Here is a 72089-nt window from a genome sequence, read left to right on the forward strand (position 1 = left end):
ATAACGTTATACCATATAACGTATTACGTTATAACGTTATACCATATAACGTATTACGTTATAACGTTATACCACGTAACGTTATAATATATAATCTAATACGCAATAATGTTATACCATATAACGCAATAGTACATAACGTAATACGTTATAACGTTATACCATATGACGTTATACTATGTAACGTAAAACGTTATAACGTTATACCATATAACGTATTACGTTATAGCGTTATCCCATATAACGTATTACGTTATAACGTTATACCACGTAACGTTATAATATATAATCTAATACGCAATAATGTTATACCATATAACGTTATAGTACATAACGTAATACGTTATAAGGTTATACCATATGACGTTATACCATATAACGTATTCCGTTATAACGTTATACCATATAACGTATTACGTTATAACGTTATACCACGTAACGTTATAATATATAATCTAATACGCAATAATGTTATACCATATAACGTTATAGTACATAACGTAATACGTTATAACGTTATACCATATGACGTTATACCATATAACGTATTTCGTTATAACGTTATACCATATAACGTATTTCGTTATAACGTTATACCATATAACGTTATACTACATAACGTAATACGTTATAACGTTATTCCATACAACGTATTACGTTATTACGTTATACCATATAACGTTATACTACATAACGTAATACGTTATAACGTTATACTATATAACGTTATACTATATAACGTTAAATGTTATAACGTTATACCATATAACGTATTACGTTATAGCGTTATCCCATATAACGTATTACGTTATAACGTTATACCAAATAACGTATTACGTTATAACGACATACCATATAACGTATTACGTTATAACGTTATGCCATATAACGTATTACGTTATTACGTTATACCATATAACGTATTACGATATAACGTTATACTACATAACGTAATAAGTTATAACGTTATACCATATAACGTTATGCTACATAACGTAATACGTTATCACGTTATACCATATAACGTAATACGTTATATCGTTATACCGTATAACGTATTACGTTATAACGTTATACCATATAACGTAATACGTTATAACGTTATACCATATAAGGTATTACGTTATAACGTTATACCATATAACGTATTACGATATAACGTTATACCATATAACGTATTACGTTATAACGTTATACCATATAACGTATTACGTTATAATGTTATACCATATAACGTTATGCTATATAACGTAATACGTTATAACGTTATACCATATAACGTTATGCTATATAACGTAATACGTCATAACGTTACACCATACAACGTTATGCTATATAACGTAATACGTTATAACGTTATACCATATAACGCTATACTATATAACGTAATACGTTATAACGTTATGCCATATATCGTTATACTATGTTACGTAATGCGTTATTACGTTATGCCATATAACGTATTATGTTATAACGTTAAGCCATATAACGCTATACTATATAACGTAATACGTTATAACGTTATGCCATATATCGTTATACTATGTTACGTAATGCGTTATTACGTTATGCCATATAACGTTATGCTATATAACGTAATACGTTATAACGTTATACCATATAACGCTATACTATATAACGTAATACGTTATAACGTTATGCCATATATCGTTATACTATGTTACGTAATGCGTTATTACGTTATGCCATATAACGTATTATGTTATAACGTTAAGCCATATAACGTTTTACGTTATAACGTTATACCAGATAACGTATTGCGTTTTAACGATATACCGTATAACGTATTACTTTATTACGTTATACCATATAACGTATTGCGTTATAACGTTATACCATTTAACGTATTACGTTATAACGTTATACCACATAACGTTATACTATATAATCTAATACGCTATAATGTTATACCATATAACGTTATAGTACATAACGTATTACGTTATTACGTTATACCATATAACGTATTTCGTTATAACGTTATACCATATAACGTTATACTACATAACGTAATACTTTATAACGTTATACCATACAACGTGTTACGTTATTACGTTATACCATATAACGTTATACTACATAACGTAATACGTTATAACGTTATACCATATAACGTTATACTATATAACGTTAAACGTTATAACGTTATACCATATAACGTATTACGTTATAGCGTTATCCCATATAACGTAATACGTTATAACGTTATATCACATAACGTATTACGTTATAACGTTATACCATATAACGTATTTCGTTATAACGTTATACCATATAACGTTATACTACATAACGTAATACGTTATAACGTTATACCATATAACGTTATACTATATAACGTTAAACGTTATAACGTTATACCAGATAACGTATTACGTTATAACGTTATCCCATATAACGTATTACGTTATAGCTTTATCCCATATAACGTATTACGTTATGACGTTATACCAGATAACGTATTACGTTATAACGACATACCACATAACGCTATACTACATAACGTAATACGTTATAACGTTATACCATATAACGTTATACTATATAACGTTAAATGTTATAACGTTATACCAAATAACGTATTACGTTATAACGACATACCATATAACGTATTACGTTATGACGTTATGCCATATAACGTATTACGTTATTACGTTATACCTTATAACGTTATACTACATAAAGTAATACGTTATAACGTTATACCATATAACGTTATGCTATATAACGTAATACGTTATAACGTTATACCATATAACGTTATGCTACATAACGTAATACGTTATAACGCTATACCATATAACGTTATGCTATATAACGTAATACGTCATAACGTTACACCATACAACGTAATGCTATATAACGTAATACGTTATAACGTTATACCATATAACGTATTTCGTTATAACGTTAAACCATATAACGTTATACTACATAACGTAATACTTTATAACGTTATACCATACAACGTATTACGTTATTACGTTATACCATATAACCTTATACTACATAACGTATTACGTTAAAACGTTATACCATATAACGTATTCCGTTATAACGTTAAACCATATAACGTTATACAATATAACGTAATACTTTATAACGTTATACCATATAACGTATTAGGTTATAAGGCTATACAATATAACGTTATGCTATATAACGTAATACGTTATTACGGTATACCATATAACGTATTACGTAATAACGTTATACCACGTAACGTTATAATATATAATCTAATACGCAATAATGTTATACCATATAACGTTATAGTACATAACGTAATACGTTATAACGTTATACCATATGACGTTATACTATATAACGTATAACGTTATAACGTTGTACCATATAACGTATTACGTTATAGCGTTATCCCATATAACGTATTACGTTATGACGTTATACCAGATAACGTATTACGTTATAACGACATACCATATAACGTATTACGTTATAACGTTATACCATATAACGTATTTCGTTATAACGTTATACCATATAACGTTATACTACATAACATAATACGTTATAACGTTATACCATACAACGTATTACGTTATTACGTTATACCATATAACGTTATACTACATAACGTAATACGTTATAACGTTATACCATATAACGTTATACTATATAACGTTAAATGTTATAACGTTATACCATATAACGTATTACGTTATAGCGTTATCCCATATAACGTATTACGTTATAACGTTATACCAAATAACGTATTACGTTATAACGACTTACCATATAACGTATTACGTTATAACGTTATGCCATATAACGTATTACGTTATTACGTTATACCTTATAACGTTATACTACATATCGTAATACGTTATAACGTTATACCATATAACGTTATGCTATATAACGTAATACGTTATAACGTTATACCATATAACGTTATGCTACATAACGTAATACGTTATCACGTTATACCATATAACGTAATACGTTATATCGTTATATCATACAACGTATTACGTTATAACGTTATACCATATAACGTAATACGTTATAACGTTATACCATATAACGTTATGCTACATAGCGTAGTACGTTATAACGTTATACCATATAACGTATTACGTTATAACGTTATACCATATAACGTTATGCTATATAACGTAATACGTTATAACGCTATACCATATAACGTTATGCTATATAACGTAATACGTCATAACGTTACACCATACAACGTAATGCTATATAACGTAATACGTTATAACGTTATACCATATAACGCATTACGTTATAACGTTATACCATATAACGTTATGCTATATAACGTAACACGTTATAACGTTGTACTGTACAACGTAATACGTTATAACGTTATACTATATAACGTATTACGTTATAACGTTATACCATATGACGTTCTACTATATAATCTAATATTCTATAATGTTATAGCATATAACGTTATAGTACATAACGTGATATGTTGTAACGTTATACCATATAACGCTATGCAACATAACTTAATACGTTATAACGTTATACCATATAACGTATTACGTTATAACGTTATTCCATATAACGTATTACGTTACAACGTTATACCATACAACGTATTACGTTATTACGTTATACCATATAACGTATTGCGTTTTAACGTTATACCATATAACGTATTACCTTACAACGTTATACCATACAACGTATTACGTTATTACGTTATTCCATATGACGTTATACTACGTAACGTTATACGTTATAACGTTATACCATATAACGCTATACTATATAACGTAATACGTTATAACGTTATGCCATATATCGTTATACTATGTTACGTAATGCGTTATTACGTTATGCCATATAACGTATTATGTTATAACGTTAAGCCATATAACGTTTTACGTTATAACGTTATACCAGATAACGTATTGCGTTTTAACGATATACCATATAACGTATTACGTTATTACGCTATACAACATAACTTAATACGTTATAACGTTATACCACATAACGTATTACGTTATAACGTTATACCATATAACGTTATGCTATATAACGTAATACGTTATAACGTTATACCATATAACGTTATGCTACATAACGTAATATGTTATAACGTTATACCATATAACGTATTACGTTATATAATACGTAATAACGTAATACGTTATAACGTTATACCATATAACGTATTACGTTATAACGTTATACCATATAACGTATTACGTTATAACGTTATACCATATAACGTATTACGTTATCACGTTATACCATATAACGTATTACGTTATATAATACGTAATAACGTAATACGTTATAACGTTATACCATATAACGTATTACGTTATAACGTTATACCATATAACGTATTACGTTATAACGTTATACCATATAACGTATTACGTTATCACGTTATACCATATAACGTATTACGTTATTACGTTATACCTTATAACGTTATACTACATAACGTAATACGTTATAACGTTATACCATATAACGTTATGCTACATAACGTATTACGTTATAACGTTATACCACGTATCGTTATAATATATAATCTAATACGCAATAATGTTATACCATATAACGTTATAGTACATAACGTAATACGTTATAACGTTATACCATATGACGTTATACTATATAACGTTAAACGTTATAACGTTATACCATATAACGTTATACTACATAACGTAATACGTTAAAACGTTATACCATATAACGTATTTCGTTATAACGTTAAACCATATAACGTTATACTACATAACGTAATACTTTATAACGTTATACCATACAACGTATTACGTTATTGCGTTATACCATATAACGCATTACGTTATAACGTTATACCATATAACTTTATGCTATATAACGTAACACGTTATAACGTTGTACTGTATAACGTAATACGTTATAACGTTATACTATATAACGTAATACGTTATTACGTTATACCATATAACGTATTACGTTATAACGTTATACCATATAACGTTATACCATATAACGTTATACCATATAACGTATTTCGTTATAACGTTAAACCATATAACGTTATACTACATAACGTAATACTTTATAACGTTATACCATACAACGTATTACGTTATTGCGTTATACCATATAACGCATTACGTTATAACGTTATACCATATAACTTTATGCTATATAACGTAACACGTTATAACGTTGTACTGTATAACGTAATACGTTATAACGTTGTACTGTATAACGTATTGCGTTATAACGACATACCAGATAACGTATTACGTTATAACGACATACTATATAACGTATTACGTTATAACGTTATACCATATAACGTATTTCGTTACAACGTTATACCATATAACATTATACTACATAACGTAATACGTTATAACGTAATACCATATAACGTTATGCTACATAACGTAATACGTTATAACATTATACCATATAACGTTATGCTACATAACGTAATACGTTATCACGTTATACCATATAACGTAATACGTTATAACGTTATACCATATAACGATATGCTACATGATGTAATACGTTATAACATTATACCATATAACGTTATGCTACATAACGTAATACGTTATCACGTTATACCATATTACGTAATACGTTATAACGTTATTCCATATATCGTTATGCTACATAACGTAATACGTTATCACGTTATACCATATAACGTAATACGTTATAACGTTGTACCATATAACGATATGCTACGTAACGTAATACGTTATGACGTTATACCATATAACGTTATGCTACATAACGTAATACGTTATCACGTTATACCATATAACGTATTAGGTTATAACGTTATACAATATAACGTTATGGTATATAACGTAATACGTTATAACGTTATAACGTTATACCACGTAACGTTATAATATATAATCTAATACGCAATAATGTTATACCATATAACGTTATACTATATAACGTAATACTTTATAACGTTATACCATATAACGTTATACTGTATAACGTAATACATTATAACGTTATACCATATAACGTATTACGTTATAACGTTATACCACGTAACGTTATAATATATAATCTAATACCCAATAATGTTATACCTTATAACGTTATAGTACATAACGTAATACGTTATAACGTTATACCATATAACGTATTACGTTATATAATACGTAATAACGTAATACGTTATAACGTTATTCCATATATCGTTATACTATATAACGTAATATGTTATAACGTTATACCATATAACGTATTACGTTATAACGTTATACCATATAACGTATTACGTTATAACGTTATACCATATAACGTATTACGTTATAACGTTATACCACGTACCGTTATAATATATAATCTATTACGCAATAATGTTATACCATATAACGTTATAGTACATAACGTAATACGTTATAACGTTATACCATATGACGTTATACTATATAACGTAAAACTTTATAACGTTATACCATATAACGTATTTCGTTATAACGTTATACCATATAACGTTATACTACATAACGTAATACGTTATAACGTTATTCCATAAAACGTATTACGTTATTACGTTATACCATATAACGTTATACTACATAACGTAATACGTAATAACGTTATACCATATAACGTTATACTATATAACGTTAAATGTTATAACGTTATACCATATAACGTATTACGTTATAGCGTTATCCCATATAACGTATAACGTTATAACGTTATACCAAATAACCTATTACGTTATAACGACATACCATATAACGTATTACGTTATAACGTTATGCCATATAACGTATTACGTTATTACGTTATACCATATAACGTATTACGATATAACGTTATACTACATAACGTAATACGTTATAACGTTATACCATATAACGTTATGCTATATAACGTAATAAGTTATAACGTTATACCATATAACGTTATGCTATATAACGTAATACGTTATAACGTTATGCCATATATCGTTATACTATGTTACGTAATGCGTTATTACGTTATGCCATATAACGTATTACGTTATGACGTTATGCCATATAACGTATTACGTTATTACGTTATACCTTATAACGTTATACTACATAAAGTAATACGTTATAACGTTATACCATATAACGTTATGCTATATAACGTAATACGTTATAACGTTATACCATATAACGTTATGCTACATAACGTAATACGTTATAACGCTATACCATATAACGTTATGCTATATAACGTAATACGTCATAACGTTACACCATACAACGTAATGCTATATAACGTAATACGTTATAACGTTATACCATATAACGTATTTCGTTATAACGTTAAACCATATAACGTTATACTACATAACGTAATACTTTATAACGTTATACCATACAACGTATTACGTTATTACGTTATGCCATATAACCTTATTCTACATAACGTATTACGTTAAAACGTTATACCATATAACGTATTCCGTTATAACGTTAAACCATATAACGTTATACAATATAACGTAATACTTTATAACGTTATACCATATAACGTATTAGGTTATAAGGCTATACAATATAACGTTATGCTATATAACGTAATACGTTATTACGGTATACCATATAACGTATTACGTAATAACGTTATACCACGTAACGTTATAATATATAATCTAATACGCAATAATGTTATACCATATAACGTTATAGTACATAACGTAATACGTTATAACGTTATACCATATGACGTTATACTATATAACGTATAACGTTATAACGTTGTACCATATAACGTATTACGTTATAGCGTTATCCCATATAACGTATTACGTTATGACGTTATACCAGATAACGTATTACGTTATAACGACATACCATATAACGTATTACGTTATAACGTTATACCATATAACGTATTTCGTTATAACGTTATACCATATAACGTTATACTACATATCGTAATACGTTATAACGTTATACCATATAACGTTATGCTATATAACGTAATACGTTATAACGTTATACCATATAACGTTATGCTACATAACGTAATACGTTATCACGTTATACCATATAACGTAATACGTTATATCGTTATATCATACAACGTATTACGTTATAACGTTATACCATATAACGTAATACGTTATAACGTTATACCATATAACGTTATGCTACATAACGTAGTACGTTATAACGTTATACCATATAACGTATTACGTTATAACGTTATACCATATAACGTTATGCTATATAACGTAATACGTTATAACGCTATACCATATAACGTTATGCTATATAACGTAATACGTCATAACGTTACACCATACAACGTAATGCTATATAACGTAATACGTTATAACGTTATACCATATAACGCATTACGTTATAACGTTATACCATATAACGTTATGCTATATAACGTAACACGTTATAACATTGTACTGTACAACGTAATACGTTATAACGTTATACTATATAACGTATTACGTTATAACGTTATACCATATGACGTTCTACTATATAATCTAATATTCTATAATGTTATAGCATATAACGTTATAGTACATAACGTAATATGTTGTAACGTTATACCATATAACGCTATGCAACATAACTTAATACGTTATAACGTTATACCATATAACGTATTACGTTATAACGTTATTCCATATAACGTATTACGTTACAACGTTATACCATACAACGTATTACGTTATTACGTTATACCATATAACGTATTGCGTTTTAACGTTATACCATATAACGTATTACCTTACAACGTTATACCATACAACGTATTACGTTATTACGTTATTCCATATGACGTTATACTACGTAACGTAATACGTCATAACGTTACACCATACAACGTAATGCTATATAACGTAATACGTTATAACGTTATACCATATAACGTATTTCGTTATAACGTTAAACCATATAACGTTATACTACATAACGTAATACTTTATAACGTTATACCATACAACGTATTACGTTATTACGTTATGCCATATAACCTTATTCTACATAACGTATTACGTTAAAACGTTATACCATATAACGTATTCCGTTATAACGTTAAACCATATAACGTTATACAATATAACGTAATACTTTATAACGTTATACCATATAACGTATTAGGTTATAAGGCTATACAATATAACGTTATGCTATATAACGTAATACGTTATTACGGTATACCATATAACGTATTACGTAATAACGTTATACCACGTAACGTTATAATATATAATCTAATACGCAATAATGTTATACCATATAACGTTATAGTACATAACGTAATACGTTATAACGTTATACCATATGACGTTATACTATATAACGTATAACGTTATAACGTTGTACCATATAACGTATTACGTTATAGCGTTATCCCATATAACGTATTACGTTATGACGTTATACCAGATAACGTATTACGTTATAACGACATACCATATAACGTATTACGTTATAACGTTATACCATATAACGTATTTCGTTATAACGTTATACCATATAACGTTATACTACATATCGTAATACGTTATAACGTTATACCATATAACGTTATGCTATATAACGTAATACGTTATAACGTTATACCATATAACGTTATGCTACATAACGTAATACGTTATCACGTTATACCATATAACGTAATACGTTATATCGTTATATCATACAACGTATTACGTTATAACGTTATACCATATAACGTAATACGTTATAACGTTATACCATATAACGTTATGCTACATAACGTAGTACGTTATAACGTTATACCATATAACGTATTACGTTATAACGTTATACCATATAACGTTATGCTATATAACGTAATACGTTATAACGCTATACCATATAACGTTATGCTATATAACGTAATACGTCATAACGTTACACCATACAACGTAATGCTATATAACGTAATACGTTATAACGTTATACCATATAACGCATTACGTTATAACGTTATACCATATAACGTTATGCTATATAACGTAACACGTTATAACATTGTACTGTACAACGTAATACGTTATAACGTTATACTATATAACGTATTACGTTATAACGTTATACCATATGACGTTCTACTATATAATCTAATATTCTATAATGTTATAGCATATAACGTTATAGTACATAACGTAATATGTTGTAACGTTATACCATATAACGCTATGCAACATAACTTAATACGTTATAACGTTATACCATATAACGTATTACGTTATAACGTTATTCCATATAACGTATTACGTTACAACGTTATACCATACAACGTATTACGTTATTACGTTATACCATATAACGTATTGCGTTTTAACGTTATACCATATAACGTATTACCTTACAACGTTATACCATACAACGTATTACGTTATTACGTTATTCCATATGACGTTATACTACGTAACGTTATACGTTATAACGTTATACCATATAACGCTATACTATATAACGTAATACGTTATAACGTTATGCCATATATCGTTATACTATGTTACGTAATGCGTTATTACGTTATGCCATATAACGTATTATGTTATAACGTTAAGCCATATAACGTTTTACGTTATAACGTTATACCAGATAACGTATTGCGTTTTAACGATATACCATATAACGTATTACGTTATTACGCTATACAACATAACTTAATACGTTATAACGTTATACCACATAACGTATTACGTTATAACGTTATACCATATAACGTTATGCTATATAACGTAATACGTTATAACGTTATACCATATAACGTTATGCTACATAACGTAATATGTTATAACGTTATACCATATAACGTATTACGTTATATAATACGTAATAACGTAATACGTTATAACGTTATACCATATAACGTGTTACGTTATAACGTTATACCATATAACGTATTACGTTATAACGTTATACCATATAACGTATTACGTTATCACGTTATACCATATAACGTATTACGTTATATAATACGTAATAACGTAATACGTTATAACGTTATACCATATAACGTATTACGTTATAACGTTATACCATATAACGTATTACGTTATAACGTTATACCATATAACGTATTACGTTATCACGTTATACCATATAACGTATTACGTTATTACGTTATACCTTATAACGTTATACTACATAACGTAATACGTTATAACGTTATACCATATAACGTTATGCTACATAACGTATTACGTTATAACGTTATACCACGTATCGTTATAATATATAATCTAATACGCAATAATGTTATACCATATAACGTTATAGTACATAACGTAATACGTTATAACATTATACCATATAACGTTATGCTATATAACGTAATACGTCATAACGTTACACCATACAACGTTATGCTATATAACGTAATACGTTATAACGTTATACCATATAACGATATACTATATAACGTAATACGTTATAACGTTATACTGTATAACGTATTACGTCATAACGTCATTCCATATAACGAATTACGTTATAACGTTATACCATATAACGTAATACGTTATAACGTTATACCATATAACGTTATGCTACATAACGTAGTACGTTATAACGTTATACCATATAACGTATTACGTTATAACGTTATACCATATGACGTATTACGTTATAACGACATACCATATAACGTATTACGTTATAACGTTATACCATATAACGTATTAGGTTATAACGCTATACAATATAACGTTATGCTATATAACGTAATACGTTATTACGTTATACCATATAACGTATTACGTTATAACGTTATACCACGTAACGTTATAATATATAATCTAATACGCAATAATGTTATACCATATAACGTTATAGTACATAACGTAATACGTTATAACGTTATACCATATGACGTTATACTATATAACGTAAAACGTTATAACGTTATACCATATAACGTATTACGTTATAGCGTTATCCCATATAACGTATTACGTTATGACGTTATACCAGATAACGTATTACGTTATAACGACATACCATATAACGTATTACGTTATAACGTTATACCATATAACGTATTTCGTTATAACGTTATACCATATAACGTTATACTACATAACGTAACACGTTATAACGTTATTCCATACAACGTATTACGTTATTACGTTATACCACATAACGTTATACTACATAACGTAATACGTTATAACGTTATACCATATAACGTTATACTATATAACGTTAAATGTTATAACGTTATACCATATAACGTATTACGTTATAGCGTTATCCCATATAACGTATTACGTTATAACGTTATACCAAATAACGTATTACGTTATAACGACATACCATATAACGTATTACGTTATAACGTTATGCCATATAACGTATTACGTTATTACGTTATACCATATAACGTATTACGATATAACGTTATACTACATAACGTAATACGTTATAACGTTATACCATCTAACGTTATGCTATATAACGTAATAAGTTATATCGTTATACCGTATAACGTATTACGTTATAACGTTATACCATATAACGTAATACGTTATAACGTTATACCATATAAGGTATTACGTTATAACGTTATACCATATAACGTATTACGATATAACGTTATACCATATAACGTATTACGTTATAACGTTATACCATATAACGTTATGCTATATAACGTAATACGTTATAACGTTATACCATATAACGTTATGCTATATAACGTAATACGTCATAACGTTACATCATACAACGTTATGCTATATAACGTAATACGTTATAACGTTATACCATATAACGTATTACGTTATAACGTTATACCATATAACATTATGCTATATAACGTAATACGTTATAACGTTATACCATATAACGTATTACGTTATAACGTTATACCATATGAAGTATTACGTTATAACGACATACCATATAACGTATTACGTTATAACGTTCTACCATATAACGTGTTAGGTTATAACGCTATACAATATAACGTTATGCTATATAACGTAATACGTTATTACGTTATACCATATAACGTATTACGTTATAACGTTATACCACGTAACGTTATAATATATAATCTAATACGCAATAATGTTATACCATATAACGTTATAGTATATAACGTAATACGTTATAACGTTATACCATATGACGTTATACTATATAACGTAAAACGTTATAACGTTATACCATATAACGTATTACGTTATAGCGTTATCCCATATAACGTATTACGTTATGACGTTATACCAGATAACGTATTACGTTATAACGACATACCATATAACGTATTACGTTATAACGTTATACCATATAACGTATTTCGTTATAACGTTATACCATATAACGTTATACTACATAACGTAATACGTTATAACGTTATACCATACAACGTATTACGTTATTACGTTATACCATATAACGTTATACTACATAACGTAATACGTTATAACGTTATACCATATAACGTTATACTATATAACGTTAAATGTTATAACGTTATACCATATAACGTATTACGTTATAACGTTATACCATATGACGTTATACAATATAACGTAAAACGTTATAACGTTATACCATATAACGTATTACGTTATAGCGTTATCCCATATAACGTATTACGTTATGACGTTATACCAGATAACGTATTACGTTATAACGACATACCATATAACGTATTATGTTATAACGTTATACCATATAACGTATTTCGTTATAACGTTATACCACGTAACGTTATAATATATAATCTAATACGCAATAATGTTATACCATGTAACGTTATAGTACATAACGTAATACGTTATAACGTTATACCATATGACGTTATACTATATAACGTAAAACGTTATAACGTTATACCATATAACGTATTACGTTATAACGACATACCATATAACGTATTACGTTATAACGTTATACCATATAGCGTAATACGTTATAACGTTATACCATATAACGTTATGCTACATAACGTAGTACGATATAACGTTATACCATATAACGTATTACGTTATAGCGTTACCCCATTTAACGTATTACGTTATAACGTTATACCAAATAACGTATTACGTTATAACGACATACCGTATAACGTATTACGTTATAACGTTATGCCATATAACGTATTACGTTATTACGTTATACCTTATAACGTTATACTACATAACGTACTACGTTATAACGTTATACCATATAACGTTATGCTATATAACGTAATACGTTATAATGTTATACCATATAACGTTATGCTACATAACGTAATACGTGATCAAGTTATACCATATAACGTAATACGTTATATCGTTATACCATATAACGTATTACGTTATAACGTTATACCATATAACGTAATACGTTATAACGTTATACCATATAACGTTATGCTACATAACGTAGTACGTTATAACGTTATACCATATAACGTATTACGTTATAACGTTATACCATATAACGTATTACGTTATAACGTTATACCATATAACTTATTACGATATAACGTTATACCATATAACGTATTACGTTATAACATTATACCATATAACGTATTACGTTATAACGTTATACCATATAACATTATGCTATATAACGTAATACGTTATAACGTTATACCATATAACGTTATGCTATATAACGTAATACGTCATAACGATACACCATACAACGTTATGCTATATAACGTAATACGTTATAACGTTATACCATTTAACGATATACTATATAACGTAATACGTTACAACGTTATACTATATAACGTATTACCTCATAACGTCATTCCATATAACGAATTACGTTATAACGTTATACCATATAACGTAATACGTTATAACGTTATACCATATTACGTTATGCTACATAACGTAGTACGTTATAACGTTATACCATATAACGTATTACGTTATAACGTTATACCATATGACGTATTACGTTATAACGACATACCATATAACGTATTACGTTATAACGTTATACCATATAACGTGTTAGGTTATAACGCTATACAATATAACGTTATGCTATATAACGTAATACTTTATTACGTTATACCATATAACGTATTACGTTATAACGTTATACCACGTAACGTTATAATATATAATCTAATACGCAATAATGTTATACCATATAACATTTATAGTATATAACGTAATACGTTATAACGTTATACCATATGACGTTATACTATATAACGTAAAACGTTATAACGTTATACCATATAACGTATTACGTTATAGCGCTATCCCATATAACGTATTACGTTATGACGTTATACCAGATAACGTATTACGTTATAACGACATACCATACAACGTATTACGTTATAACGTTATTCCATATAACGTATTTCGTTATAACGTTATACCATATAACGTTATACTACATAACGTAATACGTTATAACGTTATACCATACAACGTATTACGTTATTACGTTATACCATATAACGTTATACTACATAACGTAATACGTTATAACGTTATACCATATAACGTTATACTATATAACGTTAAATGTTATAACGTTATACCATATAACGTATTACGTTATAACGTTATACCACGTAACGTTATAATATATAATCTAATACGCAATAATGTTATACCATATAACGTTATAGTATATAACGTAATACGTTATAACGTTATACCATATGACGTTATACTATATAACGTAAAACGTTATAACGTTATACCATATAACGTATTACGTTATAGCGTTATCCCATATAACGTATTACGTTATGACGTTATACCAGATAACGTATTACGTTATAACGACATACCATATAACGTATTACGTTATAACGTTATACCATATAACGTATTTCGTTATAACGTTATACCATATAACGTTATACTACATAACGTAATACGTTATAACGTTATACCATACAACGTATTACGTTATTACGTTATACCATATAACGTTATACTACATAACGTAATACGTTATAACGTTATACCATACAACGTATTACGTTATGACGTTATACCATATAACGTATTTCGTTATAACGTTATACCATATAACGTTATACTACATAACGTAATACGTTATAACGTTATACCATATAACGTTATGCTATATAACGTAATAAGTCATAACGATACACCATACAACGTAATGCTATATAACGTAATACGTTATAACGTTATACTATATAACGTATTACGTCATAACGTCATACCATATAACGAATTACGTTATAACGTTATACCATATAACGCATTACGTTATAACGTTATACCTTATAACTTTATGCTATATAACGTAACACGTTATAACGTTGTACTGTACAACGTAATACGTTATAACGTTATACTATATAACGTATTACATTATAACGTTATACCATATGACGTTATACTATATAATCTAATATTCCATAATGTTATAGCATATAACGTTATAGTACATAACGTAATATGTTATAACGTTATACCATATAACGCTATACAACATAACTTAATACGTTATAACGTTATACCATATAACGTATTACGATATAGCGTTATACCATATAACGTATTACGTTATAACGACATACCATATAACGTATTACGTTATAACGTTATACCATATAACGTATTTCGTTATAACGTTATACCATATAACGTTATACTACATAACGTAATACGTTATAACGTTATACCATATAACGTTATGCTATATAACGTAATACGTTAAAACGTTATACCATATAAAGTTATGCTACATAACGTAGTACGTTATAACGTTATACCATATAACGTATTACGTTATATAATACGTAATAACGTAATACGTTATAACGTTATACCATATAACGTTATGCTATATAACGTAATACGTTATAACGTTATACCATATAACGTATTACGTTATAACGTTATGCTATATATCGTTATACTATGTTACGTAATGCGTTATTACGTTATGCCATATAACGTATTATGTTATAACGTTAACCCAAATAACGTTTTACGTTATAACGTTATACTACATAACGTAATACTTTATAACGTTATACCATACAACGTGTTACGTTATTACGTTATACCATATAACGTTATACTACATAACGTAATACGTTATAACGTTATACCATATAACGTTATACTATATAACGTTAAACGTTATAACGTTATACCATATAACGTATTACGTTATAGCTTTATCCCATATAACGTATTACGTTATAACGTTATACCAAATAACGTATTACGTTATAACGACAAACCATATAACGTATTACGTTACAACGTTATACCATATAACGTTATACTACATAACGTAATACTTTATAACGTTATACCATACAACGTGTTACGTTATTACGTTATACCATATAACGTTATACTACATAACGTAATACGTTATAACGTTATACCACATAACGTTATACTATATAATCTAATACGCTATAATGTTATACCATATAACGTTATAGTACATAACGTATTACGTTATTACGTTATACCATATAACGTATTTCGTTATAACGTTATACCATAGAACGTTATACTACATAACGTAATACTTTATAACGTTATACCATACAACGTGTTACGTTATTACGTTATACCATATAACGTTATACTACATAACGTAATACGTTATAACTTTATACCATATAAAGTTATGCTATATAATGTAATACGTTATAACGTTATACCATATAACGTTATGCTACGTAACGTAATACGTTATCACGTTATACCATATAACGTAATACGTTATAACGTTATACTGTATAACGTATTACGTCATAACGTCATTCCATATAACGAATTACGTTATAACGTTATACCATATAACGTTATGCTATATAACGTAATACGTTATAACGTTATACCATATAACCTCATACTCTATAACGTTATACGTTATAACGCTATACCATAAAACGTTATACTATATAACGTAATACGTTATAACGTTATACCATATAACGTTATGCTATATAACGTAATACGTTACAACGTTATACCATATAACGCTATACTATATAATGTAATACGTTATAACGTTATGCCATATATCGTTATACTATGTTACGTAATGCGTTATTACGTTATGCCATATAACGTATTATGTTATAACGTTAAGCCATATAACGTTTTACGTTATAACGTTATACCAGATAACGTATTGCGTTTTAACGATATACCATATAACGTATTACGTTATTACGTTATACCATATAACGTATTGCGTTATAACGTTATACCATTTAACGTATTACGTTATAACGTTATACCACATAACGTTATACTATATAATCTAATACGCTATAATGTTATACCATATAACGTTATAGTACATAACGTATTACGTTATTATGTTATACCATATAACGTATTTCGTTATAACGTTATACCATATTACGTTATACTACATAACGTAATACTTTATAACGTTATACCATACAACGTGTTACGTTATTACGTTATACCATATAACGTTATACTACATAACGTAATACGTTATAACGTTATACCATATAACGTTATACTATATAACGTTAAACGTTATAACGTTATACCATTTAACGTATTACGTTATAACGTTATACCACATAACGTTATACTATATAATCTAATACGCTATAATGTTATACCATATAACGTTATAGTACATAACGTATTACGTTATTACGTTATACCATATAACGTATTTCGTTATAACGTTATACCATATAACGTTATACTACATAACGTAATACTTTATAACGTTATACCATACAACGTGTTACGTTATTACGTTATACCATATAACGTTATACTACATAACGTAATACGTTATAACGTTATACCATATAACGTTATACTATATAACGTTAAACGTTATAACGTTATACCATATAACGTATTACGTTATAGCGTTATCCCATATACCGTATTACGTTATAACGTTATACCAAATAACGTATTACGTTCTAACGACATACCATATAACGTATTACGTTACAACGTTATACCATATAACGCTATAGAACATAACTTAATACGTTATAACGTTATACCATATAACGTTATGCTATATAATGTAATACGTTATAACGTTATACCATATAACGTTATGCTACGTAACGTAATACGTTATCACGTTATACCATATAACGTAATACGTTATGACGTTATACCATATAACGTTATGCTACATAACGTAATACGTTATCACGTTATACCATATAGCGTAATACGTTATAACGTTATACCATATAACTTATTACGTTATAACGTTATACCAGATAACGTATTACGTTATAACGTTATCCCATACAACGTATTACGTTATAGCTTTATCCCATATAACGTATTACGTTATGACGTTATACCAGATAACGTATTACGTTATAACGACATACCATATAACGTATTACGTTATAACGTTATACCATATAACGTATTTCGTTATAACGTTATACCATATAACGTTATACTACATAACGTAATACGTTATAACGTTATACCATACAACGTATTTCGTTATAACGTTAAACCATATAACGTTATACTACATAACGTAATACTTTATAACGTTATACCATATAACGTATTACGTTATAACGTTATACCATATAACGTATTACGTTATAACGTTATACAATATAACGTTATAACGTTATACCATATAACGTTATGCTACATAACGTATACGTTATCACGTTATACCACATAACGTTCTACGTTATAACGTTATACCATATAACGTATTACGTTATAACGTTATACCACGTAACGTTATAATATATAATATAATACGCAATAATGTTATACCATATAACGTTATAGTACATAACGTAATACGTTATAACGTTATACCATATGACGTTATACTATATAACGTATTACGTTATAACGTTATACCAGGTAACGTTATAATATATAATCTAATACGCAATAATGTTATACCTTATAACGTTATAGTACATAACGTAATACGTTATAACGTTATACCATATAACGGTATACTATATAACGTAATACGTTATAACGTTATGCCATATATCGTTATACTATGTTACGTAATGCGTTATTACGTTATACCATATAACGTATTACGCTTAACGTTAAGCCATATAACGTTTTACGTTATAACGTTATACCATATAACGTTATGCTATATAACGTAATACGTTATAACGTTACACCATATAACCTCATGCTCTATAACGTTATACGTTATTACATTATACCATAAAACGTTATACTATATAACGTAATACGTTATAACGTTATACTGTATAACGTATTACGTCATAACGTCATTCCATATAACGAATTACGTTAACTTTATACCATATAACGTTATGCTATATAACGTAATACGTTATAACGTTATACCATATAACCTCATACTCTATAACGTTATACGTTATAACGTTATACCATAAAACGTTATACTATATAACGTAATACGTTATAACGTTATACCATATAACGTATTAGGTTATAACGCTTTACCATATAACGTATTACGTTATAACGTTATACCATATAACGTATTACGTTATAACGTTATACCACGTAACGTTATAATATATAATCTAATACGCAATAATGTTATACCATATAACGTAATAGTACATAACGTAATACGTTATAACGTTATACCATATGACGTTATACTATATAACGTAAAACGTTATAACGTTATACCATATAACGTATTACGTTATAGCGTTATCCCATATAACGTATTACGTTATAACGTTATACCACGTAACGTTATAATATATAATCTAATACGCAATAATGTTATACCATATAACGTTATAGTACATAACGTAATACGTTATAACGTTATACCATATGACGTTATACCATATAACGTATTTCGTTATAACGTTATACCATATAACGTATTACGTTATAACGTTATACCACGTAACGTTATAATATATAATCTAATACGCAATAATGTTATACCATATAACGTTATAGTACATAACGTAATACGTTATAACGTTATACCATATGACGTTATACCATATAACGTATTTCGTTATAACGTTATACCATATAACGTTATACTACATAACGTAATACGTTATAACGTTATTCCATACAACGTATTACGTTATTACGTTATACCATATAACGTTATACTACATAACGTAATACGTTATAACGTTATACCATATAACGTTATACTATATAACGTTAGATGTTATAACGTTATACCATATAACGTATTACGTTATAGCGTTATCCCATATAACGTATTACGTTATAACGTTATACCAAATAACGTATTACGTTATAACGACATACCATATAACGTATTACGTTATAACGTTATGCCATATAACGTATTACGTTATTACGTTATACCATATAACGTAATACGATATAACGTTATACTACATAACGTAATAAGTTATAACGTTATACCATATAACGTTATGCTACATAACGTAATACGTTATCACGTTATACCATATAACGTAATACGTTATATCGTTATACCGTATAACGTATTACGTTATAACGTTATACCATATAACGTAATACGTTATAACGTTATACCATATAAGGTATTACGTTATAACGTTATACCATATAACGTATTACGATATAACGTTATACCATATAACGTATTACGTTATAACGTTATACCATATAACGTATTACGTTATAATGTTATACCATATAACGTTATGCTATATAACGTAATACGTTATAACGTTATACCATATAACGTTATGCTATATAACGTAATACGTCATAACGTTACACCATACAACGTTATGCTATATAACGTAATACGTTATAACGTTATACCATATAACGATATACTATATAACGTAATTCGTTATAACGTTATACTGTATAACGTATTACGTCATAACGTCATTCCATATAACGAATTACGTTATAACGTTATACCATATAACGTTATGCTATATAACGTAATACGTTATAACGTTATACCATATAACCTCATACTCTATAACGTTATACGTTATAACGTTATACCGTAAAACGTTATACTATATAACGTATTATGTTATAACGTTAACCCATAAAACGTTTTACGTTATAACGTTATACCATATAACGTTATACTACATAACGTAATACTTTATAACGTTATACCATACAACGTGTTACGTTATTACGTTATACCATATAACGTTGTACTACATCACGTAATACGTTATAACGTTATACCATATAACGTTATACTATATAACGTTAAACGTTATAACGTTATACCATATAACGTATTACGTTATAGCGTTATCCCATATAACGTATTACGTTATAACGTTATACCAAATAACGTATTACGTTATAACGACATACCATATAACGTATTACGTTACAACGTTATACCATATAACGCTATAGAACATAACTTAATACGTTATAACTTTATACCATATAACGTTATGCTATATAATGTAATACGTTATAACGTTATACCATATAACGTTATGCTACGTAACGTAATACGTTATCACGTTATACCATATAACGTAATACGTTATAACGTTATACTGTATAACGTATTACGTCATAACGTCATTCCATATAACGAATTACGTTAACTTTATACCATATTACGTTATGCTATATAACGTAATACGTTATAACGTTATACCATATAACCTCATACTCTATAACGTTATACGGTATAACGTTATACCATAAAACGTTATGCTATATAACGTAATACGTTATAACGTTATACCATATAACGTTATGCTATATAACGTAATACGTTATAACGTTATACCATATAACGCTATACTATATAACGTAATACGTTATAACGTTATGCCATATATCGTTATACTATGTTACGTAATGCGTTATTACGTTATGCCATATAACGTATTATGTTATAACGTTAAGCCATATAACGTTTTACGTTATAACGTTATACCAGATAACGTATTGCGTTTTAACGATATACCGTCTAACGTATTACGTTATTACGTTATACCATATAACGTATTGCGTTATAACGTTATACCATTTAACGTATTACGTTATAACGTTATACCACATAACGTTATACTATATAATCTAATACGCTATAATGTTATACCATATAACGTTATAGTACATAACGTATTACGTTATTACGTTATACCATATAACGTATTTCGTTATAACGTTATACCATATAACGTTATACTACATAACGAAATACTTTATAACGTTATACCATACAACGTGTTACGTTATTACGTTATACCATATAACGTTATACTACATAACGTAATACGTTATAACGTTATACCATATAACGTTATACTATATAACGTTAAACGTTATAACGTTATACCATTTAACGTATTACGTTATAACGTTATACCACATAACGTTATACTATATAATCTAATACGCTATAATGTTATACCATATAACGTTATAGTACATAACGTATTACGTTATTACGTTATACCATATAACGTATTTCGTTATAACGTTATACCATAGAACGTTATACTACATAACGTAATACTTTATAACGTTATACCATACAACGTGTTACGTTATTACGTTATACCATATAACGTTATACTACATAACGTAATACGTTATAACTTTATACCATATAAAGTTATGCTATATAATGTAATACGTTATAACGTTATACCATATAACGTTATGCTACGTAACGTAATACGTTATCACGTTATACCATATAACGTAATACGTTATAACGTTATACTGTATAACGTATTACGTCATAACGTCATTCCATATAACGAATTACGTTATAACGTTATACCATATAACGTTATGCTATATAACGTAATACGTTATAACGTTATACCATATAACCTCATACTCTATAACGTTATACGTTATAACGTTATACCATAAAACGTTATACTATATAACGTAATACGTTATAACGTTATACCATATAACGTTATGCTATATAACGTAATACGTTACAACGTTATACCATATAACGCTATACTATATAATGTAATACGTTATAACGTTATGCCATATATCGTTATACTATGTTACGTAATGCGTTATTACGTTATGCCATATAACGTATTATGTTATAACGTTAAGCCATATAACGTTTTACGTTATAACGTTATACCAGATAACGTATTGCGTTTTAACGATATACCATATAACGTATTACGTTATTACGTTATACCATATAACGTATTGCGTTATAACGTTATACCATTTAACGTATTACGTTATAACGTTATACCACATAACGTTATACTATATAATCTAATACGCTATAATGTTATACCATATAACGTTATAGTACATAACGTATTACGTTATTACGTTATACCATATAACGTATTTCGTTATAACGTTATACCATATAACGTTATACTACATAACGTAATACTTTATAACGTTATACCATACAACGTGTTACGTTATTACGTTATACCATATAACGTTATACTACATAACGTAATACGTTATAACGTTATACCATATAACGTTATACTATATAACGTTAAACGTTATAACGTTATACCATTTAACGTATTACGTTATAACGTTATACCACATAACGTTATACTATATAATCTAATACGCCATAATGTTATACCATATAACGTTATAGTACATAACGTATTACGTTATTACGTTATACCATATAACGTATTTCGTTATAACGTTATACCATATAACGTTATACTACATAACGTAATACTTTATAACGTTATACCATACAACGTGTTACGTTATTACGTTATACCATATAACGTTATACTACATAACGTAATACGTTATAACGTTATACCATATAACGTTATACTATATAACGTTAAAAGTTATAACGTTATACCATATAACGTATTACGTTATAGCGTTATCCCATATACCGTATTACGTTATAACGTTATACCAAATAACGTATTACGTTCTAACGACATACCATATAACGTATTACGTTACAACGTTATACCATATAACGCTATAGAACATAACTTAATACGTTATAACGTTATACCATATAACGTTATGCTATATAATGTAATACGTTATAACGTTATACCATATAACGTTATGCTACGTAACGTAATAAGTTATCACGTTATACCATATAACGTAATACGTTATGACGTTATACCATATAACGTTATGCTACATAACGTAATACGTTATCACGTTATACCATATAGCGTAATACGTTATAACGTTATACCATATAACTTATTACGTTATAACGTTATACCAGATAACGTATTACGTTATAACGTTATCCCATATAACGTATTACGTTATAGCTTTATCCCATATAACGTATTACGTTATGACGTTATACCAGATAACGTATTACGTTATAACGACATACCATATAACGTATTACGTTATAACGTTATACCATATAACGTATTTCGTTATAACGTTATACCATATAACGTTATACTACATAACGTAATACGTTATAACGTTATACCATACAACGTATTTCGTTATAACGTTAAACCATATAACGTTATACTACATAACGTAATACTTTATAACGTTATACCATACAACGTATTACGTTATTACGTTATACCATATAACGTTATACTACATAACGTATTACGTTAAAACGTTATACCATATAATGTATTCCGTTATAACGTTAAACCATATAACGTTATACAATATAACGTAATACTTTATAACGTTATACCATATAACGTATTACGTTATAACGTTATACCATATAACGTATTACGTTATAACGTTATACAATATAACGTTATAACGTTATACCATATAACGTTATGCTACATAACGTATACGTTATCACGTTATACCACATAACGTTATACGTTATAACGTTATACCATATAACGTATTACGTTATAACGTTATACCACGTAACGTTATAATATATAATATAATACGCAATAATGTTATACCATATAACGTTATAGTACATAACGTAATACGTTATAACGTTATACCATATGACGTTATACTATATAACGTATTACGTTATAACGTTATACCAGGTAACGTTATAATATATAATCTAATACGCAATAATGTTATACCTTATAACGTTATAGTACATAACGTAATACGTTATAACGTTATACCATATAACGCTATACTATATAACGTAATACGTTATAACGTTATGCCATATATCGTTATACTATGTTACGTAATGCGTTATTACGTTATACCATATAACGTATTACGCTTAACGTTAAGCCATATAACGTTTTACGTTATAACGTTATACCATATAACGTTATGCTATATAACGTAATACGTTATAACGTTACACCATATAACCTCATGCTCTATAACGTTATACGTTATTAAATTATACCATAAAACGTTATACTATATAACGTAATACGTTATAACGTTATACTGTATAACGTATTACGTCATAACGTCATTCCATATAACGAATTACGTTAACTTTATACCATATAACGTTATGCTATATAACGTAATACGTTATAATGTTATACCATATAACCTCATACTCTATAACGTTATACGTTATAACGTTATACCATAAAACGTTATACTATATAACGTAATACGTTATAACGTTATACCATATAACGTATTAGGTTATAACGCTTTACCATATAACGTATTACGTTATAACGTTATACCATATAACGTATTACGTTATAACGTTATACCATATAACGTTATGCTATATAACGTAATACGTTATAACTTAATACCATATAACGTTATGCTATATAACGTAATACGTTATAACGTTATACCATATAACGTTATGCTACATAACGTAATACGTTATCACGTTATGCCATATAACGTTATACGTTATAACGTTATACCATATAACGTATTACGTTATAACGTTATACCATATAACGTATTACGTTATAACGTTATACCACGTAACGTTATAATATATAATCTAATACGCAATAATGTTATACCATATAACGTAATAGTACATAACGTAATACGTTATAACGTTATACCATATGACGTTATACTATATAACGTAAAACGTTATAACGTTATACCATATAACGTATTACGTTATAGCGTTATCCCATATAACGTATTACGTTATAACGTTATACCACGTAACGTTATAATATATAATCTAATACGCAATAATGTTATACCATATAACGTTATAGTACATAACGTAATACGTTATAACGTTATACCATATGACGTTATACCATATAACGTATTTCGTTATAACGTTATACCATATAACGTATTACGTTATAACGTTATACCACGTAACGTTATAATATATAATCTAATACGCAATAATGTTATACCATATAACGTTATAGTACATAACGTAATACGTTATAACGTTATACCATATAACGTATTACGTTATAGCGTTATCCCATATAACGTATTACGTTATAACGTTATACCAAATAACGTATTACGTTATAACGACATACCATATAACGTATTACGTTATAACGTTATGCCATATAACGTATTACGTTATTACGTTATACCATATAACGTATTACGATATAACGTTATACTACATAACGTAATAAGTTATAACGTTATACCATATAACGTTATGCTACATAACGTAATACGTTATCACGTTATACCATATAACGTAATACGTTATATCGTTATACCGTATAACGTATTACGTTATAACGTTATACCATATAACGTAATACGTTATAACGTTATACCATATAAGGTATTACGTTATAACGTTATACCATATAACGTATTACGATATAACGTTATACCATATAACGTATTACGTTATAACGTTATACCATATAACGTATTACGTTATAATGTTATACCATATAACGTTATGCTATATAACGTAATACGTTATAACGTTATACCATATAACGTTATGCTATATAACGTAATACGTCATAACGTTACACCATACAACGTTATGCTATATAACGTAATACGTTATAACGTTATACCATATAACGATATACTATATAACGTAATTCGTTATAACGTTATACTGTATAACGTATTACGTCATAACGTCATTCCATATAACGAATTACGTTATAACGTTATACCATATAACGTTATGCTATATAACGTAATACGTTATAACGTTATACCATATAACCTCATACTCTATAACGTTATACGTTATAACGTTATACCGTAAAACGTTATACTATATAACGTATTATGTTATAACGTTAACCCATAAAACGTTTTACGTTATAACGTTATACCATATAACGTTATACTACATAACGTAATACTTTATAACGTTATACCATACAACGTGTTACGTTATTACGTTATACCATATAACGTTGTACTACATCACGTAATACGTTATAACGTTATACCATATAACGTTATACTATATAACGTTAAACGTTATAACGTTATACCATATAACGTATTACGTTATAGCGTTATCCCATATAACGTATTACGTTATAACGTTATACCAAATAACGTATTACGTTATAACGACATACCATATAACGTATTACGTTACAACGTTATACCATATAACGCTATAGAACATAACTTAATACGTTATAACGTTATACCATATAACGTTATGCTATATAATGTAATACGTTATAACGTTATGCCATATATCGTTATACTATGTTACGTAATGCGTTATTACGTTATGCCATATAACGTATTATGTTATAACGTTAAGCCATATAACGTTTTACGTTATAACGTTATACCAGATAACGTATTGCGTTTTAACGATATACCGTCTAACGTATTACGTTATTACGTTATACCATATAACGTATTGCGTTATAACGTTATACCATTTAACGTATTACGTTATAACGTTATACCACATAACGTTATACTATATAATCTAATACGCTATAATGTTATACCATATAACGTTATAGTACATAACGTATTACGTTATTACGTTATACCATATAACGTATTTCGTTATAACGTTATACCATATAACGTTATACTACATAACGTAATACTTTATAACGTTATACCATACAACGTGTTACGTTATTACGTTATACCATATAACGTTATACTACATAACGTAATACGTTATAACGTTATACCATATAACGTTATACTATATAACGTTAAACGTTATAACGTTATACCATATAACGTATTACGTTATAGCGTTATCCCATATAACGTATTACGTTATAACGTTATACCAAATAACGTATTACGTTATAACGACATACCATATAACGTATTGCGTTACAACGTTATACCATATAACGCTATAGAACATAACTTAATACGTTATAACGTTATACCATATAACGTTATGCTATATAATGTAATACGTTATAACGTTATACCATATAACGTTATGCTACGTAACGTAATACGTTATCACGTTATACCATATAACGTAATACGTTATGACGTTATACCATATAACGTTATGCTACATAACGTAATACGTTATCACGTTATACCATATAACGTAATACGTTATAACGTTATACCATATAACGTATTACGTTATAACGTTATACCATATAACGTATTTCGTTATAACGTTATACCATATAACGTTATACTACATAACGTAATACGTTATAACGTTATACCATATAACGTTATACTATATAACGTTAAACGTTATAACGTTATACCAGATAACGTATTACGTTATAACGTTATCCCATATAACGTATTACGTTATAGCTTTATCCCATATAACGTATTACGTTATGACGTTATACCAGATAACGTATTACGTTATAACGACATACCATATAACGTATTACGTTATAACGTTATACCATATAACGTATTTCGTTATAACGTTATACCATATAACGTTATACTACATAACGTAATACGTTATAACGTTATACCATAAAACGTATTACGTTATTACGTTATACCATATAACGTTATACTACATAACGTAATACGTTATAACGTTATACCATATAACGTTATACTATATAACGTTAAATGTTATAACGTTATACCAAATAACGTATTACGTTATAACGACATACCATATAACGTATTACGTTATGACGTTATGCCATATAACGTATTACGTTATTACGTTATACCTTATAACGTTATACTACATAAAGTAATACGTCATAACGTTATACCATATAACGTTATGCTATATAACGTAATACGTTATAACGTTATACCATATAACGTTATGCTACATAACGTATTACGTTATAACGTTATACCACGTATCGTTATAATATATAATCTAATACGCAATAATGTTATACCATATAACGTTATAGTACATAACGTAATACGTTATAACGTTATACCATATGACGTTATACTATATAACGTTAAACGTTATAACGTTATACCATATAACGTTATACTACATAACGTAATACGTTAAAACGTTATACCATATAACGTATTTCGTTATAACGTTAAACCATATAACGTTATACTACATAACGTAATACTTTATAACGTTATACCATACAACGTATTACGTTATTACGTTATACCATATAACCTTATACTACATAACGTATTACGTTAAAAAGTTATACCATATAACGTATTCCGTTATAACGTTAAACCATATAACGTTATACAATATAACGTAATACTTTATAACGTTATACCATATAACGTATTAGGTTATAACGCTATACAATGTAACGTTATGCTATATAACGTAATACGTTATTACGGTATACCATATAACGTATTACGTAATAACGTTATACCACGTAACGTTATAATATATAATCTAATACGCAATAATGTTATACCATATAACGTTATAGTACATAACGTTATACGTTATAACGTTATACCATATGACGTTATACTATATAACGTAAAACGTTATAACGTTGTACCATATAACGTATTACGTTATAGCGTTATCCCATATAACGTATTACGTTATGACGTTATACCAGATAACGTATTACGTTATAACGACATACCATATAACGTATTACGTTATAACGTTATACCATATAACGTATTTCGTTATAACGTTATACCATATAACGTTATACTACATAACATAATACGTTATAACGTTATACCATACAACGTATTACGTTATTACGTTATACCATATAACGTTATACTACATAACGTAATACGTTATAACGTTATACCATATAACGTTATACTATATAATGTTAAATGTTATAACGTTATACCATATAACGTATTACGTTATAGCGTTATCCCATATAACGTATTACGTTATAACGTTATACCAAATAACGTATTACGTTATAACGACATACCATATAACGTATTACGTTATAACGTTATGCCATATAACGTATTACGTTATTACGTTATACCTTATAACGTTATACTACATAACGTAATACGTTATAACGTTATACCATATAACGTTATGCTATATAACGTAATACGTTATAACGTTATACCATATAACGTTATGCTACATAACGTAATACGTTATCACGTTATACCATATAACGTAATACGTTATATCGTTATATCATACAACGTATTACGTTATAACGTTATACCATATAACGTAATACGTTATAACGTTATACCATATAACGTTATGCTACATAACGTAGTACGTTATAACGTTATACCATATAACGTATTACGTTATAACGTTATACCATATAACGTTATGCTATATAACGTAATACGTTATAACGCTATACCATATAACGTTATGCTATATAACGTAATACGTCATAACGTTACACCATACAACGTAATGCTATATAACGTAATACGTTATAACGTTATACCATATAACGCATTACGTTATAACGTTATACCATATAACGTTATGCTATATAACGTAACACGTTATAACGTTGTACTGTACAACGTAATACGTTATAACGTTATACTATATAACGTATTACGTTATAACGTTATACCATATGACGTTATACTATATAATCTAATATTCTATAATGTTATAGCATATAACGTTATAGTACATAACGTAATATGTTGTAACGTTATACCATATAACGCTATGCAACATAACTTAATACGTTATAACGTTATACCATATAACGTATTACGTTATAACGTTATACCATATAACGTATTACGTTACAACGTTATACCATACAACGTATTACGTTATTACGTTATACCATATAACGTATTGCGTTTTAACGTTATACCATATAACGTATTACGTTACAACGTTATACCATACAACGTATTACGTTATTACGTTATTCCATATAACGTTATACTACGTAACGTTATACGTTATAACGTTATACCATATAACGCTATACTATATAACGTAATACGTTATAACGTTATGCCATATATCGTTATACTATGTTACGTAATGCGTTATTACGTTATGCCATATAACGTATTATGTTATAACGTTAAGCCATATAACGTTTTACGTTATAACGTTATACCAGATAACGCATTGCGTTTTAACGATATACCATATAACGTATTACGTTATTACGCTATACAACATAACTTAATACGTTATAACGTTATACCACATAACGTATTACGTTATAACGTTATACCATATAACGTTATGCTATATAACGTAATACGTTATAACGTTATACCATATAACGTTATGCTACATAACGTAATACGTTATAACGTTATACCATATAACGTATTACGTTATATAATACGTAATAACGTAATACGTTATAACGTTATACCATATAACGTATTACGTTATATAATACGTAATAACGTAATACGTTATAACGTTATACCATATAACGTATTACGTTATAACGTTATACCATATAACGTATTACGTTATAACGTTATAGCATATAACGTATTACGTTATCACGTTATACCATATAACGTATTACGTTATTACGTTATACCTTATAACGTTATACTACATAACGTAATACGTTATAACGTTATACCATATAACGTTATGCTATATAACGTATTACGTTATAACGTTATACCACGTATCGTTATAATATATAATCTAATACGCAATAATGTTATACCATATAACGTTATAGTACATAACGTAATACGTTATAACGTTATACCATATGACGTTATACTATATAACGTTAAACGTTATAACGTTATACCATATAACGTTATACTACATAACGTAATACGTTAAAACGTTATACCATATAACGTATTTCGTTATAACGTTAAACCATATAACGTTATACTACATAACGTAATACTTTATAACGCTATACCATACAACGTATTACGTTATTACGTTATACCATATAACCTTATACTACATAACGTATTACGTTAAAAAGTTATACCATATAACGTATTCCGTTATAACGTTAAACCATATAACGTTATACAATATAACGTAATACTTTATAACGTTATACCATATAACGTATTAGGTTATAACGCTATACAATGTAACGTTATGCTATATAACGTAATACGTTATTACGGTATACCATATAACGTATTACGTAATAACGTTATACCACGTAACGTTATAATATATAATCTAATACGCAATAATGTTATACCATATAACGTTATAGTACATAACGTAATACGTTATAACGTTATACCATATGACGTTATACTATATAACGTAAAACGTTATAACGTTGTACCATATAACGTATTACGTTATAGCGTTATCCCATATAACGTATTACGTTATGACGTTATACCAGATAACGTATTACGTTATAACGACATACCATATAACGTATTACGTTATAACGTTATACCATATAACGTATTTCGTTATAACGTTATACCATATAACGTTATACTACATAACATAATACGTTATAACGTTATACCATACAACGTATTACGTTATTACGTTATACCATATAACGTTATACTACATAACGTAATACGTTATAACGTTATACCATATAACGTTATACTATATAACGTTAAATGTTATAACGTTATACCATATAACGTATTACGTTATAGCGTTATCCCATATAACGTATTACGTTATAACGTTATACCAAATAACGTATTACGTTATAACGACATACCATATAACGTATTACGTTATAACGTTATGCCATATAACGTATTACGTTATTACGTTATACCTTATAACGTTATACTACATAACGTAATACGTTATAACGTTATACCATATAACGTTATGCTATATAACGTAATACGTTATAACGTTATACCATATAACGTTATGCTACATAACGTAATACGTTATCACGTTATACCATATAACGTAATACGATATATCGTTATATCATACAACGTATTACGTTATAACGTTATACCATATAACGTAATACGTTATAACGTTATACCATATAACGTTATGCTACATAACGTAGTACGTTATAACGTTATACCATATAACGTATTACGTTATAACGTTATACCATATAACGTTATGCTATATAACGTAATACGTTATAACGCTATACCATATAACGTTATGCTATATAACGTAATACGTCATAACGTTACACCATACAACGTAATGCTATATAACGTAATACGTTATAACGTTATACCATATAACGTATTACGTTATAACGTTATACCATATAACGTATTACGTTACAACGTTATACCATACAACGTATTACGTTATTACGTTATACCATATAACGTATTGCGTTTTAACGTTATACCATATAACGTATTACGTTACAACGTTATACCATACAACGTATTACGTTATTACGTTATTCCATATAACGTTATACTACGTAACGTTATACGTTATAACGTTATACCATATAACGCTATACTATATAACGTAATACGTTATAACGTTATGCCATATATCGTTATACTATGTTACGTAATGCGTTATTACGTTATGCCATATAACGTATTATGTTATAACGTTAAGCCATATAACGTTTTACGTTATAACGTTATACCAGATAACGCATTGCGTTTTAACGATATACCATATAACGTATTACGTTATTACGCTATACAACATAACTTAATACGTTATAACGTTATACCACATAACGTATTACGTTATAACGTTATACCATATAACGTTATGCTATATAACGTAATACGTTATAACGTTATACCATATAACGTTATGCTACATAACGTAATACGTTATAACGTTATACCATATAACGTATTACGTTATATAATACGTAATAACGTAATACGTTATAACGTTATACCATATAACGTATTACGTTATAACGTTATACCATATAACGTATTACGTTATAACGTTATAGCATATAACGTATTACGTTATCACGTTATACCATATAACGTATTACGTTATATAATACGTAATAACGTAATACGTTATAACGTTATACCATATAACGTATTACGTTATAACGTTATACCATATAACGTATTACGTTATAACGTTATACCATATAACGTATTACGTTATCACGTTATACCATATAACGTATTACGTTATTACGTTATACCTTATAACGTTATACTACATAACGTAATACGTTATAACGTTATACCATATAACGTTATGCTATATAACGTAATACGTTATAACGTTATACCATATAACGTTATGCTACATAACGTATTACGTTATAACGTTATACCACGTATCGTTATAATATATAATCTAATACGCAATAATGTTATACCATATAACGTTATAGTACATAACGTAATACGTTATAACGTTATACCATATGACGTTATACTATATAACGTTAAACGTTATAACGTTATACCATATAACGTTATACTACATAACGTAATACGTTAAAACGTTATACCATATAACGTATTTCGTTATAACGTTAAACCATATAACGTTATACTACATAACGTAATACTTTATAACGTTATACCATACAACGTATTACGTTATTGCGTTATACCATATAACGCATTACGTTATAACGTTATACCATATAACTTTATGCTATATAACGTAACACGTTATAACGTTGTACTGTATAACGTAATACGTTATAACGTTATACTATATAACGTAATACGTTATTACGTTATACCATATAACGTATTGCGTTATAACGTTATACCATATAACGTTATACCATATAACGTATTTCGTTATAACGTTAAACCATATAACGTTATACTACATAACGTAATACTTTATAACGTTATACCATACAACGTATTACGTTATTGCGTTATACCATATAACGCATTACGTTATAACGTTATACCATATAACTTTATGCTATATAACGTAACACGTTATAACGTTGTACTGTATAACGTAATACGTTAAAAAGTTGTACTGTACAACGTAATACGTTATAACGTTATACTATATAACGTAATACGTTATTACGTTATACCATATAACGTATTACGTTATAACGTTATACCATATGACGTTATACTATATGTCGGAGATGTAGGGATAGCGGGCCTTTCTTTTGGAATTTTGGGAAGATTCCCAATACTTTCGGTTAAACTGTTTGTTTAACCTGTTCAATATAGTATTATAACAGTGGACTTGAGGTTGAGGTGACACTGCCGGTCACCGAACGTAGCCACGGTCTCGGGATGAACGTAGAAGTACTAATGTTGAGGGACACACGTTGTATTAACAAGTCCCGAGGCGGGAGCAATAACGGCTCTACGCGAGCCTAGTAACGGTGCCTGGAATTTTGTTGATAACCCTGATCAATATGCAATTGACAAGTGTGATCGTGTCAGTCTTCTATTTGTATGATCACCTTGGAGAGTTGATACACAACGTCAAACGAATAGTCAAAAAGATACCGAACGTCATAGCAAACGTCTTTTAAAGAAAGCTTATAATTAAATGTTCAAAAAGTTGTCCCGTTGACCGTGGATTCGTTAAACCCGAGAACATTGTTTATTTAAGAGTGACTTTACGTTATACAGTTAAACCTTGTTTAATCAACTCCTGTACATATTACTGTAAATATAAACCTTTGAACAACTATAATGGCTAATCCTAATGAAGAAACGCAAGGCGCCCAACAAACCCGATTAACCCGACATCAGAAGTGGGATCAGAGCCGTTTTTGTCCATGCGAGATCATATAACAATCATGCGTGAGTTAATACGGACGCTTGTGACAGAACCGGGTGCGGAAAAGAAGAATCTATCGCTTCCGCGTTTTAACCCAGAAATCGCAGGTTCTGACCCAGCTGCATGGTGTGCAGTAGTAAATCTGATTATGGAAGAAAATCCCTTGCAAGGCAGTGTGTTATATTCTGCTTTGAGTTGTGCTGTAGAAGGTACAGCAGCGCAATGGCTAACGCAAGTATTGGTTGGTAGAGATATTACTTGGACAAAATTTAAAGACCTTTTCACTGCGCGTTTTGGTGGTAAAGAAACAGCTACCTCAGCGCTAATGAAGATGTCTCATGAAAAACCACTGAAAGATGAAACTATGGGAGCTTTTGGTATACGTCTCCGTTCCTTCCTGAAGGCAAGATGGGAAAATTTAACTATGGCTGAGGTGATCAACGCTACTGTTCTTTTCCAATTGGCTACGCAAGATCAGCGTTTTGAACGGGTTGCATTTACAAGTGATATTAAGACTGAGGATCAATTTCTAAGTGAAATGAGAGCTTTCTCTTACGCAAAGAAGAGGCCTGTGATTGTTACGGACAACTTTTCTATGGGTCCTGAAGCTAAACGTCATAAGCCGCCGGATTACCGGATTAAGTGTCATTACTGTGGTAACCTCGGACATAAAGTGATGGAGTGTCAAAAAAGGATAAAATTTGGGAAACAGAGGAACCCGAACGAAAGTCAATCAGCCGCTACATCGAAGGTGATATGTTTCAAGTGTCGAGAGGAGGGTCATATTGCGCCCAGTTGCCCAATGTTGCGGAAAGGGAAAAATAACGGCAGTACACCTAAAGGAGGCAGTAACTCCAAAAACGAGAAACGGGTTGATTTCTCTGTAACGGAAGCTTCCATTGGTAAATTAATTCATCTGGGTGAGTCGTATCCATTTTACTTCGACTCAGGGGCTGAGTGTTCGTTAATTAAAGAATCCGTGGCATTGAAATTTTCCGGTAAAAGAAAGACTAATACAGTAATGATGCGTGGAATAGGAAATACCTGTGTTAAATGTACTTCGCAAATTTTGTCTTTAGTATGTATTAATGGATTTACATTGGAGATAATTTTTCATGTTCTTGCTGATAGTCACTTAAAATATGATATAATGATTGGTCGTGAAATTTTGAGCCAGGGTTTTGATGTAAATATTACTCAAAACGGCATTGTTATTAATAGAGCAAAAATAATTAGTGCGTGTAGTAAAGTCAAAGAAAACAAAATCAATATTAATGAGGTTGACACTGATATTATAGGGAATGATAAAAACCGTTTGATTTCTGTTCTTGAAAAATTCAAAGACTCGTTTATTACGGGGTTTCCACGAGCTCGCGTTAATACGGGACAATTAGAGATACGGTTAATAGATCCTAACGTCACTGTGCAAAGAAGTCCTTACCGGCTTAGTGAGGAAGAGCGAAGACTTGTACGTGAAAGAATAAGCAAATTAATAGAGGCGAAAATTGTACGGCCCAGCAATTCTCCTTTCGCGAGCCCCATATTACTTGTTAAAAAGAAGGATGGTTCAGAGAGACTATGCGTGGATTACAGAGAATTAAATAAAAACACGGTTGCGGATCGGTTTCCTTTACCTCTAATAGCGGATCAAATCGCGAGATTGCAGAAAGCTAAGTACTTTATTTCCTTGGATATGGCTAGTGGGTTTCATCAAATTCCTATTCATCCAAATTCCACGGAGTATACAGCGTTTGTTACTCCAGACGGGCAATACGAATACATAACAATGCCGTTTGGGTTGAAAAATGCACCGTCCGTCTTTCAGAGAGCAATTTTTAAGGCCTTAGGAGATCTTGCTTATTCGTACGTAGTTGTATATTTGGATGATGTACTAATTACCGCTGATTCGGTTGACCAGGCTTTAGAAAGATTAGATATCGTATTGAACACCCTTGTGAACGCTGGATTTTCTTTTAATTTCTCTAAATGCTCTTTTCTAAAAACTTCGGTTCTCTATTTGGGTTATGTTATTCACAACGGTGAAGTTCGTCCCAACCCGGGTAAAATACAAGCCTTGAGTTCTTTATCCGCACCGACGACCGTTACGCAGCTCAGGCAGTTTATTGGTTTGGCTTCTTATTTTCGAAAATTTGTTCCAAAATTCTCACAAATAATGAAGCCTTTATATGCACTTACTTCTAGTAATAAAAATATAAGCTGGACGGATAGGTACGAAAAGATAAGACAAAGAATAATATCAATTGGAGATTTTGTGTTGCGCAAAAACGAAGAGAGAAATCAAACCAAATTGGATCCAAAGTTTAGGGGCCCATTTGTAATAGCAGAGATTTTAGAAGGAAACAGGTACGTTTTAAAGACGTTGGATGGTAAACGATCATTCAAGTACAGTCATGATAAGTTAAGGAAAATGCCAAATAGTTGCATTCCTGCTGAGTTGGATATCTGTAGTGATGGTGATGGAAGTGACAATGACAGTTTGAGTACACCGATCCAGGAGGAACATGTATTATGTTCATAGTATCTAGTATCGATTTTTGAGGAGCATTAACACTATGACCATAACATCTAGCATAGTGTTTCCTCATACGTTATGAACAATATTCATAACGGAGTTCAGTGTTCTCATGTGCATCCAGTGTGGTGATGAGAACGAAATTCAGTGCTCTCATGAGCGTCTAGTGTTGTTGAGAACGAAGTTCAGTGTTCTCATGTGCATCCAGTGTGGTGATGAGAACGAAATTCAGTGCTCTCATGAGCGTCTAGTGTTGTTGAGAACGAAGTTCAGTGTTCTCATGTGCATCCAGTGTGGTGATGAGAACGAAATTCAGTGCTCTTATGAGCGTCTAGTGTTGTTGAGAACGAAGTTCAATGTTCTCATGAGTGCCCATTGTGGTAATGTGATGAAATTTAGTGTGTACTTTAGTGTGTACGACCATGTACGACCAGTAGTATTGAGGTATGAAAAGGTGTTAGATTGAATAAACTGATGACTGGTGGTTCACAGGATGCAACTAGCACTTTGGATGAAATTGTAATGTTACTGATTGTTGTGTTTCGATTTATTAAAGAGCATTTCATCGGAATCTTTGTTGTTAAACTGGGCCCTTGACTAGTTGGAATATTTAGTTAGATTGTAAAATGTCAATTGTGTTAAGTCTAATGTTAAGAAAATCGAATATTTTAGATGCACCCGAGGACGGGTGATTGTCAGGATGGCCGTGTCGGAGATGTAGGGATAGCGGGCCTTTCTTTTGGAATTTTGGGAAGATTCCCAATACTTTCGGTTAAACTGTTTGTTTAACCTGTTCAATGTAGTATTATAACAGTGGACTTGAGGTTGAGGTGACACTGCCGGTCACCGAACGTAGCCACGGTCTCGGGATGAACGTAGAAGTACTAATGTTGAGGGACACACGTTGTATTAACAAGTCCCGAGGCGGGAGCAATAACGGCTCTACGCGAGCCTAGTAACGGTGCCTGGAATTTTGTTGATAACCCTGATCAATATGCAATTGACAAGTGTGATCGTGTCAGTCTTCTATTTGTATGATCACCTTGGAGAGTTGATACACAACGTCAAACGAATAGTCAAAAAGATACCGAACGTCATAGCAAACGTCTTTTAAAGAAAGCTTATAATTAAATGTTCAAAAAGTTGTCCCGTTGACCGTGGATTCGTTAAACCCGAGAACATTGTTTATTTAAGAGCGACTTTACGTTATACAGTTAAACCTTGTTTAATCAACTCCTGTACATATTACTGTAAATATAAACCTTTGAACAACTATAATGGCTAATCCTAATGAAGAAACGCAAGGCGCCCAACAAACCCGATTAACCCGACATATATAATCTAATATTCTATAATGTTATACCATATAACGTTATAGTACATAACGTAATACGTTATAACGTTATACCATATGACGTCATACTATATAACGTAAAACGTTATAACGTTATACCATATAACGTATTACGTTATAGCGTTATCCCATATAACGTATTACGTTATGACGTTATAACAGATAACGTATTGCGTTATAACGACATACCAGATAACGTATTACGTTATAACGACATACTATATAACGTATTACGTTATAACGTTATACCATATAACGTATTTCGTTACAACGTTATACCATATAACATTATACTACATAACGTAATACGTTATAACGTAATACCATATAACGTTATGCTACATAACGTAATACGTTATAACGTTATACCATATAACGTTATGCTACATAACGTAATACGTTATCACGTTATACCATATAACGTAATACGTTATAACGTTATACCATATAACGATATGCTACATGATGTAATACGTTATAACATTATACCATATAACGTAATACGTTATAACGTTGTACCATATAACGATATGCTACATAACGTAATACGTTATAACGTTATACCATATAACGTTATGCTACATAACGTAATACGTTATCACGTTATACCATATAACGTAATACGTTATAACATTATACCATATAACGTTATGCTACATAACGTAATACGTTATAACGTTATACCATATAACGTATTACGTTATAACGTTATCACATATAACGTATTACGTTATAACGTTATACCATATAACGTATTTCGTTATAACGTTACACCATATAACATTATACTACATAACGTAATACGTTATAACGTAATACCATATAACGTTATGCTACGTAACGTAATACGTTATCACGTTATACCATATAACGTACTACGTTATAACGTTATACCATATAACGTATTACGTGATAACGTTATACCATATAACGTATTACGTTATAACGCTATACCATATAACGTTATGCTATATAACGTAATACGTTATAACGTTATACCATATAACGTATTACGTGATAACGTTATACCATATAACGTATTACGTTATAACGTTATACCATATAACGAATTACGTTATAACGTTATACCATATAACGTATTTCGTTATAACGTTATACCATATAACATTACACTACATGACGTAATACGTTATAACGTAATACCATATAACGTTATGCTACGTAACGTAATGCGTTATCACGTTATACCATATAACGTTATGCTGTATAACGTAATACGTTATAACGTTATACCATATAACGTTATGCTACATAACGTATTACGGTATAACGTTATACCATATAACGTTATGCTACATAACGTAGTACGTTATAACTTTATACCATATAACGTAATAAGTTATAACGTTATACCATATAACGTACTACGTTATAACGTTATACCATATAACGTATTACGTGATAACGTTATACCATATAACGTATTACGTTATACCGTTATCACATATAACGTATTACGTTATAACGTTATACCATATAACGTATTTCGTTATAACGTTATACCATATAACATTATACTACATAACGTAATACGTTATAACGTAATACCATATAACGTTATGCTACGTAACGTAATACGTTATCACGTTATACTATATAACGTTATGCTATATAACGTAATACGTTATAACGTTATACCATATAACGTTATGCTACATAACGTAGTACGTTATAACGTTATACCATATAACGTATGACGTTATAACGTTATACCATATAACGTTATGCTACATAACGTAGTACGTTATAACGTTATACCATATAACGTAATACGGAATAACGTTATACCATATAACGTACTACGTTATAACGTTATACCATATAACGTATTACGTGATAACGTTATACCATATAACGTATTACGTTATAACGTTATACCAGATAACGCATTGCGTTTTAACGATATACCATATAACGTATTACGTTATTACGCTATACAACATAACTTAATACGTTATAACGTTATACCACATAACGTATTACGTTATAACGTTATACCATATAACGTTATGCTATATAACGTAATACGTTATAACGTTATACCATATAACGTTATGCTACATAACGTAATACGTTATAACGTTATACCATATAACGTATTACGTTATATAATACGTAATAACGTAATACGTTATAACGTTATACCATATAACGTATTACGTTATAACGTTATACCATATAACGTATTACGTTATAACGTTATAGCATATAACGTATTACGTTATCACGTTATACCATATAACGTATTACGTTATATAATACGTAATAACGTATTACGTTAAAACGTTATACCATATAACGTATTCCGTTATAACGTTAAACCATATAACGTTATACAATATAACGTAATACTTTATAACGTTATACCATATAACGTATTAGGTTATAACGCTATACAATGTAACGTTATGCTATATAACGTAATACGTTATTACGGTATACCATATAACGTATTACGTAATAACGTTATACCACGTAACGTTATAATATATAATCTAATACGCAATAATGTTATACCATATAACGTTATAGTACATAACGTAATACGTTATAACGTTATACCATATGACGTTATACTATATAACGTAAAACGTTATAACGTTGTACCATATAACGTATTACGTTATAGCGTTATCCCATATAACGTATTACGTTATGACGTTATACCAGATAACGTATTACGTTATAACGACATACCATATAACGTATTACGTTATAACGTTATACCATATAACGTATTTCGTTATAACGTTATACCATATAACGTTATACTACATAACATAATACGTTATAACGTTATACCATACAACGTATTACGTTATTACGTTATACCATATAACGTTATACTACATAACGTAATACGTTATAACGTTATACCATATAACGTTATACTATATAACGTTAAATGTTATAACGTTATACCATATAACGTATTACGTTATAGCGTTATCCCATATAACGTATTACGTTATAACGTTATACCAAATAACGTATTACGTTATAACGACATACCATATAACGTATTACGTTATAACGTTATGCCATATAACGTATTACGTTATTACGTTATACCTTATAACGTTATACTACATAACGTAATACGTTATAACGTTATACCATATAACGTTATGCTATATAACGTAATACGTTATAACGTTATACCATATAACGTTATGCTACATAACGTAATACGTTATCACGTTATACCATATAACGTAATACGTTATATCGTTATATCATACAACGTATTACGTTATAACGTTATAGCATATAACGTATTACGTTATCACGTTATACCATATAACGTATTACGTTATATAATACGTAATAACGTAATACGTTATAACGTTATACCATATAACGTATTACGTTATAACGTTATACCATATAACGTATTACGTTATAACGTTATACCATATAACGTATTACGTTATCACGTTATACCATATAACGTATTACGTTATTACGTTATACCTTATAACGTTATACTACATAACGTAATACGTTATAACGTTATACCATATAACGTTATGCTATATAACGTAATACGTTATAACGTTATACCATATAACGTTATGCTACATAACGTATTACGTTATAACGTTATACCACGTATCGTTATAATATATAATCTAATACGCAATAATGTTATACCATATAACGTTATAGTACATAACGTAATACGTTATAACGTTATACCATATGACGTTATACTATATAACGTTAAACGTTATAACGTTATACCATATAACGTTATACTACATAACGTAATACGTTAAAACGTTATACCATATAACGTATTTCGTTATAACGTTAAACCATATAACGTTATACTACATAACGTAATACTTTATAACGTTATACCATACAACGTATTACGTTATTGCGTTATACCATATAACGCATTACGTTATAACGTTATACCATATAACTTTATGCTATATAACGTAACACGTTATAACGTTGTACTGTATAACGTAATACGTTATAACGTTATACTATATAACGTAATACGTTATTACGTTATACCATATAACGTATTGCGTTATAACGTTATACCATATAACGTTATACCATATAACGTATTTCGTTATAACGTTAAACCATATAACGTTATACTACATAACGTAATACTTTATAACGTTATACCATACAACGTATTACGTTATTGCGTTATACCATATAACGCATTACGTTATAACGTTATACCATATAACTTTATGCTATATAACGTAACACGTTATAACGTTGTACTGTATAACGTAATACGTTAAAAAGTTGTACTGTACAACGTAATACGTTATAACGTTATACTATATAACGTAATACGTTATTACGTTATACCATATAACGTATTACGTTATAACGTTATACCATATGACGTTATACTATATGTCGGAGATGTAGGGATAGCGGGCCTTTCTTTTGGAATTTTGGGAAGATTCCCAATACTTTCGGTTAAACTGTTTGTTTAACCTGTTCAATATAGTATTATAACAGTGGACTTGAGGTTGAGGTGACACTGCCGGTCACCGAACGTAGCCACGGTCTCGGGATGAACGTAGAAGTACTAATGTTGAGGGACACACGTTGTATTAACAAGTCCCGAGGCGGGAGCAATAACGGCTCTACGCGAGCCTAGTAACGGTGCCTGGAATTTTGTTGATAACCCTGATCAATATGCAATTGACAAGTGTGATCGTGTCAGTCTTCTATTTGTATGATCACCTTGGAGAGTTGATACACAACGTCAAACGAATAGTCAAAAAGATACCGAACGTCATAGCAAACGTCTTTTAAAGAAAGCTTATAATTAAATGTTCAAAAAGTTGTCCCGTTGACCGTGGATTCGTTAAACCCGAGAACATTGTTTATTTAAGAGTGACTTTACGTTATACAGTTAAACCTTGTTTAATCAACTCCTGTACATATTACTGTAAATATAAACCTTTGAACAACTATAATGGCTAATCCTAATGAAGAAACGCAAGGCGCCCAACAAACCCGATTAACCCGACATCAGAAGTGGGATCAGAGCCGTTTTTGTCCATGCGAGATCATATAACAATCATGCGTGAGTTAATACGGACGCTTGTGACAGAACCGGGTGCGGAAAAGAAGAATCTATCGCTTCCGCGTTTTAACCCAGAAATCGCAGGTTCTGACCCAGCTGCATGGTGTGCAGTAGTAAATCTGATTATGGAAGAAAATCCCTTGCAAGGCAGTGTGTTATATTCTGCTTTGAGTTGTGCTGTAGAAGGTACAGCAGCGCAATGGCTAACGCAAGTATTGGTTGGTAGAGATATTACTTGGACAAAATTTAAAGACCTTTTCACTGCGCGTTTTGGTGGTAAAGAAACAGCTACCTCAGCGCTAATGAAGATGTCTCATGAAAAACCACTGAAAGATGAAACTATGGGAGCTTTTGGTATACGTCTCCGTTCCTTCCTGAAGGCAAGATGGGAAAATTTAACTATGGCTGAGGTGATCAACGCTACTGTTCTTTTCCAATTGGCTACGCAAGATCAGCGTTTTGAACGGGTTGCATTTACAAGTGATATTAAGACTGAGGATCAATTTCTAAGTGAAATGAGAGCTTTCTCTTACGCAAAGAAGAGGCCTGTGATTGTTACGGACAACTTTTCTATGGGTCCTGAAGCTAAACGTCATAAGCCGCCGGATTACCGGATTAAGTGTCATTACTGTGGTAACCTCGGACATAAAGTGATGGAGTGTCAAAAAAGGATAAAATTTGGGAAACAGAGGAACCCGAACGAAAGTCAATCAGCCGCTACATCGAAGGTGATATGTTTCAAGTGTCGAGAGGAGGGTCATATTGCGCCCAGTTGCCCAATGTTGCGGAAAGGGAAAAATAACGGCAGTACACCTAAAGGAGGCAGTAACTCCAAAAACGAGAAACGGGTTGATTTCTCTGTAACGGAAGCTTCCATTGGTAAATTAATTCATCTGGGTGAGTCGTATCCATTTTACTTCGACTCAGGGGCTGAGTGTTCGTTAATTAAAGAATCCGTGGCATTGAAATTTTCCGGTAAAAGAAAGACTAATACAGTAATGATGCGTGGAATAGGAAATACCTGTGTTAAATGTACTTCGCAAATTTTGTCTTTAGTATGTATTAATGGATTTACATTGGAGATAATTTTTCATGTTCTTGCTGATAGTCACTTAAAATATGATATAATGATTGGTCGTGAAATTTTGAGCCAGGGTTTTGATGTAAATATTACTCAAAACGGCATTGTTATTAATAGAGCAAAAATAATTAGTGCGTGTAGTAAAGTCAAAGAAAACAAAATCAATATTAATGAGGTTGACACTGATATTATAGGGAATGATAAAAACCGTTTGATTTCTGTTCTTGAAAAATTCAAAGACTCGTTTATTACGGGGTTTCCACGAGCTCGCGTTAATACGGGACAATTAGAGATACGGTTAATAGATCCTAACGTCACTGTGCAAAGAAGTCCTTACCGGCTTAGTGAGGAAGAGCGAAGACTTGTACGTGAAAGAATAAGCAAATTAATAGAGGCGAAAATTGTACGGCCCAGCAATTCTCCTTTCGCGAGCCCCATATTACTTGTTAAAAAGAAGGATGGTTCAGAGAGACTATGCGTGGATTACAGAGAATTAAATAAAAACACGGTTGCGGATCGGTTTCCTTTACCTCTAATAGCGGATCAAATCGCGAGATTGCAGAAAGCTAAGTACTTTATTTCCTTGGATATGGCTAGTGGGTTTCATCAAATTCCTATTCATCCAAATTCCACGGAGTATACAGCGTTTGTTACTCCAGACGGGCAATACGAATACATAACAATGCCGTTTGGGTTGAAAAATGCACCGTCCGTCTTTCAGAGAGCAATTTTTAAGGCCTTAGGAGATCTTGCTTATTCGTACGTAGTTGTATATTTGGATGATGTACTAATTACCGCTGATTCGGTTGACCAGGCTTTAGAAAGATTAGATATCGTATTGAACACCCTTGTGAACGCTGGATTTTCTTTTAATTTCTCTAAATGCTCTTTTCTAAAAACTTCGGTTCTCTATTTGGGTTATGTTATTCACAACGGTGAAGTTCGTCCCAACCCGGGTAAAATACAAGCCTTGAGTTCTTTATCCGCACCGACGACCGTTACGCAGCTCAGGCAGTTTATTGGTTTGGCTTCTTATTTTCGAAAATTTGTTCCAAAATTCTCACAAATAATGAAGCCTTTATATGCACTTACTTCTAGTAATAAAAATATAAGCTGGACGGATAGGTACGAAAAGATAAGACAAAGAATAATATCAATTGGAGATTTTGTGTTGCGCAAAAACGAAGAGAGAAATCAAACCAAATTGGATCCAAAGTTTAGGGGCCCATTTGTAATAGCAGAGATTTTAGAAGGAAACAGGTACGTTTTAAAGACGTTGGATGGTAAACGATCATTCAAGTACAGTCATGATAAGTTAAGGAAAATGCCAAATAGTTGCATTCCTGCTGAGTTGGATATCTGTAGTGATGGTGATGGAAGTGACAATGACAGTTTGAGTACACCGATCCAGGAGGAACATGTATTATGTTCATAGTATCTAGTATCGATTTTTGAGGAGCATTAACACTATGACCATAACATCTAGCATAGTGTTTCCTCATACGTTATGAACAATATTCATAACGGAGTTCAGTGTTCTCATGTGCATCCAGTGTGGTGATGAGAACGAAATTCAGTGCTCTCATGAGCGTCTAGTGTTGTTGAGAACGAAGTTCAGTGTTCTCATGTGCATCCAGTGTGGTGATGAGAACGAAATTCAGTGCTCTCATGAGCGTCTAGTGTTGTTGAGAACGAAGTTCAGTGTTCTCATGTGCATCCAGTGTGGTGATGAGAACGAAATTCAGTGCTCTTATGAGCGTCTAGTGTTGTTGAGAACGAAGTTCAATGTTCTCATGAGTGCCCATTGTGGTAATGTGATGAAATTTAGTGTGTACTTTAGTGTGTACGACCATGTACGACCAGTAGTATTGAGGTATGAAAAGGTGTTAGATTGAATAAACTGATGACTGGTGGTTCACAGGATGCAACTAGCACTTTGGATGAAATTGTAATGTTACTGATTGTTGTGTTTCGATTTATTAAAGAGCATTTCATCGGAATCTTTGTTGTTAAACTGGGCCCTTGACTAGTTGGAATATTTAGTTAGATTGTAAAATGTCAATTGTGTTAAGTCTAATGTTAAGAAAATCGAATATTTTAGATGCACCCGAGGACGGGTGATTGTCAGGATGGCCGTGTCGGAGATGTAGGGATAGCGGGCCTTTCTTTTGGAATTTTGGGAAGATTCCCAATACTTTCGGTTAAACTGTTTGTTTAACCTGTTCAATGTAGTATTATAACAGTGGACTTGAGGTTGAGGTGACACTGCCGGTCACCGAACGTAGCCACGGTCTCGGGATGAACGTAGAAGTACTAATGTTGAGGGACACACGTTGTATTAACAAGTCCCGAGGCGGGAGCAATAACGGCTCTACGCGAGCCTAGTAACGGTGCCTGGAATTTTGTTGATAACCCTGATCAATATGCAATTGACAAGTGTGATCGTGTCAGTCTTCTATTTGTATGATCACCTTGGAGAGTTGATACACAACGTCAAACGAATAGTCAAAAAGATACCGAACGTCATAGCAAACGTCTTTTAAAGAAAGCTTATAATTAAATGTTCAAAAAGTTGTCCCGTTGACCGTGGATTCGTTAAACCCGAGAACATTGTTTATTTAAGAGCGACTTTACGTTATACAGTTAAACCTTGTTTAATCAACTCCTGTACATATTACTGTAAATATAAACCTTTGAACAACTATAATGGCTAATCCTAATGAAGAAACGCAAGGCGCCCAACAAACCCGATTAACCCGACATATATAATCTAATATTCTATAATGTTATACCATATAACGTTATAGTACATAACGTAATACGTTATAACGTTATACCATATGACGTCATACTATATAACGTAAAACGTTATAACGTTATACCATATAACGTATTACGTTATAGCGTTATCCCATATAACGTATTACGTTATGACGTTATAACAGATAACGTATTGCGTTATAACGACATACCAGATAACGTATTACGTTATAACGACATACTATATAACGTATTACGTTATAACGTTATACCATATAACGTATTTCGTTACAACGTTATACCATATAACATTATACTACATAACGTAATACGTTATAACGTAATACCATATAACGTTATGCTACATAACGTAATACGTTATAACGTTATACCATATAACGTTATGCTACATAACGTAATACGTTATCACGTTATACCATATAACGTAATACGTTATAACGTTATACCATATAACGATATGCTACATGATGTAATACGTTATAACATTATACCATATAACGTAATACGTTATAACGTTGTACCATATAACGATATGCTACATAACGTAATACGTTATAACGTTATACCATATAACGTTATGCTACATAACGTAATACGTTATCACGTTATACCATATAACGTAATACGTTATAACATTATACCATATAACGTTATGCTACATAACGTAATACGTTATAACGTTATACCATATAACGTATTACGTTATAACGTTATCACATATAACGTATTACGTTATAACGTTATACCATATAACGTATTTCGTTATAACGTTACACCATATAACATTATACTACATAACGTAATACGTTATAACGTAATACCATATAACGTTATGCTACGTAACGTAATACGTTATCACGTTATACCATATAACGTACTACGTTATAACGTTATACCATATAACGTATTACGTGATAACGTTATACCATATAACGTATTACGTTATAACGCTATACCATATAACGTTATGCTATATAACGTAATACGTTATAACGTTATACCATATAACGTATTACGTGATAACGTTATACCATATAACGTATTACGTTATAACGTTATACCATATAACGAATTACGTTATAACGTTATACCATATAACGTATTTCGTTATAACGTTATACCATATAACATTACACTACATGACGTAATACGTTATAACGTAATACCATATAACGTTATGCTACGTAACGTAATGCGTTATCACGTTATACCATATAACGTTATGCTGTATAACGTAATACGTTATAACGTTATACCATATAACGTTATGCTACATAACGTATTACGGTATAACGTTATACCATATAACGTTATGCTACATAACGTAGTACGTTATAACTTTATACCATATAACGTAATAAGTTATAACGTTATACCATATAACGTACTACGTTATAACGTTATACCATATAACGTATTACGTGATAACGTTATACCATATAACGTATTACGTTATACCGTTATCACATATAACGTATTACGTTATAACGTTATACCATATAACGTATTTCGTTATAACGTTATACCATATAACATTATACTACATAACGTAATACGTTATAACGTAATACCATATAACGTTATGCTACGTAACGTAATACGTTATCACGTTATACTATATAACGTTATGCTATATAACGTAATACGTTATAACGTTATACCATATAACGTTATGCTACATAACGTAGTACGTTATAACGTTATACCATATAACGTATGACGTTATAACGTTATACCATATAACGTTATGCTACATAACGTAGTACGTTATAACGTTATACCATATAACGTAATACGGAATAACGTTATACCATATAACGTACTACGTTATAACGTTATACCATATAACGTATTACGTGATAACGTTATACCATATAACGTATTACGTTATAACGTTATACCAGATAACGCATTGCGTTTTAACGATATACCATATAACGTATTACGTTATTACGCTATACAACATAACTTAATACGTTATAACGTTATACCACATAACGTATTACGTTATAACGTTATACCATATAACGTTATGCTATATAACGTAATACGTTATAACGTTATACCATATAACGTTATGCTACATAACGTAATACGTTATAACGTTATACCATATAACGTATTACGTTATATAATACGTAATAACGTAATACGTTATAACGTTATACCATATAACGTATTACGTTATAACGTTATACCATATAACGTATTACGTTATAACGTTATAGCATATAACGTATTACGTTATCACGTTATACCATATAACGTATTACGTTATATAATACGTAATAACGTATTACGTTAAAACGTTATACCATATAACGTATTCCGTTATAACGTTAAACCATATAACGTTATACAATATAACGTAATACTTTATAACGTTATACCATATAACGTATTAGGTTATAACGCTATACAATGTAACGTTATGCTATATAACGTAATACGTTATTACGGTATACCATATAACGTATTACGTAATAACGTTATACCACGTAACGTTATAATATATAATCTAATACGCAATAATGTTATACCATATAACGTTATAGTACATAACGTAATACGTTATAACGTTATACCATATGACGTTATACTATATAACGTAAAACGTTATAACGTTGTACCATATAACGTATTACGTTATAGCGTTATCCCATATAACGTATTACGTTATGACGTTATACCAGATAACGTATTACGTTATAACGACATACCATATAACGTATTACGTTATAACGTTATACCATATAACGTATTTCGTTATAACGTTATACCATATAACGTTATACTACATAACATAATACGTTATAACGTTATACCATACAACGTATTACGTTATTACGTTATACCATATAACGTTATACTACATAACGTAATACGTTATAACGTTATACCATATAACGTTATACTATATAACGTTAAATGTTATAACGTTATACCATATAACGTATTACGTTATAGCGTTATCCCATATAACGTATTACGTTATAACGTTATACCAAATAACGTATTACGTTATAACGACATACCATATAACGTATTACGTTATAACGTTATGCCATATAACGTATTACGTTATTACGTTATACCTTATAACGTTATACTACATAACGTAATACGTTATAACGTTATACCATATAACGTTATGCTATATAACGTAATACGTTATAACGTTATACCATATAACGTTATGCTACATAACGTAATACGTTATCACGTTATACCATATAACGTAATACGTTATATCGTTATATCATACAACGTATTACGTTATAACGTTATAGCATATAACGTATTACGTTATCACGTTATACCATATAACGTATTACGTTATATAATACGTAATAACGTAATACGTTATAACGTTATACCATATAACGTATTACGTTATAACGTTATACCATATAACGTATTACGTTATAACGTTATACCATATAACGTATTACGTTATCACGTTATACCATATAACGTATTACGTTATTACGTTATACCTTATAACGTTATACTACATAACGTAATACGTTATAACGTTATACCATATAACGTTATGCTATATAACGTAATACGTTATAACGTTATACCATATAACGTTATGCTACATAACGTATTACGTTATAACGTTATACCACGTATCGTTATAATATATAATCTAATACGCAATAATGTTATACCATATAACGTTATAGTACATAACGTAATACGTTATAACGTTATACCATATGACGTTATACTATATAACGTTAAACGTTATAACGTTATACCATATAACGTTATACTACATAACGTAATACGTTAAAACGTTATACCATATAACGTATTTCGTTATAACGTTAAACCATATAACGTTATACTACATAACGTAATACTTTATAACGTTATACCATACAACGTATTACGTTATTGCGTTATACCATATAACGCATTACGTTATAACGTTATACCATATAACTTTATGCTATATAACGTAACACGTTATAACGTTGTACTGTATAACGTAATACGTTATAACGTTATACTATATAACGTTATGCTACATAACGTAATACGTTATAACGTTATACCATATAACGTATTACGTTATATAATACGTAATAACGTAATACGTTATAACGTTATACCATATAACGTATTACGTTATAACGTTATACCATATAACGTATTACGTAATAACGTTATACCACGTAACGTTATAATATATAATCTAATACGCAATAATGTTATACCATATAACGTTATAGTACATAACGTAATACGTTATAACGTTATACCATATGACGTTATACTATATAACGTAAAACGTTATAACGTTGTACCATATAACGTATTACGTTATAGCGTTATCCCATATAACGTATTACGTTATGACGTTATACCAGATAACGTATTACGTTATAACGACATACCATATAACGTATTACGTTATAACGTTATACCATATAACGTATTTCGTTATAACGTTATACCATATAACGTTATACTACATAACATAATACGTTATAACGTTATACCATACAACGTATTACGTTATTACGTTATACCATATAACGTTATACTACATAACGTAATACGTTATAACGTTATACCATATAACGTTATACTATATAACGTTAAATGTTATAACGTTATACCATATAACGTATTACGTTATAGCGTTATCCCATATAACGTATTACGTTATAACGTTATACCAAATAACGTATTACGTTATAACGACATACCATATAACGTATTACGTTATAACGTTATGCCATATAACGTATTACGTTATTACGTTATACCTTATAACGTTATACTACATAACGTAATACGTTATAACGTTATACCATATAACGTTATGCTATATAACGTAATACGTTATAACGTTATACCATATAACGTTATGCTACATAACGTAATACGTTATCACGTTATACCATATAACGTAATACGATATATCGTTATATCATACAACGTATTACGTTATAACGTTATACCATATAACGTAATACGTTATAACGTTATACCATATAACGTTATGCTACATAACGTAGTACGTTATAACGTTATACCATATAACGTATTACGTTATAACGTTATACCATATAACGTTATGCTATATAACGTAATACGTTATAACGCTATACCATATAACGTTATGCTATATAACGTAATACGTCATAACGTTACACCATACAACGTAATGCTATATAACGTAATACGTTATAACGTTATACCATATAACGCATTACGTTATAACGTTATACCATATAACGTTATGCTATATAACGTAACACGTTATAACGTTGTACTGTACAACGTAATACGTTATAACGTTATACTATATAACGTATTACGTTATAACGTTATACCATATGACGTTATACTATATAATCTAATATTCTATAATGTTATAGCATATAACGTTATAGTACATAACGTAATATGTTGTAACGTTATACCATATAACGCTATGCAACATAACTTAATACGTTATAACGTTATACCATATAACGTATTACGTTATAACGTTATACCATATAACGTATTACGTTACAACGTTATACCATACAACGTATTACGTTATTACGTTATACCATATAACGTATTGCGTTTTAACGTTATACCATATAACGTATTACGTTACAACGTTATACCATACAACGTATTACGTTATTACGTTATTCCATATAACGTTATACTACGTAACGTTATACGTTATAACGTTATACCATATAACGCTATACTATATAACGTAATACGTTATAACGTTATGCCATATATCGTTATACTATGTTACGTAATGCGTTATTACGTTATGCCATATAACGTATTATGTTATAACGTTAAGCCATATAACGTTTTACGTTATAACGTTATACCAGATAACGCATTGCGTTTTAACGATATACCATATAACGTATTACGTTATTACGCTATACAACATAACTTAATACGTTATAACGTTATACCACATAACGTATTACGTTATAACGTTATACCATATAACGTTATGCTATATAACGTAATACGTTATAACGTTTTACCGTATAACGTTATGCTACATAACGTAATACGTTATAACGTTATACCATATAACGTATTACGTTATATAATACGTAATAACGTAATACGTTATAACGTTATACCATATAACGTATTACGTTATAACGTTATACCATATAACGTATTACGTTATAACGTTATAGCATATAACGTATTACGTTATCACGTTATACCATATAACGTATTACGTTATATAATACGTAATAACGTAATACGTTATAACGTTATACCATATAACGTATTACGTTATAACGTTATACCATATAACGTATTACGTTATAACGTTATACCATATAACGTATTACGTTATCACGTTATACCATATAACGTATTACGTTATTACGTTATACCTTATAACGTTATACTACATAACGTAATACGTTATAACGTTATACCATATAACGTTATGCTATATAACGTAATACGTTATAACGTTATACCATATAACGTTATGCTACATAACGTATTACGTTATAACGTTATACCACGTATCGTTATAATATATAATCTAATACGCAATAATGTTATACCATATAACGTTATAGTACATAACGTAATACGTTATAACGTTATACCATATGACGTTATACTATATAACGTTAAACGTTATAACGTTATACCATATAACGTTATACTACATAACGTAATACGTTAAAACGTTATACCATATAACGTATTTCGTTATAACGTTAAACCATATAATGTTATACTACATAACGTAATACTTTATAACGTTATACCATACAACGTATTACGTTATTGCGTTATACCATATAACGCATTACGTTATAACGTTATACCATATAACTTTATGCTATATAACGTAACACGTTATAACGTTGTACTGTATAACGTAATACGTTATAACGTTATACTATATAACGTAATACGTTATTACGTTATACCATATAACGTATTGCGTTATAACGTTATACCATATAACGTTATACCATATAACGTATTTCGTTATAACGTTAAACCATATAACGTTATACTACATAACGTAATACTTTATAACGTTATACCATACAACGTATTACGTTATTGCGTTATACCATATAACGCATTACGTTATAACGTTATACCATATAACTTTATGCTATATAACGTAACACGTTATAACGTTGTACTGTATAACGTAATACGTTAAAAAGTTGTACTGTACAACGTAATACGTTATAACGTTATACTATATAACGTAATACGTTATTACGTTATACCATATAACGTATTACGTTATAACGTTATACCATATGACGTTATACTATATGTCGGAGATGTAGGGATAGCGGGCCTTTCTTTTGGAATTTTGGGAAGATTCCCAATACTTTCGGTTAAACTGTTTGTTTAACCTGTTCAATATAGTATTATAACAGTGGACTTGAGGTTGAGGTGACACTGCCGGTCACCGAACGTAGCCACGGTCTCGGGATGAACGTAGAAGTACTAATGTTGAGGGACACACGTTGTATTAACAAGTCCCGAGGCGGGAGCAATAACGGCTCTACGCGAGCCTAGTAACGGTGCCTGGAATTTTGTTGATAACCCTGATCAATATGCAATTGACAAGTGTGATCGTGTCAGTCTTCTATTTGTATGATCACCTTGGAGAGTTGATACACAACGTCAAACGAATAGTCAAAAAGATACCGAACGTCATAGCAAACGTCTTTTAAAGAAAGCTTATAATTAAATGTTCAAAAAGTTGTCCCGTTGACCGTGGATTCGTTAAACCCGAGAACATTGTTTATTTAAGAGTGACTTTACGTTATACAGTTAAACCTTGTTTAATCAACTCCTGTACATATTACTGTAAATATAAACCTTTGAACAACTATAATGGCTAATCCTAATGAAGAAACGCAAGGCGCCCAACAAACCCGATTAACCCGACATATATAATCTAATATTCTATAATGTTATACCATATAACGTTATAGTACATAACGTAATACGTTATAACGTTATACCATATGACGTCATACTATATAACGTAAAACGTTATAACGTTATACCATATAACGTATTACGTTATAGCGTTATCCCATATAACGTATTACGTTATGACGTTATAACAGATAACGTATTGCGTTATAACGACATACCAGATAACGTATTACGTTATAACGACATACTATATAACGTATTACGTTATAACGTTATACCATATAACGTATTTCGTTACAACGTTATACCATATAACATTATACTACATAACTAATACGTTATAACGTAATACCATATAACGTTATGCTACATAACGTAATACGTTATAACGTTATACCATATAACGTTATGCTACATAACGTAATACGTTATCACTTTATACCATATAACGTAATACGTTATAACGTTATACCATATAACGATATGCTACATGATGTAATACGTTATAACATTATACCATATAACGTAATACGTTATAACGTTGTACCATATAACGATATGCTACATAACGTAATACGTTATAACGTTATACCATATAACGTTATGCTACATAACGTAATACGTTATCACGTTATACCATATAACGTAATACGTTATAACATTATACCATATAACGTTATGCTACATAACGTAATACGTTATAACGTTATACCATATAACGTATTACGTTATAACGTTATCACATATAACGTATTACGTTATAACGTTATACCATATAACGTATTTCGTTATAACGTTATACCATATAACATTATACTACATAACGTAATACGTTATAACGTAATACCATATAACGTTATGCTACGTAACGTAATACGTTATCACGTTATACCATATAACGTACTACGTTATAACGTTATACCATATAACGTATTACGTGATAACGTTATACCATATAACGTATTACGTTATAACGCTATACCATATAACGTTATGCTATATAACGTAATACGTTATAACGTTATACCATATAACGTATTACGTGATAACGTTATACCATATAACGTATTACGTTATAACGTTATACCATATAACGTATTACGTTATAACGTTATACCATATAACGTATTTCGTTATAACGTTATACCATATAACATTACACTACATGACGTAATACGTTATAACGTAATACCATATAACGTTATGCTACGTAACGTAATGCGTTATCACGTTATACCATATAACGTTATGCTGTATAACGTAATACGTTATAAAGTTATACCATATAACGTTATGCTACATAACGTATTACGTTATAACGTTATACCATATAACGTTATGCTACATAACGTAGTACGTTATAACTTTATACCATATAACGTAATAAGTTATAACGTTATACCATATAACGTACTACGTTATAACGTTATACCATATAACGTATTACGTGATAACGTTATACCATATAACGTATTACGTTATACCGTTATCACATATAACGTATTACGTTATAACGTTATACCATATAACGTATTTCGTTATAACGTTATACCATATAACATTATACTACATAACGTAATACGTTATAACGTAATACCATATAACGTTATGCTACGTAACGTAATACGTTATCACGTTATACCATATAACGTTATGCTATATAACGTAATACGTTATAACGTTATACCATATAACGTTATGCTACATAACGTAGTACGTTATAACGTTATACCATATAACGTATGACGTTATAACGTTATACCATATAACGTTATGCTACATAACGTAGTACGTTATAACGTTATACCATATAACGTAATACGGAATAACGTCATACCATATAACGTACTACGTTATAACGTTATACCATATAACGTATTACGTGATAACGTTATACCATATAACGTATTACGTTATAACGTTATACCATATAACGTTATGCTATATAACGTAATACGTTATAACGTTATACCATAAAACGTTATGCTATATAACGTAATACGTTATAACGTTACACCATACAACGTTATGCTATATAACGTAACACGTTATAACGTTATACCATATAACGTATTTCGTTATAACGTTATACCATATAACATTATACTACATAACGTAATACGTTATAACGTAATACCATATAACGTTATGCTACGTAACGTAATACGTTATAACGTTACACCATACAACGTTATGCTATATAACGTAATACGTTATAACGTTATACCATATAACGATATACTATATAACGTAACACGTTATAACGTTATACCATATAACGTATTACGTTATAACGTTATACCATATAACGTATTACGTTATAAAGTTATACCATATAACGTATTACGTTATAACGTTATACCATATAACGTTATGCTATATAACGTGATACGTTATAACGTTATACCATATAACGTTTTGCTATATAACGTAATACGTTATAACGTTACACCATACAACGTTATGCTATATAACGTAACACGTTATAACGTTATACCATATAACGATATACTCTATAACGTAATACGTTATAACGTCATACCATATAACGAATTACGTTATAACGTTATACCATATAACGCATTACGTTATAACGTTATACCATATAACGTATTACGTTATAACGTTATACCATATAACGTATTACGTTATAACGTTATACCATATAACGTATTACGTTATAACGTTATACCATATAACGTATTACGTTATAAAGTTATACCATATAACGTATTACGTTATAACGTTATACCATATAACGTTATGCTATATAACGTAATACGTTATAACGTTATACCATATAACGTTATGCTATATAACGTAATACGTTATAACGTTACACCATACAACGTTATGCTATATAACGTAACACGTTATAACGTTATACCATATAACAATATACTATATAACGTAATACGTTATAACGTTATACTATATAACGTATTACGTCATAACGTCATACCATATAACGAATTACGTTATATCGTTATACCATATAACGCATTACGTTATAACGTTATACCATATAACTTTATGCTATATAACGTAACACGTTATAACGTTGTACTGTATAACGTTATACGTTATAACGTTATACTATATAACGTAATACGTTATTACGTTATACCATATAACGTATTACGTTATAACGTTATACCATATAACGTTATACCATATAACGTATTAGGTTATAACGTTATACCATATAACGTTATACTATATAGCGTAATACTTTATAACGTTATACCATATAACGTATTCCGTTATAACGTTATACCATATGACGTTATACTATATAATCTAATATTCTATAATGTTATACCATATAACGTTATAGTACATAACGTAATATGTTATAACGTTATACCATATAACGCTATACACCATAACTTAATACGTTATAACGTTATACCATATAAGGTATTACGTTATACCATTATACCATATAACGTATTACGTTACAACGTTATACCATACAACGTATTACGTTATAACGTTATACCATATAACTTTATGCTATATAACGTAACACGTTATAACGTTGTACTGTATAACGATATACTATATAACGTAATACGTTATAACGTTATACTATATAACGTATTACGTCATAACGTCATACCATATAACGAATTACGTTATATCGTTATACCATATAACGCATTACGTTATAACGTTATACCATATAACTTTATGCTATATAACGTAACACGTTATAACGTTGTACTGTATAACGATATACTATATAACGTAATACGTTATAACGTTATACTATATAACGTATTACGTCATAACGTCATACCATATAACGAATTACGTTATATCGTTATACCATATAACGCATTACGTTATAACGTTATACCATATAACTTTATGCTATATAACGTAACACGTTATAACGTTGTACTGTATAACGTAATACGTTATAACGTTATACTATATAACGTAATACGTTATTACGTTATACCATATAACGTATTACGTTATAACGTTATACCATATAACGTTATACCATATAACGTATTAGGTTATAACGTTATACCATATAACGTTATACTATATAACGTAATACTTTATAACGTTATACCATATGACGTATTCCGTTATAACGTTATACCATATAACGTATTAAGTTATAACGTTATACCATATAACGTATTACGTTATAACGTTATACCATATGACGTTATACTATATATTCTAATATTCTATAATGTTATACCATATAACGTTATAGTACATAACGTAATATGTTATAACGTTATACCATTTAACGCTATACACCATAACTTAATACGTTATAACGTTATACCATATAAGGTATTACGTTATACCATTATACCATATAACGTATTACGTTACAACGTTGTACCATACAACTTATTACGTTATTATGTTATACCATATAACGTATTGCGTTATAACGTTATACCATATAACGTATTACGTTACAACGTTATACCATACAACGTATTACGTTATTACGTTATTCCATATGACGTTATACTACGTAACGTTATACGTTATGACGTTATACCATATAACGCTATACTATATAACGTAATACGTTATAACGTTATACCATATAACGTAATACGTTATAACGTTATACCAAATAACGTATTACGTTATAACGACATACCATATAACATATTACGTTATAACGTTATACCATATAACGTATTTCGTCATAACGTTATACCGTATAACTTTATACTACATAACGTAATACGTTATAACGTAATACCATATAACGTTATGCTATATAACGTAATACGTTATAACGTTATACCATATAACGTTATGCTACATAACGTAGTACGTTATAACGTTATACCATATAACGTATGACGTTATAACGTTATACCATATAACGTTATGCTATATAACGTAGTACGTTATAACGTTATACCATATAACGCTATAGAACATAACTTAATAAGTTATAACGTTATACCATATAACGTTATGCTATATAACGTAATACGTTATAACGTAATACCATATATCGTTATGCTACATAAGGTAGTACGTTATAACGTTATGCTACATAACGTAGTACGTTATAACGTTATACCATATAACGTATTACGTTATAACGTTATACCATATAACGTATTACGTTGTAACGTTATGCCATATAACGTATTACGTTACTACGATATACCTTATAACGTTATGCTATATAACGTAATACGTTATAACGGTATACCATATAACGTTATGCTACATAAAGTAATACGTTATAACGTTATACCATATAACGTTATGCTATATAACGTAATACGTCATAACGTTATACCATATAACGTTATGCTACATAACGTAATACGTTATCACGTTATACCATATAACGTATTACGTTATAACGTTATACCATATAACGTTATACCATATAACGTATTAGGTTATAACGTTATACCATATAACGTTATACTATATAACGTAATACTTTATAACGTTATACCATATGACGTATTCCGTTATAACGTTATACCATATAACGTATTAAGTTATAACGTTATACCATATAACGTATTACGTTATAACGTTATACCATATGACGTTATACTATATATTCTAATATTCTATAATGTTATACCATATAACGTTATAGTACATAACGTAATATGTTATAACGTTATACCATTTAACGCTATACACCATAACTTAATACGTTATAACGTTATACCATATAAGGTATTACGTTATACCATTATACCATATAACGTATTACGTTACAACGTTGTACCATACAACTTATTACGTTATTATGTTATACCATATAACGTATTGCGTTATAACGTTATACCATATAACGTATTACGTTACAACGTTATACCATACAACGTATTACGTTATTACGTTATTCCATATGACGTTATACTACGTAACGTTATACGTTATGACGTTATACCATATAACGCTATACTATATAACGTAATACGTTATAACGTTATACCATATAACGTAATACGTTATAACGTTATACCAAATAACGTATTACGTTATAACGACATACCATATAACATATTACGTTATAACGTTATACCATATAACGTATTTCGTCATAACGTTATACCGTATAACTTTATACTACATAACGTAATACGTTATAACGTAATACCATATAACGTTATGCTATATAACGTAATACGTTATAACGTTATACCATATAACGTTATGCTACATAACGTAGTACGTTATAACGTTATACCATATAACGTATGACGTTATAACGTTATACCATATAACGTTATGCTATATAACGTAGTACGTTATAACGTTATACCATATAACGCTATAGAACATAACTTAATAAGTTATAACGTTATACCATATAACGTTATGCTATATAACGTAATACGTTATAACGTAATACCATATATCGTTATGCTACATAAGGTAGTACGTTATAACGTTATGCTACATAACGTAGTACGTTATAACGTTATACCATATAACGTATTACGTTATAACGTTATACCATATAACGTATTACGTTATAACGTTATGCCATATAACGTATTACGTTACTACGATATACCTTATAACGTTATGCTATATAACGTAATACGTTATAACGGTATACCATATAACGTTATGCTACATAAAGTAATACGTTATAACGTTATACCATATAACGTTATGCTATATAACGTAATACGTCATAACGTTATACCATATAACGTTATGCTACATAACGTAATACGTTATCACGTTATACCATATAACGTAATACGTTATAACGTTATACCATATAACGTATTACGTTATAACGTTATACCATATAACGTATTACGTTATAACGTTATACCATATAACGTTATGCTACATAACGTAGTACGTTATAACGTTATACCGTATAACGTATTACGTTATAACGTTATACCATATAACGTATTACGTTATAACGTTATACCATATAACGTTATGCTATATAACGTAATACGTTATAACGTTATACCTTATAACGTTATGCTATATAACGTAATACGTTATATCGTTATACCATGTAACGTTATGCTATATAACGTAATACGTTATAACGTTATATCATGTAACGTTATGCTACATATCGTAGTACGTTATAACGTTATACCATATAACGTTATGCTACATAACGTAGTACGTTATAACGTTATAGCATATAACGTATGACGTTATAACGTTATACCATATAACGTTATGCTACATAACGTAGTACGTTATAACGTTATACCATATAACGTATTACGTTATAACGTTATACCATATAACGTACTACGTTATAACGTTATACCATATAACGTATTACGTTATAACGTTATACCATATAACGTATTACGTTATAACGTTATACCATATAACGTTATACTATATAACATAATACTTTATAACGTTATACCATATAACGTATTACGTTATAACGTTATACCATATAACGTATTACGTTATAACGTTATACCATATAACGTATTACGTTAGAACGTTATACCAAATAACGTATTACGTTATAACGACATACCATATAACATATTACGTTATAACGTTATACCATATAACGTATTACGTTATAACGTTATACCATATAACGTTATGCTATATAACGTAATACGTTATAACGTTATCACATATAACGTATTACGTTATAACGTTATACCATATAACGTATTTCGTTATAACGTTATACCATATAACATTATACTACATAACGTAATACGTTATAACGCAATACCATATAACGTTATGCTACGTAACGTAATACGTTATCACGTTATACCATATAACGTTATGCTATATAACGTAATACGTTATAACGTTATACCATATAACGTTATGCTACATAACGTAGTACGTTATAACGTTATACCATATAACGTAATACGTTATAACGTTATACCATATAACGTACTACGTTATAACGTTATACCATATAACGTATTACGTGATAACGATATACCATATAACGTATTACGTTATAACGTTATACCATATAACGTATTACGTTATAACGTTATCCCATATAACGTATTACGTTATAACGTTATACCATATAACGTTATACTATATAACGTAATACTTTAGAACGTTATACCATATAACGTATTTCGTTATAACGCTATACCATATAACGTATTAAGTTATAACGTTATACCATATAACGTATTACGTTATAACGTTATACCATATGACGTTATGCTATATAATCTAATATTCTATAATGTTATACCATATAACGTTATAGTACATAACGTAATACGATATAACGTTATACCATATGACGTTATACTATATAACGTAAAACGTTATAACGTTATACCATATAACGTATTACGTTATAGCGTTATCCCATATAACGTATTACGTTATGACGTTATAACAGATAACGTATTGCGTTATAACGACATACCAAATAACGTATTACGTTATAACGACATACTATATAACGTATTACGTTATAACGTTATACCATATAACGTATTTCGTTACGACGTTATACCATATAACATTATACTACATAACGTAATACGTTATAACGTAATACCATATAACGTTATGCTACATAACGTAATACGTTATAACGTTATACCATATAACGTTATGCTACATAACGTAATACGATATCACGTTATACCATATAACGTAATACGTTATAACGTTATACCATATAACGATATGCTACATGACGTAATACGTTATAACATTATACCATATAACGTTATGCTACATAACGTAATACGTTATCACGTTATACCATATTACGTAATACGTTATAACGTTATTCCATATATCGTTATGCTACATAACGTAATACGTTATCACGTTATACCATATAACGTAATACGTTATAACGTTGTACCATATAACGATATGCTACATAACGTAATACGTTATAACATTATACCATATAACGTTATGCTACATAACGTAATACGTTATCACGTTATACCATATAACGTAATACGTTATAACGTTATTCCATATATCGTTATACTATATAACGTAATACGTTATAACGTTATACTATATAACGTATTACGTCATAACGTCATACCATATAACGAATTACGTTATATCGTTATACCATATAACGCATTACGTTATAACGTTATACCATATAACTTTATGCTATATAACGTAGTACGTTATAACGTTATACCATATAACGTAATAAGTTATAACGTTATACCATATAACGTACTACGTTATAACGTTATACCATATAACGTTATGCTATATAACGTAATACGTTATAACGTTATACCATATAACGTTATGCTACATAACGTAGTACGTTATAACGTTATACCATATAACGTATGACGTTATAACGTTATACCATATAACGTTATGCTACATAACGTAGTAGGTTATAACGTTATACCATATAACGTAATACGTTATAACGTTATACCATATAACGTACTACGTTATAACGTTATACCATATAACGTATTACGTGATAACGTTATACCATATAACGTATTACGTTATAACGTTATACCATATAACGTATTTCGTTATAACGTTATACCATATAACATTATACTACATAACGTAATACGTTATAACGTAATACCATATAACGTTATGCTACGTAACGTAATACGTTATAACGTTACACCATACAACGTTATGCTATATAACGTAATACGTTATAACGTTATACCATATAACGATATACTATATAACGTAATACGTTATAACGTTATACTATATAACGTATTACGTCATAACGTCATACCATATAACGAATTACGTTATAACGTTATACCATATAACGCATTGCGTTATAACGTTATACCATATAACGTATTACGTTATAACGATATACCATATTACGTATTACGTTATAACGTTATACCATATAACGTATTACGTTATAACGTTATACCATATAACTTTATGCTATATAACGTAACACGTTATAACGTTGTACTGTATAACGTAATACGTTATAACGTTACACTATATAACGTAATACGTTATTACGTTATACCATATAACGTATTACGTTATAACGTTATACCATATAACGTTATACCATATAACGTATTAGGTTATAACGTTATACCATATAACGTTATACTATATAACGTAATACTTTATAACGTTATACCATGTAACGTATTCCGTTATAACGTTATACCATATAACGTTATTAAGTTATAACGTTATACCATATAACGTATTACGTTATAACGTTATACCATATGACGTTATACTATATAATCTAATATTCTATAATGTGATACCGTATAACGTTATAGTACATAACGTAATATGTAATAACGTTATACCATATAACGCTATACACCATAACTTAATACGTTATAACGTTATACCATATAAGGTATTACGTTATACCATTATACCATATAACGTATTACGTTACAACGTTATACCATACAACGTATTACGTTATTATGTTATACCATATAACGTATTGCGTTATAACGTTATACCGTATAACGTATTACGTTACAACGTTATACCATACAACGTATTACGTTATTACGTTATTCCATATGACGTTATACTACGTAACGTTATACGTTATAACGTTATACCATATAACGCTATACTATATAACGTAATACGTTATAACGTTATACCATATAACGTAATACGTTATAACGTTATACCAAATAACGTATTACGTTATAACGACATACCATATAACATATTACGTTATAACGTTATACCATATAACGTATTTCGTCATAACGTTATACCGTATAACTTTATACTACATAACGTAATACGTTATAACGTAATACCATATAACGTTATGCTATATAACGTAATACGTTATAACGTCATACCATATAACGATATACTATATAACGTAATACGTTATAACGTTATACTATATAACGTATTACGTCATAACGTCATACCATATAACGAATTACGTTATATCGTTATACCATATAACGTATTGCGTTATAACGTTATACCATATAACGTATTACGTTACAACGTTATACCATACAACGTATTACGTTATTACGTTATTCCATATGACGTTATACTACGTAACGTTATACGTTATGACGTTATACCATATAACGCTATACTACATAACGTAATACGTTATAACGTAATACCATATAACGTTATGCTATATAACGTAATACGTTATAACGTTATACCATATAACGTTATGCTACATAACGTAGTACGTTATAACGTTATACCATATAACGTTATGCTATATAACGTAATACGTTTTAACGTTATACCATATAACGTATTACGTTATAACGTTATACCGTATAACGTTATGCTACATATAGTAATACGTTATAACGTTATACCATATAACGCTATGCTATATAACGTAATACGTTATAACGTTATACCATATAACGTTATGCTACATAACGTAGTACGTTATAACGTTATACCATATAACGTAATACGTTATAACGTTATACCAAATAACGTATTACGTTATAACGACATACCATATAACATATTACGTTATAACGTTATACCATATAACGTATTTCGTCATAACGTTATACCGTATAACTTTATACTACATAACGTAATACGTTATAACGTAATACCATATAACGTTATGCTATATAACGTAATACGTTATAACGTTATACCATACAACGTTATGCTACATAACGTAGTACGTTATAACGTTATACCATATATCGTATGACGTTATAACGTTATACCATATAACGTTATGCTATATATCGTAATACGTTTTAACGTTATACCATATAACGTATTACGTTATAACGTTATGCCATATAACGTATTACGTTACTACGATATACCTTATAACGTTATGCTATATAACGTAATACGTTATAACAGTATACCATATAACGTTATGCTACATAAAGTAATACGTTATAACGTTATACCATATAACGTTATGCTAAATAACGTAATACGTCATAACGTTATACCATATAACGTTATGCTACATAACGTAATACGTTATCACGTTATACCATATAACGTAATACGTTATAACGTTATACCATATAACGTATTACGTTATAACGTTATACCATATAACGTTATGCTATATAACGTAATACGTTATAACGTTATACCATGTATCGTTATGCTATATAACGTAATACGTTATAACGTTATACCATATAACGTTATGCTACATATCGTAGTACGTTATAACGTTATACCATATAACGTATGACGTTATAACGTTATACCATATAACGTTATGCTACAAAACGTAGTACGTTATAACGTTATACCATATAACGTATTACGTTATAACGTTATACCATATAACGTACTACGTTATAACGTTATACCATATAACATATTACGTTATAACGTTATACCATATAACGTTATACTATATAACGTTATACGTTATAACGTTATACCGTATAACGTAATACGTTATAACGTTATACCATATAACGTATTACGTAATAACGTTATACCATATAACGTATTACGTGACAACGTTATACCATATAACGTTATGCTATATAACGTAACACGTTATAACGTTGTACTGTATAACGTAATACCTTATAACGTTATACCATATAACGTATTACGTAATAACGTTATACCATATAACGTATTACGTGATAACGTTATACCATATAACGTTATGCTATATAACGTAACACGTTATAACGTTGTACTGTATAACGTAATACGTTATAACGTTATACTATATAACATATTACGTTATAACGTTATACCATATAACGTTATACTATATAACGTTATACGTTATAACGTTATACCGTATAACGTAATACGTTATAACGTTATACCATATAACGTATTACGTAATAACGTTATACCATATAACGTATTACGTGACAACGTTATACCATATAACGTTATGCTATATAACGTAACACGTTATAACGTTGTACTATATAACGTTATACGTTATAACGTTATACCGTATAACGTAATACGTTATAACGTTATACCATATAACGTATTACGTAATAACGTTATACCATATAACGTATTACGTGACAACGTTATACCATATAACGTTATGCTATATAACGTAACACGTTATAACGTTGTACTATATAACGTTATACGTTATAACGTTATACCGTATAACGTAATACGTTATAACGTTATACCATATAACGTATTACGTAATAACGTTATACCATATAACGTATTACGTGATAACGTTATACCATATAACGCTATGCTATATAACGTAACACGTTATAACGTTGTACTGTATAACGTAATACGTTATAACGTTATACTATATAACGCAATACGTTATGACGTTATACCATATAACGTATTACGTTATAACGTTATACCTTATAACGTATTACGTTATAACGTTATACCATATAACGTACTACGTTATAACGTTATACCATATAACGTATTACGTTATAACGTTATACCATATAACGTATTACGTTATAACGTTATACCATATAACGTTATACTATATAACGTAATACTTTATAACGTTATACCACATAACGTATTACGTT

The sequence above is a fragment of the Bombus flavifrons genome, chromosome 2, assembly GCF_040668555.2.
Source record: "Bombus flavifrons isolate JBK064 chromosome 2, iyBomFlav1_principal, whole genome shotgun sequence".
Classification (NCBI taxonomy): Eukaryota; Metazoa; Arthropoda; class Insecta; order Hymenoptera; family Apidae; genus Bombus; species Bombus flavifrons.